Genomic DNA, 71,808 nt, shown 5'->3' on the forward strand with positions numbered 1-71,808 from the left:
TCTCTCCATCCACTCCAGTAGAGTGCTTAATAATGGAGGTGAGCTTTGTGAGACAAATCATGAAAACAACTCCTGTTTTAAAGAGTCATAAATGCCAGGCAGTGGTGGCACATGCCTTTAATCCCAGCACCTGGGAGGCAGAGGCAGGCGGATTTCTGAGTTCGAGGCCAGCCTGGTCTACAGAGTGAGTTCCAGGACAGCCCGAACTACACAGAGAAACCCTGTCTTGAAAAACCAAAAAAAAAAAAAAAGAGTCATAAAGTCCAGACAGACAAACAAAACCAAACTCAGGAATCAGATCGATTCATTGCCAAGTTTCTCTGCTTCTAAATGCACCATCGATAAGAATTCACTACACTAGTTACACTGTAAGGAGACTGTTTTTCAGAAGGAAGTAGAAACATCTGTCATGTTTAAATTAAGGGTCTATAAGGACCAGCCAGGGACTGAATTGATGGCCATTTCTGTAATAAAATAATAAATCAGGGGATAGTTAAGGACCCAAGAAATACCATATTCTTGTTTTGTTAAAACAATTAAGCAGTGAGCCATCTAAGTCCTTTTGTTAATCACCAGAACACACACAACGGAATTTAGTCTTTCATTTAGCTATATTAATTTATTCCAACAACTTCAGCTGTGCACAATGCTAATAATAGAGTTCATATAAAATAAAGATCTTTAAAAGTATTGTTCGACCATTACTACCTTTTACAAGGTTGTCATTTGAAAAATTTTAGCTCCATCCCAGCCTCATCACGTCAGAAGAATTTGTCTTAAACATAGGTCCAAAGCAAGAAGATAGCTAAAACCTCTTCCCTACATGGGACTGAGCCTACCTAGTGCTCTCCAGGGCTACTGTTTGTGATGGTGGGCTATTTTATACCTGTCTTCTTAGGTTCAGTAGCCATTTGCCACAAGTGGCCACTGAACTCCAGAAATGCTGGTACAATCAAGGAACAGTTTTGAAAATTTCGAGAATTGTGGTGAATTTCCATCAAAATGGACCCACTTTGTGGTCATGATATTAGATACCATTATTCTGGAGTGACTCTAAGGCTAGAGAAACAGTGGGCATTGACTTGGAAGTTGGAGAAGTAACAGATATTACTCAGGTACTTCAGAAACTCCCACGTCTTCTCCAGTTCTTATTTGAAACAACAGTATTTGAAGCTAGCCCAGAGGACAAAGACATCTTGAATGGGAAGTTTCTAAGCTTACCATATAGAGAGCTAATTCCATTCAGAAAGAAATGGGCAAGATTTTTTTTTCTCCTCAGCACCCTAACTCATTCAGCAACTCTTGTGGCCAAGCCTAGGTTCTTCTCTGATTAAGGTGGATTTCCTTCAACCATGTGAACGTTTAACCAGAAGCCACATTTAGGGGTCTTGAACAATTGTTATGGGCTCATAGGTGGCCTGTCAAACCTCAGGAACACTTAATAGCCAGATCTATTTTGCCTTGTAAAGATTCTGGGTTTTCCCCTTTCAAAAGTTGCTACTTCTCTTCGAGCCAACACGACTCTCCTAAGCAGGCGTTAAGAGACTTTATCTCCTGTAATACCTCTGCTCATGAACGTGCTCAGATGTGTTGACCCTTCCAGCACTGGTGACCCAAGAAAGAATACATTGCAGGGAAATCTGATTGTGAGCTAGAGAAGAGCCAGAGGTGAATGGAGGTAGAAAGTTTCAAGGAAACTGTCCTGAAGATGAAAACGTCTTAACCAGGTCTGCCGACTCTTCAGTGGACATTGCTGAGCTGGACGGTTGGACCAAATCTCTCTCCTGTCTTCTTCCCAGCCGCACTCCATTCCTCCCTGCACCCCACTGCTTCCTTTTGAGCTGGGGTTCAATGAATGGACATAAAAAGTATGCTAGTAAGCCGAGTCAGAAGGTGGAGCCTGCCAGGCTGTTGCACAGCCCTGATTCTGACTTTCACGACTGGCCACATACACTGTCTGAGTAAGGGGTAAGTGAAATTCATCTACTGGATTCGATGTCTCCTAGAAGTGCTGCCAGACAACGCCTAGGCCTCTTCCCACAGTCAGGGATAAAAGCGAATGTTAAGTGCTCAGTGTGGGCAGGGTGTGGGAGGGGGCAGGGGAAGACTCTGCTCTCCTTCATGGTGATCACTTCTGATGATGAAGACAATGAATCCACTGTTTTTCTTTAAAAAAAAAAAAAAAAAACAGCCAACATAGCCAGGCAGTGGTGGCTCTCACCTTTAGTCCCAGCACTCAGGAGGCAGAGGCAGGTGGATTGCTATGCGTTTGAGGCCAGCCTGGTCCTTAGAGTTAGCTTCAGGACAGCCAGGGCTACACAGAGAAATCCTGTCTTGAAAAACCATACCAAACAACAAAAACCAGTCGACAATCAATGGCATAATGTACCTGGAGAGATTTTCCACGTTTTTGTTGTTTGTTTTAACGAAGTTTCTTCTCTCCTACGCTGAGGCCCAGACAGTAGGGGCTGCCTCAGGACAGACAGGAGCAAGGGAAATGTGATACCCAGCATTTGTTTGCTCTCTGTCACGGTTACTCATCGTTCATCTACAGGGTGGATCTGGTCGAATCGCCACAGCTGGCTGGTTTTGCCATCACACTGATGCAAGTACAAATTCTTACTGTTGGGCCAAACCCCAGCATCCATGCATTTTCCAGAAAGAACATGGATGATCATTCCATCCTGAAAAGAGAAAGAAGAAGCCCAATTCCTGACAGTCAGCAAAGAAGGACGTTTTAAAGATTTCTGCTGAGCATTAAAGACTATCAGAGGTGGTGTGAACTAGTCTGGAGGGAATGGTAGGATTGTTAGTTAATGGAAAATATAATTTAATTAACTCTAACATTTAGATGTCACTCAAGCCTATAGGGTCATAAATTCCATTGTTTGTATTGCTGTTATACGGTTGTGTCATTTCTTAGAAAGTTCTGGTCAGGATAACTCTGGTCAGGGTGTGTCCAGTCTGCCTGTTGTATTGTCAGAGACACTGTTACCACTGCGTTCATGAGTTTGTGCTTTTAACAGGGGTTCATTAGTAGCACTACTCTCTGTAAAACCTGCAATTTGACATTGTGGCCTCTAGGTTACAGAAGCAAGCAAGACTGAGGGTATCCTGAAGGTCTACTCAGACTAGCCATACCCAAGAGACAAAGGTGTAACTCCACTCCAGAAAATTTAATATTGACCCTAGCTCTTCCCTTTCAAGAAAAATTTGATTTCTTTACAAAATTAAACAATTTTAGCTACAATGTTATAAATTTTTCTTCATTGAGATATTCCAATGTACAGACTGTTTAAAATACACAAACTAGTTGTCTTTAGTATATTCCAGAATATTTCCATCACTACCAAAATACACCATTACCCATTAGCAGCCATTTGCCCTTCTGTCCTCCTTCTAGCCAGAGAATCAGCAGTCTCCTTTCTGTGGGTCTGCATTCCCCTAGTCTAGACATTTAATATAAGCATAATTGTATAGTGTGGTTCCTTTATAACTAGCCTCCTTCCTTTTGGGCGTTTTCTTGATTTATTCAATGTGATGGTTTGTATATGCTCAGCCCAGAGAGTGGCACTATTTGGTAGTGTGGCCCTGTTGGAGCTAGGTATGTCACTGTGGGTGTGGGCTATAAGACCCTCATCCTGGCTGCCTGGTAGCCAGTCTTCTCCTAGCAGCCTTCAGATGAAGATATAAAACTCTCAGCTCCTCCTGCACCGTGTGTGCCTGTATGCTACCACGCTCCCACCTTGATGTTAATGGACTGAACTTCTGAACCTGTAAACCAGCCCCAATGAAATGTTTTCCTTATAAGAGCTGCTTTGGTCATGGTGTCTGTTCACAGCAATAAAACCCTAAGACATTCATGTTGAGGCAAAAACTATTACTTCATTGCTGTTTTCTTTCTTTTTACTATGGTAAAAGACATACTAAAACTTGTTACTTTTAAAGCATTTTCAATCCTAAAGTTTAGAAATATTAACTATGTTAGTTTTCCATAACTTTTTCATGATGAAAATATTCTCTTCTCACTAAATAATAAGTCTTTCTTCCTCAGCCACAGATAACCACTGTTCACTTCATGTTTCTAAGACTTTAACTGCTTCACATAAAATATATAACGTGAAATGATTCAGTTTGCATGTGTGTGTGTGTGAGTTTGTATGTGTGCATGTCTGTATGTGTGTGTGTGTCTGTATGTGTGTGTGCGCATGCCTCTGTATGTTTGTGTGTGAGTTAGTTATTAATCTAGCCTAATGTCCTCAAGGGTCACTCCTGTTGCACTACGTGACAGAACTTCCTTCCACTTTAAGGCTGAGTAATATTTCATCACATGGAATTACTTCTAGGAGATAAGTGACCATTCCTAAGAAATAAGCTTTAGGATAGACATGTGCCCACATTTTACCTATTCAGCTATGATGGATGTTTAGATTGTTTGCAGTGCTTTTATGTTATAAATAGTCCACCAAGAATAGTACTTACTCTTTTTCTGACTGAAGAATACCTTATACACATACACACATAGACACACCATATGTATGTATGTATGTGTGTATGTGTGTATGTATGTATGTATGTATGTATGTATGTATGTATGTATGTATATTCCTGGATACTGGCCCCAGGGCCTTATGTACAACAGGCAAGTGCTCTAGACCACTGAACTGAATCTCCAGACACATCTTATTTTTTGATTCCTGGAAATATTGCCATGTGTGTCTCTTACTGATCTTTTGACTCTGTTGCTTGTTTGGAACTCAGCTTAAGTTTCTATGATGGGGTTTGCCTCTCTGCTCTATGAATCACCGATGTGGAGTTCCACTAATTTTATCTGCTTTACTCTCAGTCAGAATTTGAAGAAAATATGTGAATATGTATTTATTTGCCTAGTGGTACCCTAACTGAACTCAGAAGGACGTGAAGAAAGGAAACTGCATGGACACATACTGTAGATGTGGTGACCGTGGTCCTGAGACTGAGGGACCCTCAACGGTAGAACAAGAGGGACACATGGTAGGAATGAGGTTTAGGGACCGTCTTCTGATTGTTCTGATGCTGTAAGGACTTGTCTCGTGCTCAAGTCCACAGACACATGGAAGACTGGCCTTTTCTCAATTCAGTACCTGGAGCCACTCACCCATCTAAGTATTATAATCCCTCTATTTTCTCTCTGTTAATGTGTATTCTCTGGGAAGGATCTAGAATTTATCTACAGGAAATATAGGGGTAAGAACTTCATAAAAATGATGAAGCATTTACAATGGAATGTGTATCATACTGAAGAAAATGACAGCCATATATTTACTTTTGAATACTTTAAAAATGTTTATTTTCATTTTATGTGTGTGAGTGCCTGAATGTAAATCTGTGCACCATGTTCATGCAGTGCCAGCAGAGGCCAGGAGAGGGCAGCAGATTCTCTTGAACTGGAATTATAGATAGTTGCTAGCCTCCAAGTGCATGCTAGGAATTGAACCTGGGTCCTTTTAAAGAACAGCTAGTGTTCTTACCACCAAGCTATCTCTCTAGGTACACGCACACGCACACGCACACACACACACATCAGACCATATATATGTATATATATATTTTAACTTTAGATTGCATCACTCCTAAATCTACAGCACTGAGTGGGCTGTTTCTGTAACATACTCCATCATCCAAGCTAATCCAAGCTAATGATTCGTAATGACATGGGGGACAGATCAGCATATCTCCTGAGGCTGGGGACCAGAGACCCCAAGGTTAAGCCAGTAAGCTCAACAACAGAAGTACCACTGTGGAGAGGACTGGAGGTCTAGGAAGAGCCCAGGTTGCCGTGCTAACAAGGTCAGTCTGCCCAGATGTTCTAGCTGACCAGAAGTTCCCTGTGATCACCCTGTGTTTCTGGAATGGGATACTTACCTCCTGGAAGTCCCAGTGCTGCTTGTGGAAGGCAGGGCCTTCCTCCGTGCAGTTCTGCAGAATCACCTGCTCTCCGCTGACATCGAAGCACAGGTGCTGTGGGCTGCCGAAGAGAATCTCCTTCCTGCTGGTGTGCTCCAGGTTCTGGGCAGAGGGGATAGAAGTTAGTGAAGCCAAAAGGACACCCTGTCCACAGCCAAGGGGAGACAAAGGAACACACAGAAGAGCCGAGTTCTAGAGACCATTTTCAGATTATACAGGGACGGCAGCAACAAGACTTTCCCTGGGTTCTCAGGAGCCATGCCAGAAACCAAGAAAGGCATCCTGGATTCGATTTCCACATTCTTCCATTCTTCTGGTATTCTGTTTCCTGTGTGCAGATAAGGCTGTTTTTAAAAGCTGCCAGTGCTGGGTGTGCACTGCTGTAAGGCCAGGCAAGGGATCTCTCTGAGGCCCAGGCTGTTTTTTTCTAGAGACATCTTACCTAGCCCTGACCAATTTCCCTGTTGTTTGTGGTGTCTGTGGACTCTTGATCATGGATTCCATTGCCTCCAGGGTTTTATAGAGCTGGAGTGTGTGGATCTTTACAGAGGAGCTTTAACTGTGAGGGACCTGTGCAGTTTTGGCAGCGCCATATTCTGTTTGTTCCTGCCAGATTCTGTTTTTCCTGTGGGAAAAAGTCTGCTAATCAAGGTCAAAGTCCCCCATTGAGCAGATAGTCTTCTGAGGCTTGGTGTGTAGTGGAAGACTCCCTTAATTAGTAGGGCTTCTCCTTCTCTGACCTTGTCTGGGGAATTCATCACCCCCTCAGTCAGGTAGCCTCAGATTACAGGATCAACTTCCAAACTGGTTCAGCTAGCACCTGAGATTCCTGAAATTCTTCCCAATGCTAACGAGGCATTTCGGTACCCTAAGCCTTCTGTCAATGACTTTTGCCCATCCTGGATGTTTTTACCTCCCCATCCCCCAAATTATATAAGCCTTGAATCACCACAAATCAAGTTGCTCTGACTCCCTGCAACTGTCCTAGTGTGATCATTGACCGTATGTTCTCATGGGGCATCTGAACTTCTCTAACCGCTCTGCTCCCATCGTCTCTGTGAACCGTGTTGACTGATGATTCCCGGGGCAGGAAGAGTCACATAGTCTGGGACTTCTTTTTATGTTAACTGTGACGGAGACAGGGCTGGCATCATGGTGTACAGCCTGTGCAGTCATGTGAGCCCGGGGAAGTCACGTGAGCCCTATACTCAGAAAGGTTGGTTTCATGCTTTTGATTCAATCTATGTAGTTTATACATTGCTGCCTCTGTCTCAAAATTCTTAATAACTGTTGAATACTGGCATCATGTTTTCCATTTACATTAGGCCCTGCTAATTTGTAAATTAAGTATAGTGGTCTGCCTTGCTTGAAAATTCCAAAACTGCACAGTTAGCATAAATTTGGACCCTAAACACATCTCAGAAGCAAGCTTGTGGGCAAAGGGAGAGTCGTTTTTTTTCCCACTCAAAATCCTATCTGTGGTGGCAGATAATGTCCCTGTTGTTTCCATGGTCACGGGGGAGGCGTTTTTAGTGCAGCTTTTCCAGGACAGACTTCCCTGTGACTGTCAAAGCAGGATCACACTCAGCAGCAGCATCGCCAGCTTCATCGCTCGTGAGCTGAAGCTTCTTCTCCCCTCCTGCAGCCACACTCCTGAACTCCTGAGGCTGGTGGCCACTGACCCCTGTCCCCTCTCAGGGAAGCCCGGCTCATGCAAATGGAAAATTCCCAATTGCCGCTTGAGTTTTTGTTCTTGGATATTTCCCTTTCTTTCTCGTAAACTGGACCTGTGCACGGAAAGGGGTCTTTTATATTCTTTTTATCTGGCATATATTTAGTTTTTTTTCCCCAGGCCAGGGGGGAAGGGTGGTCAGCTTACTTATTTTCCAATATTGCCCACCAAGATCGCACAGCTAGCCAGTGGGAACTTGATTCAAAGCTGGCTCTTGAGTTGGACAGCTGTCAGCCTAACATGTGACTTCCTCACGTGGCTCTGTCTAGACTAGGACAGCTGTCAGTGTAACATGTGACTTCCTCACGTGGCTCTGTCTGCCTTCATCTCTTGTGTCTGGTGTTTCTGTTTGAATGTGAAGCATCCTCCATGGGCCCGTGCTTCGCATGCTCAGTTCCCCAGCGTGTGGCCCTGCTTTGAAGGCAGTGTAGCCTTAGGAGGTGGGGCCTGGCTTTTGGAAGCCGAGCTCTAGAGGCAAGCCTCTGAAGGTTATACACACCTCTGGGCCTGGCTGGCTTTATCTGCTGCTTACTCAGCACCCTGTGTGCAAGCTACCAAATACTTCATACTTACATCACCAGCGACAGGCCACCCCCACTGCCACCCCCATTGTCATGCCTTTTGGACATGTTTCAAGAGGAACTGAAATCCTCTTGAGACAGTGAGCTTAAAAAACGAAACCAAAAACAAAAAACCCTTTCCTCCTATGTTTCTGTCAGATATTTAGATCACAGAGATGCAAAAACTTACTAATGTATCTTGTGTGAATGCCCACTGGTATTTTAGGGAAAAATGGTAAAGTACAAAGATGCAAGAGACCAAGAAGATCATGAACCAACTCCTTCCCTGTGTACCCTCCAGGCCCTGAGCCTGTGCCTAGCACTTTAGGCTCGAACTAGAAGGCTGGGCTCTAGACTTCCCATAGAGATGTCCCAGGCTTGCACCTCAGGCTGGGCCCCAGGCTTCCCATGGAGATGTTTCCTCCTTCACCGCAGACTCTCAGACTCTCAGACTCTCACTTAACTTATTTAGGCAGCTTTGAAGTATGACAGCTCAATTCAAAGAACCCCTACCATAGACTGAATCAGATCTGGAGCCGGGCTGCACTGAGAAGTTATTCCAGTTGTGAAATGAAATGGACCCATGGCCTCTCAGCCAGGATCGACAATTTTCTGTTACGTTGGACAGTTATTCCTATGATGAAAAATTAAAGTACGTAAGACAGACTGTAAGGAGCACAGTGTTTGGGCTGGAGAGATGGCTCAGCAGTTAAGAGCACTGACTGCTCTCCCAAAGGTCCTGAGTTCAATTCCCAGCACATGTTGGCTCACAACCAACTGTAATGGGATCCAAAGCCTCCTTCTGGTGTGTCTGAAGACAGCTACAGTGTACTCATATACATAAAATAAATAAATAAAATCTAAAAAAAGAAAAAGAACCCAGTATTCTTCCAAATGGCCAAAGGGCCCACGGGAATCTAGGTTCTCCCCTGCCTTTATTACTTCTTTTCTATCTAGACTCTTGGAACTTTCCTCAGTGCTGGAGGACCTGAGGTGGGCATTCCTGGGCTGGTGGTTCTATGACACAGCTTCCTCATGTGGCAGAGGCAAGGGCTGGATAAGCAGCCCCTTCATCCCTTCTAACGAGATGCCCCATTCTTTGATGCTAGTCCTAAGGTGAGGATGCTGTGGGTAGACTTGTGACAAGTCATCACAGTGGGGCCATGGGCTGTCAAAGGAGCTACTTTGAAGAACTGGACGACATCCTAGGAAACAGCACCGCCTTATAAGTTGGGATGCTATCCATCCCAAGAAGTATCATCACCCACCTGTTGCTGCCGGTTGTTACTGCAAGGAGTCAGTGTCATGGGGCAGCCCAGGAGGTCACCTTCTGCTTGGCAGTCTGCACAGAGGCCAAATCCAGTGTTGTGGAGCTGAAAATGGATATTCATATAGAAGATGCCTTGAAACAGGTTCTTTTTTTTTTTTTTTTTTTTGGTTTTTCGAGACAGGGTTTCTCTGTGTATCTCTGGCTGTCCTGGAACTCACTCTGTAGACCAGGCTGGCCTTGAACTCAGAAATCCACCTGCCTCTGCCTCCCAAGTGCTGGGATTAAAGGCTTGTGCCACCACTGCCTGGCTTGAAACAGGTTCTAATCCCCTGTCCCCTCTAGACCTTATCCCAGTGTGCATGGTTCAGTCACAGTGAGATGAGTCAAGTCCAAGCCACTTATCTTAAGACAGAAACCTTCAGAAGGAGTCAAGCCATGGATCTAGCATGGATTATAGAGAAACATAGCTACCTTCCTAGGGCTGGCAGGGAGGCAGGGAGGCAGGGAGGCAGGGAGGCAGGGAGGCAGGGAGGCAGGGAGGCAGGGAGGCAGGGAGGCAGGGAGGCAGGGAGGCAGGGAGGCAGGGAGGCAGGGAGGCAGGGAGGGGGAGTCCAAGGGCCTCTGAGCCCCTGCTGAGCCTATAACTGGTTGCCCTGTGTAGAGGATTCATGATTTTGTCTTGGCAAGTGACCTCCCCTGTCCCAGGCTGTGCCTTGCCTTTCCAGAGAACCTGGGCCTGGGCTCAGATGGATACAGTTCAGGGTAGACATTGGCCAGAAACCAGTGGAATGTCCGGCATCCCAGCCTCCTTTGCAGCTTCAGGCGCTCTGTACAGTCTGGCTTTGCAACCTGCAGATAGAGAAGGACATGGGGAGTAAGGCCAGGAAAGCTTGTTCCACCCCAAGCTCACACAGTAGGGGAGGGATAGTCGTAGACATGAAGGAGCAGAAGGATTGGGACAAAGCCGTCAGACATCTCAGGATTGCAAACAGGAGGAAGGGTCTTATGTTGAGAGAGGCCTAGAAGGCAGAGTTGGGTATCTTCTCTACAAAGAGGTGTGGCACCACTGAAATTGGAGGCAGCACTGCCTTTTCTCACAGATCCCCAAATCTTCAGCCTACGAAGACCACAGTGTCTATTCCTTAAGGACTTTTCTTTGGAGTGAAGAAATGATGGGCTCTCCTTGGGTTGTACCACGGGCCTAATAAAGGCAAGAGCTGGCCCAGAGGCAGTGGAGACAAAATCTGCTGGGAAGTTTCAGGGTCAGGGGATGAGGAGAGGCAAGTTGACGTCTCTTCTTCCCTGAATCTCAGTTTTCTCCATTGATGAACCACTCTTTCAGGCTACACTGGGCCCTATCATTGATATTCTCCTTTGTATTACAACTGTAGGAAGATGGTCACCAGCCCTCAATGCTGGTCTCATGCCTTAGGCTGCTTGGTGAAGAAATTCATCTAGAAGGTTAGAATAAATTTCCTGGGAGAGAGGTTTTAGGGAGGGGACAGAATAACCAAATATGGAGGAGTGGCGGTGAGAAAGGAGGGAGAAGGGAAGAGGAAAGGAGAAGAAGAGGAGTGTATGTTTCAAGTTGGTGGTCTTTGGTTGAGGGGCCCAGTAGACTGTAAATACTTTACATGCTGTGCTGGGTGGACTACATCCAACATGCTGTGTTCTAAATGAGCCTATCTTACGGAAGGTTGGCCTGGGTACGTCAGAAGTCTGAGTATATTTAATTCTTTTTTTTTAAATGGGTCACTTATAAATGAAATCTGCATTGACATTAAACAAGGGCCGTGTGAAAGCAAAGAGAAAATACTAAGTTGACACCCATTACACATGAGGAAAGAAAAACGGATGCTCTAGCCTGAAGGAAGCCCAGAAAGTAAAAGCCACAGCTTCTCTGTGGTACTCTATAGAACTCCACAGAAGGATGCCTGCTTCCCACTGTCAAATGGGTAAACTCTAAACTCTTTAGCTCAGCCCTCAGTGGCTTCAGGATCTTCCTCCAACCCCTCCTCTGGTGTCCGAGTGATCCCAGGCAGCCATAGTTGAAGCACACTCTAGGGTGTCTAGACTTAGGATTAAGTAGAGTCCTGGTGAGAATCGCCCTTTTATCTCCAATCCTCCTCTACAAACCCAAGCCAGAAGCTACAGTAGTGGGTGGGGTACCTCCTGTGTGCAGAAGGAGCTGGCACTGCTCTCTGGGTGATACTTGGACTCACTCTTGGGGACCAAGAGGGAACTGTAGCTGCCTCAAGCTTGGGTCTGTATTGAAATTTTGTGTGTCGTCTCCCATTAAAGAGACCACAGATACAAGTTCAAGGAGTTCCAGAACAGCCAGGGCTACACAAAGAAACCCTGTCTCAAAAAACCAAAAAAAAAAAAAAAATCCTAAGGACCTCAAGACAAGGGGATACTGGGGCTCCTTCATCGCTCAACCTTGTGTGACTTTCCCTGAGTGTGGTGGGCCTGGGTGTCCCTCTCTGAGGATGCTGCCTTTATCTGTGCTATCCAGCAGTGGGTTGGTGAGACTGGTGGGAGTGGTTTCCTGCCTATGCTGGTCCTTTGGGCCCCCACTTGCAGTGTAGCAAGTGTCATGGCAGCATGTGACTCACAGGAGATAGCATGTGTATGTCACTCCACAAGAACTGACCAATTCATAGAGCACACTGAAGGGCATTTAATTACGTGGTTAAAACTTCAACTTTCTGTGGCTTTTTTGAGTTTCATGTTTATTTTTATACTCAGATCTACTCTTTGTCTTGGATATTCTATAACCCCTGAGCTCTGATGAAAGGGCCCTCAGAGACAAGGCTCGACCCTTATCAGGCTCTGTAGTGAAAGGTTGCATCCAGGGCATAGCATCCTATAAAAGTCTGGGAATTCCAGGCAGATGTCAACTGTGATGCTCCAGGGAGGTTCTGGCAGCGACATAGGACAGCCCTAACATAGAGAAGGGTCATTCCAGAGAGCCAACTCAGGGAGGCTCAAGCCAAGAATAAGGGAGCAGGTCTTCCTTGGCTGACCTTAAGCTGCTGGCCTTATGTTAGCCAAAGACCCCTACCAGTCCCTCCTTACCTTGCTTATGGCAAAGGCCTCTGGGTTTTGCCTGTAGAAGGTTTCCTTGAAGGAAGCTAGCCAGGTCTCAGCAATTCGAATCTTGTTGCTTAAGATGACCTCGTCAGAGTCAGTCCCAAAGCTGACATCTTGGCTTTGGTAGACATGTCCCACTCGAGAGCAGGGAAGGATTTCAACGGAGCCACCACAGAGCCAGGCCTGTCACAGAAGGAGAGGGTGAGTGGCTTTCTCCCTCCCACCTCCCTGTCAGTGAGCCGCTGGCAGAACACCGGCAAGTCATAAGCCAGTGTGAGTATTTCAGATGCTCAGAGTGGACTTCTGAGATCCAAGAGTTCGGGCAGCAAGGCAGGATGGCAGAGGACAGTTGCCTTAGACGGAACTGAGGGGTAATGGCTGACACCTATGCAACTTCCTGAACACCACCTGGAAACAGTACAGAGTCAGTACCCAAAGCAGTTCAGGGGGCAGCACCATCTACCAGGAAATGCTTTCTCGGGAAAATATGTCTGCAGTGGCTAGGGAATTTCTAATAGCCAGTGCTGTCTCCTGCTGCAAAGACACCAGAGATGAAAGCACACCCCCTTCTTCACTCCTTCCAGAAGCTTCTCTCAGCTCCCCACTGCTCATTGGACAAGAAGCCTTAATTCTATAGTTGGTGACAGAAATTTACAGTGGAGTAGTGCTGGGACTGGCCTTGGTTCGAGAACTACAAAGCACACTAGGCATGGAGTTCGCAAAGCCTGTGCCCCCAAGATGCGTCAGAGGACTCAAAGGGCACTGCAGACATCTGTCGTTTGTTAGTGAAGCCACAAACTCGGTCAATATGCAGACGGCAAGCCCGACATAATTCACATGCCCACAGTAGATGGGTCTGCCCACGTTACAGGATGGACATCTTTGCTGGGTTGGGTTTTGAACAGTTGGTGTGACTGAACCGCAAGCATATGCTAGGACCAGTGTGGGACAGACAGAGAAGGTGGTGGCTGTCCAGGCCCAGCATGGTTCACAGGATGGAGAGGCTGAGCTACACCCACAGGTCCTCAGTCTTTGGATGTAACTACTCAGTGCTAAGAGCGCTTTCACATTGACTGGTGGGTCCTGTAAGTGATCCCCTCGACCTTCCCAATGCTATGACCCTTTAATACAGTTCCTCATGTTGTGGTGACCCCCGACCATAAAATTATTTTCATTGCTATTTACAACTGTCATTTTGCTACTGTTATTAATCTCAGTGTGTGTTTTTTGAAGGTCTTAGTTGACCCCTGTGAAAAGGTCATAACCCATCTGTTTGAGAACCGCTGCCTTAGATGCTAAGGGTGCCACAGACAGAGAATGTACCCAAAGCTCTGAGCTCTCTGCCCTGAGAGGAAAGGCTGATGGTATGCCCTCTCCCAATGGGGATTTTGAAGGTCAAGTTCACAGAAGAGGCTGAGAGTAAAATCAAGGTATGTCATAAGAGATATGGCTGGGAGGGAGAAGAGAGGTTTGACATATCATGCTGCAATGACTTTATATGCTTTGCCCACAACTTTCTTCCCAACACCTGTTGGCAATAGCCTGCCTCCGAGCTACACACATGGCTCCAGAGATACCACCCATGGCCACCGTTGACAAAGGACCTACCTTGAAGGACATCTCGAGATTTTCACTACCCCACAGTGACAGGAGGGGATCATATGCTCCGGTGTTTTGGAAGTAATGTCTGTCCACGGCTACCACCTCTCGGGGTACAACAGGGCTCCTGCACAGAGAAGCCAGATAAGAAACTGTAGTTCTACCCCAAGCACAGAAACAGGACCGGGGTGGGGGCTTCCTGGAGGCAGGTCCAGTGATTTAGACAGACGACTCTGGGCTCTGGTGAAGCTCAATATTTTGAATCACAAGACTGGAGCAGAGCAAAAATGTTTGAAATCCAAGAACCTTATAAAGAGAAGTGGGGGCTGGAGAGATGGCTCAGTGGTTAAGAGCGCTTGCTGCTTGTCCAGAGGACTCAAATTTAGTCTAGCATCCATGTCAGGCAGTCCATTAAAAACACGAATTCATTCAAGACTGTTGCCAATCGGAGTTGAAGCGATTACTTGATCCCGTTTCCACCCGAGCCATTTAGTTACTTGTGGGTATTTGAATGAGACATGTTACTTCCCAGAGTTCCTCACTTCTAACTGGGACAAAATAACCATTCACAAAACAACAACAACAAAAAAAACCCAAAACAATGACAACAAACAAACCAACAAACAAAAACCAAACAAACCAAATTGCAATTGAGCTTTGTGGGGATTAAAATACAAAGTTGCACACAGTGCCAGGCACAGTATATGCCATATTTTAAATACTAAACTGGACTATTCTGAGCTCACTCTTCTTCTCTGGAATCATAGGGCTATTGTTTTTCTTGTTGCTGTTTGCTTGTCAGTCTTTGTTTCATTTTTTGAATCAAGTCTCACTGTGGCCAGCACAGGTTCCCCTTGAACATGTAACCTTTCCTTGGGGTGGCAGGTGTACTCCACCAACACCTGGCTCCTGGTGTGTGTTTTAATTCAGAATGTTTGGAGTTTAGAAAGAGGCATACATGACATACTGCCTTTCAGCTTTGGTGGCTGCACTCTTTAGTGCGGTCTTCAGTCAGCCAGAAACTGCTTTCAGAGTGGGCTCTGACACCATGTCAGCCCAGGCACACTTTTGCTGCCCTGTGCGTTATGACGACACACTTGGTTTTTAGAGGGCTTTGGATTTTGTGGTTATCAATCGTGGACTGTGGATTTGTACCAGCCACCCAGCCACTTAGGGAAGTAGGTGGTTTAAAGAGCTTGCTACCCTGGATTTAACATTATTGTGATGTTGGGGATTTAATCTGTATGTATTCTGGGCACAGTGAAGTGGAGATAGCCAGCCTGGCTGAAGCATTCCAGAGTTCATGACTCACAGATTCTGTGAGCTTGGAGAACTGTTGTTTAGCACACTAAGTTCAAAGTGGTTTGTTACCCAGCAGAAAATTTCTAAAAAAATTTTTAAAAATCTACTTAAATAAAATAATTGTTCAGAAACCAAACATAGGAGTAGCCACTGCCAAAGCTGTTTTGAGAATTATGATGTCACAGCATTCAGCCAGCTAAGTCTTCCTTTTCACTGAGCAGGGTCCTGTGACCAGGGAATTTGCTGTTATCTGGGATCAAGGTCAGCTCTGCTTCTTCCACAATCTCACCCTGGCCATCCGTGGAAGCTTCTGGAAGAGCTCCATTGGACCCCACTGATACCACACCAATAGCAGCACTGTAGCTGGCTGAACGATTTGTTACAGTATTGGCTTGTTTGGTTTTTACAACCCAACCTTCCAATGTGCCTGTCATCAGGAAGCTGCCACGCACGATTGAAATGGCTTGCTTTCCAAGTGTGAGCTCCGTGAAGGGACAGCTGCAGCAGGACCTCACCTGACAGGGCTGATGGGGGATGGGAGGGCCTTCTGCTCCTGCTCCCCCAGAGGCTCCCATCGGAAATCCAGCTTCCAGTCCAGCACCCCTCGCTGCAGCTTGGATGCAGAGTACTGAAATGTCTTCCAGTCAATCGCGTCTATGACTGGAGACACCACTCGGCTCCTAGAAAGAACCGAGGATCAAACAACAATGCAGACCACTCACTAGCAGGTGACAGAAACAAAATCTATGTAAGGTGTGGCCTAGATCAGCAGCCACGGGCTACTCCAGCCTGTTGGACTTGTAGCCCAGTGTAGCAGCCATGGGCCACTCAACACCTGTTGGCCTTGAAACTGTGCTTTGTCCCAGGTAAGAATCTCAATTTAGTATGTTTAATATGAAAAAAAAGGAATGTAAATCTTTAAATAATTTTTATATTGGTTACATACTGATATTATATTTTGAATATAATGGGTTTAATAAGGTACATGTCAGGACCAGGGAACCAGGGCTGATAACGGACTCTAGATCCTTTGGCCAGGGTGTGGAGGACATTATAGGTCTTCAAAGCAGCTGACTGGCTGCCACACTGTCTCCTCTATACCCACACTGCAACTACATAATGAAAGCTCCTGGAGATTTGTCCTCCTTTGGAGACACTGGGTCCTCATCTGATGACAGGATGTCTCCTGACACAGAGGCAGCAGGGTTCCTTTCTCTCTCAGAGAGCAGCTATCAGCTCTGGCACTAAGGCCAGAGCAGCTTTGCTTTCACTAAGGTGTGGTGTAGCGTGGTGTGGTGTAGCGCGGTGTGGTGTGGTGTACGCTGTGAGCAGTGTCAGGCAGCTCAGAAGAGCTGATAGGACTGAGTCCTACACAAATTAGACTTGCCCAGTTCTCAGAGGGCCACTGTGTAGAGATTTCAGAGGGGATAACTCAGGTGGCTGAGGGTGGCTTTCTTTCAGGTTCTCAGTGAGCTAGACAAGGTGGGCCAGAGGAAAGACTGGGAAAAAGTCTTGAAGAGGCTGTGGGAGGATAAAAAGATGGTCAAATCTCTGAGAGCAGTAGGCATGTGAAGAGAAGAACCCAAAGACATCAAGACCCCAAGATCAGATGGGGGAAGGCATAAAATAGAGAAAGGCGGATACAAAGGAGTTGGAACAGAAGCTACCAGAGGGAGTCACATAGCTTTCATCCAAGGATTGTGGAGGCCTGGCTATGCCCCTCTCTCTCAGCCTACGATGAGGACTATTTGCTCTGAGATGACATGAAGGGTGACATCCATGTTTAACATATGTCAGCATGAGGGAAAGGGCAGGAGGGGCTGTTTCTCCTTAAACAGCTTCAGTGGTTCATAATGAGAAATCACATTCAGTACCAGACAACCTGACCAGACAGATTTCTGTCCTTCACACTCTTTGCACATGGCTCCACCTCTCTGAGCCTCAGTTTCCCTCAGAAAGCAAGAAACAGAATCGGGAAAGAATGCCCTGAGTCACTTCATGGGGTGAGGGAGGGGTGTCACTGAATAGCAGGAGACAGTATTACTTGGCTCCCAAATGTCCTTTAATGTGAAATCATGAGGCAGGGCAAGATAATCTCCAAGGTGCCCCAGAGGCGCCCGTCTGTTACACCCGGGTGGGGATTAGACAGAGAATGGCCCAGAAAACTTCTGATCAGCAAGGGCTCCACAATTTTGAGAGAACTAGCACACATGGAACAGAATCAAAGATGGCCTTCTTGCAGGCTTGGTGAACGTCTCTTGTCCTCAGTCTGGTGCTAAACTTGTCACACATCTGCTTTCCTTATCAGGATGCAGGCCAAGAGCCAGTAGAGATATCCATCTTGAATTTGGGCCAAGTGGGTCTGTCTTGGTTCATTAATTTTTTTCTTTTGTGTGATCATCCACAGCTTCAAATGAGATCAACAACAGAGTGCAGGAACTGGAACCATGGGGTCCAGTTCTAATCTAACTGCTCTATCTGTCTGGGAGCCAGGAGGTCCTACTATGTCTCAGGCCTGCTTGAGGGACAGAGATGGTGTGTGACTGGGGCCCCTCCCTGCACTCCTAGGTGAGCTAGTTACCAAGATTGAGGACATGATTGATAGGTCAGGCTCAAGAGGATTGGAGATGAGAAAGAGAGCATGGGAAAAGGAACATGATCATCAGAGCAGTGCTAACCATGGGATGTGGTAAGGCCTTCTCAACTCCGCACTCCCAGGGTTTGACCTAGTTAGAACATCACACTGCGTGCAAAGCAGAGGAGTAAAGAAAGTTGTCAAAAAACCTAGTAATGGGGGATCTAATGTCTTCTTCCTGGGCATGAGTGACCTGTGGTCTAGGCTAGTTTAGAAGCGTGTTCCCCCATGGTGTGTTACAATCTCAATGGGATCTGTGTCAAAGTCAGAGGTATCAACAGGTACGGTATGAGCAGCCCATCCTGTGCAGCCCAGCAGGATTGACTGCATTAAACATGATACAAGCTTTCTCAGTGCTGGAAAACCTCTATCCTCCCTTCCAGTAGGAACTCTCCATACTTACTACAAGGCTCAAGCATCTGGAAGCCCCAAAGTATAGACAGCAAATAGTGGAGATCAAAGTACTTCTCAAATGGTGGGTGGATGCTCTGTTCTCTGAGCGACTGCACCTATGGGCCATCTCTCCCAGACCCACTCCTTGCTCTGCAGATCCCCGGGTGGAACGAATTACCTGTCATCAGCTATTCTGCTGAGGAGGGGCTCCAGCCAGCCAGGGTGGCACTCGCAGTGGGCATCCATGAAGACCAGCACGTCCCCGGTGGCCCTGGTGGCCCCCAGCATCCGGGCTCCAATGGTGCCAAGTCTCTTGTTGCTCCTGAGCAACTTCACAGCCTCTAGCCTGGCCACATAGTCACTGAGCGCAGACTTCAGTGGTTCTGGAATTGATAGGGCCCTGTCAATGGGGGTCACAGATGCCACATCGAACAGGTCTGTGCTGAGCATTACAAAGACCACTCTCAGAAGCCACATCAAGTTCCAGATTCTCAGCTCCCAATGTTTTATTAAGGGGTGGTCATTTCTAAGGTTTAGGGTGGCTTATAAGAACTATTAACCACCAGGAGGGATAGAGCAGAAAGCCAGGAGAGACCTTGCAAATGATCTCCCAATGGGAGTACACCCAAGAAAATCTGCTTTTGGGTGCTGGAGAGATGGCTCAGTGGTTAAGAGCACTGACTGCACTTCCAGAGGTCCTGAGTTCAAATCCCAGCAACCACATGGTGGCTCACAACCATCTGTAATGAGAGATCTGATGCCCTCTTCTGGTGTGTCTGAAGACAGCTACAGTGTCTTCATATATAATAAATAAAAAAAAAAAAAAAAAAAAAAAGAAAATCTGCTTTTACATCTAAGCTTCAGTCTCTTCCCCAAAGAATCCCAACTAAGACAGTGGACAACGGAGTTAAGAACCTGGGGGTCATAAAACTTTGTAGCTGGTAGTCCACTGAGGTGTTTGTTGTGCCAGAGGATTCACCCCAGTGGCAGGGTTAGTCCGAGAAGAGGAAGGAGATGAGAGACCAGGGCTACCTCTAGCTGTGTGCTTTTGGAAGGAAGTGAAGGCTGTGTTCAGGGGCTAGCCAAGGATCCAGATGCCCTTTGGTGGGAAAGGAAGAAGCTGAGGACCTGAGAGGAATACTGTCTCAGGTTTCTATTGTGATAAAACGTAACATCAAAAAGCAGCATGGGGAGGGAAGGGTTTATTTTGTTTTATAACTCTCAGTCATAATATCACTGACCGAAGAAAGGGCATAAATTCATGGCAGAAACTGAGTCAGTTCAGCAGCTGATAGGAAGGGACAACAGGTGGGCTCTCAGAGGACTCTGCCCCAGCCAGAGTCTTTAGTACTTAGACCCAGCCCATCTACTGCCTATCAGCCTCAACAGATGCTAGCCAAATGTGTCTTGTGCACTGTACACCATTCCTGTGCCTCCAGCTGCTCTGACCCTCTGCCATGGCTAACCTGGCAAATTCAACATGGGAGAACCTCAAAAAGCACTAAGAAAGGCTCAGTCCCTCCTTCAGTCCCTCCTTGCCATCCTCCCTTGTTAGACCTCAGCAAGGGCTCAGTTTTGGCCTGAAGCCAGGGGGAGGGGCTGCTAAATCTCATTGAATTGAGCAAGAACGGAGGACTTTGACCGCAAGTAAAGACTGTATCAGGGGTTACACAAGCCTGGGATGTGGGCCCTCGGATGATGGCATCACTTCACCTGGCTGCAGACTCCCCTGGCAAAACTGAGATCTAGAGATCCTGAGGTGATCCAGAAGGCACTGGAAATGGAGCCCAGGGCTTCACCCTGACAGGCAAGTGCCCCACTACTGAACTATATCCCAGCCCTTTGTCTGCTTTCTTTTTGAGATTGTAATTTAAGTTGTAGAGAGCCGCGGCGGGTGCTGGCAAAGTCCGCCATCGCTAGGTGGCGCTATCAGCCATAATTCTTCCTAGTAAACAAGTAAATTGCGCATGTGCCATGGTAAAAGCCCGCCAAAGTTAAAGCCCATCCCACGGCGTTTGGCGCCCAACGAGTAAGCAGCCAATCAGAGGTGAATACCCCGCTCTAGGATATATAGCAGTGCTTTTCCAGGCCTGGGGGTCTTCTTCCACCATTTTGGTTTTTGGGAATAAACGTGTTCATACGGAAGGATTCTGGTGTGTGTGTGTGTGTGTGCACGTTCTTGCCGGCGAGACACTACACTCGCGCCTCACAGTTGGTGCCGAGAAACCCGGGAGAATTTACCATCGCCGGCACTGTTTAAGAAGACCCTCCACTCGCCCTCCACGCGTGGAGTGAATCCAGAACCGTAGAACGAGGTAATGTTCTCTGAGAGACAGGTTTCGACTTGATTTATTTCGTCTCCCTCCCCAGTTGGCAGAAACTCGCCATGGTGCTAGCAGCATTAGTTTTCTTCCTTCTGGTTCTCGTAGCGGCTCGGGGAGTGGTAGATGGATTACAGGTCAGCATGTCAGAAACAGAGAGAGGAAGGAAGTGCTTAGAAATTCAGAAAGGAAAAGAGAAAAGAGACATATTAAGGAAATCAGGCCTCCCCGAGAACCAATTCACGGGGATGAGAGATGAGAGGAAGAACACTCTTGGGAGAGATGGGAGAACAGGAAGCCTCAGAAAGAAACCTCTTTATCTGGTAAAGGAGCCGGGGTTTTTACGGCGTGATAGCTCTGAGTCGGAGGGGCTAACTTCCTCTGAGTCAGAAGACTCAGATGAAGAGATAGATGAGGAGAAAAGATGCCAGCCGGATAAACGGCCGCCGCCACGAGATCGAGTGCTTGCGTTAGTGATGGTTAATTGGAGGCTGTGTTTGCAAGAAGAGTGGTTTGGGGGAGACAGTCTAGGTGAATGAGATATTGACCCAGTGCCGATCTTGCCTAAGAGGTGATAGCGAAACATAGGTCAAGAGAATTCTAAACAGACATTGCCTGCAGCCTAAAAGCCGCTTCAGGCGGGAAGAGCAGGGTTAAAAAGAATTAGAAAGCAGGGTATTGAAGTGTTAAATTAGCTACATCTCCAATGAACGAGATGAAAAGTTACATCTTAAATATGAGAGAGAGAGAAAGAGTTTTAAAAATACAGGTGTCCTCTCTCTGAGCTGTATCAACAAAAAAGAATGAAAAGGCTATTTCAGAGTTCATCTAGAAGCAGAGAATTCGGGAGACGTCCTGAAATTCTCTGTAGTTCTTAGAGGTCCTTCTTTGTTGTTTGTCCTTGGCGAGCCAATGTCCACGTGTTTGTGTTTGCCTTTTGTTTCATTGTCTAAATGTTCTGTGTTTGTTACGTGTTCAAAAAGAAAGATCGTTAAAACTGCTTGATCCAACCTTTGGGAGCTAAAAAAGTCTTTTCAGGAATTGAGGTTGGCATAAGCTGCTTTTAAAAGAGACCAACAGCATTTTGGGTTTTATAAGGAAGCTAAGAGTTGTTTTGTCTTAGAAAAATCTCTGACAAGGTGCTTTTCTCTTGAAATTACAGCTAGAAAGACAAGAAATTTTGTTTGATCTAAAAATAAGATATATAGCCACTTCATTGTTGTTTCTAATTGGTTTTAAAAGTATAAAAATGTTCTACATGTCTTGGTTATAGACTATTGGCTTAAATTATTGGGTGTAATTAAAAATTTACAACTTTGGTAACGAAAGGTGGCGTAAAACTAACTCAGTGTTAGAGTCATTCAGAAACCAGGTGTATAAAGAATAAGATTTTAAAACAGTATCTCTTCAATGAGATAGTAAAAGCTGCTTCATGCATTCATATGTAAAAATTGACAGCAAAACTTTGTAGCATAGGGGTAGTCTACTTGGTGTTGATTTTAGAAAAAGTAGATTGTTTAAATTGGTTTTGCTTTTGCTTCTCAAAATTAATGGTTATACTCTAATGTTACAAAAGAAATTTAAAAAATTTAGTTAAACTGCCAGTATTCCATTGGCTACAGTTGGCAGTTGTAATCTTTAGTTTAAAATTTTTTGATTCGCCCATGTTATGGAAGGGGGAGACAGCAAGTAGAGTTAAATAAAAATATTTAAAATGGGTTGTGATACAATGCTGGCCTGCTACAGATTAAGAACATTTACATTTAAATTAAGACATACAGACTGGGATCTTAACAGGCTTGTAAGACAAGGTCAGTGTGATGTTAATCAGGTTAAACTGCCCACACAGCTCTCAAACCATACAAGCAAAGACAGACTTAGATACTTGTCTTTGCAATGAAATTGCACCCTCATACAATCAGGGTCTGGCCATAGCTTGCACAGAGCCATAGAGATGGGGGGTGTTTTAAATGTAGAAATTTAGATAGTCTTTAAAGTGACTGTCCCAGGAACAGAGGCTTGAACAACAGTCAGGTGACCAAGGTTACCTGACAAACCTGTCCTTGGTGCAGAAAAGATAGTCCTTGGGCCAGGCCTCAGGATATAGGCCAAGATTAAAAACATAACAAGAGACCTAATCTTAAATTAATAATTAAAAGAAAAAAAAGGTTTTAAAAGATTGATAGATACTGGGGCTATTTAACAATTATTAGAGGACAAGATTGCCTTCAGCTTGGCTTTATCTGATACTTCACTCAGCTAAAAAGAGTTGGTTATTCAATTGATCCAGAAACAAAGTTCAAATTTAAGATTTATAAAACTAATGGGACACTACAGCCTGACTTGCCTACTCCAGCTGCCATTCAAGTAAATGCATATAAAATTATTATAGATTTAAAGGATTGTTCTATACAGTTCCTTTACCTCCTGGTAAAGATGAGAGGTTTGCATTAAGTGAAATTGCTTGTGATTTTTGAGAGCCCATGAAGCCATTCATTAAAAAAGCTTGCCTCAAAGAATAATTAATGGCCTTAAAAAAATTTGTTGTTGCTTTAATACAAAAGGTTAAAGCGTTTAAATCTCTCAGTATATATTATTCATTGTATATTTTATTGGCTGATCTCTCTAAAAGAGTTTTTCTACAAGCCTTTGCTCTAGTACAATGAGCTTTAAGATTTTAGAGTACTTGTTGCTCCAGAAAAGTGATTCTCAAAAGTTGTTAACAGATATTAATTGGCTAAAACCTCATCTTCAGCTTACCATAGAAGAATGTAAACCTCTGTTGTATATTCTCAAGGGAGATATAAGTCCTAATTCCCCTTGACAATTAACTGATGAGGGGTAGATAAACACCTTTTACCCTCAATATTTTAAATCTGGATAGTCAGGGCCATTCGACTGCTGACCGTCACTGTTTAGAGCCTGACAGGCCAAAAGAGATGGTCAAATAAAAAGACATTTTGACCGGACAATGGAAGGGCCCAGATATTGTTTTATTAAGAGCCAGGGGAGCGGTCTGTGTGTTCCCACAGGAAGAAGACAACCCGTTTTGGCTACCAGAGCGGCTGACGCGGCGACTCGCGATACTGGAAGGTGACACCCAGACGGACCCTCCAGGCTCTGATGATAGCCCTTGTGCTGATCCAAGGGATACAGGTTCCTAGTATTTTTGTTTATTTTATCAAATTTCACCTTTAAGAATTGTACCAATAAAACCTGCTAGATGTCCCAGCGTTAAAATTCTGAAAGATTCATTCGCGCTATGGTTGCCAGAGTCACGCGATGGGTTCCCATCCCCGTGGAGACTCCTTCCACTTTGTCATTATTTAGACAAAAAAGAGATTTTGGTATAACTGCAGCCATAGTGGCGACGATATTAGTTAGTGCCATTACCGCCACTGCCACTGGGATTGCTATGTCAACTTCTGTTCAGATGGGCACTACCGTCAACCTATTGTCAGCCATGGTGGTAGAGGCTGTTAACCTTCAAACCTCCGCCAGCGCCCAACTAAAAGGCGGACTAATGATCCTTAATCAACGCCTTGATTTAGTGAGAGAGAGATTAGATATCCTCTTTCAATTAGCCCAATTGAGATGTGAAGAAAAAACTGGGTACACTTTACATCACCAGTGTACAGTATAAAAACTTTACTCGTGTAACTAATCTGTCCAGAAAATTGTTTCAGTATCTTACAGGAAATTGGTCAGAAAACTTCAGTGAGACACTCAGAAAATTGAGAGCAGCTGTGGTGAACATCAACTCGACGCGTGGATCTGTCCCTGACTGAGGGACTGTCCTCCTGGATTTCTCCAGCTTTCTTTTTCTTCTTTCCTTTTTTTTTTTTTAAAGTGGGTGGGAGTAGGCCTGTTTGGTATGCCCTATGTTGCGGATTAGTATTCATCCTTTGGTTGGTTTACAAACTCAGAGCTCAACAAAATCTTGACAAGGCTATTTTTGCACAGGCACTTGTGACCAAAAAACTAGGGGCTTCCCCTGCAGTGTGGTTATCACTGCTTCAATTATAAGCAGTCTCCCCTTCACGAGTTGTGGTGCTAAATGTTAGGCCATCAGCGTTGCACCCCAGAAGATTTGCCCATTACACTGGGTCAGTGAGGAGTCTTGGCCTGGCTGATCCTTGTCTGTGTAGCTGTGGTACCTGAATTTTGAGACAAACAGCCCTTGCACCCCTAGGAGATGACTCCATTGCACAGGGATGGGTGTTTGCATCTCTTTCTGTTCCCCTTAGCCCTTGCACCCAGAGGACTTGTTTCCATTGCACCTGGTAGGGTAAGGGAGACCGTCTTAAACTATCAGTTCTTGATTGGTTATTCCCCCAAGATGGAATTTGCTTGATCGGCCTTGAGTTTGAGTCATAACCGGTACCACACTAGACAGGCCAAGAACAGCCAGATAGATAACTCCATCCTTTTGTCTCCAGGCCAGCTGCCAATTGGTCCCAACGACAGGAATAAGCTGATCCCATATGCCAGAGGTACACCACGAATGGTGATTTTACCCGGTGACAGGCATTACGAGTGACCACAACCTGGGGCGCACATTCTGAGAATGCCAGGTGTGGGTGCGCGACCCTCGTAGCCTAGACAGAGAGCTCACCATTCTTTGGTGCTGGCTGTGGAGAAATGTCAGCCAGCCTAGACACGGGACATTGACCAGTGCCTGTTTAACAAATCAAAAAAGAAATAGCCAGTAGACAGATTCCTCAGCCGCTGTACCCAAGGGCTTCTGGTAAAGACACCCTGTAAAGCCTCAAACATTTGAGCACCACCCTCTAAAGAGACTCAGACCCGCCGTGAGACCCCCAAATATGGGAGTTACGTAACCTTCCCAGGGACCTCTACCACCCTCTGTTTTAAAACAAAAAAGGGGCAGATGTAGAGAGCCGCGGCGGGTGCTGGCAAAGTCCGCCATCGCTAGGTGGCGCTATCAGCCATAATTCTTCCTAGTAAACAAGTAAATTGCGCATGTGCCATGGTAAAAGCCCGCCAAAGTTAAAGCCCATCCCACGGCGTTTGGCGCCCAACGAGTAAGCAGCCAATCAGAGGTGAATACCCCGCTCTAGGATATATAGCAGTGCTTTTCCAGGCCTGGGGGTCTTCTTCCACCATTTTGGTTTTTGGGAATAAACGTGTTCATACGGAAGGATTCTGGTGTGTGTGTGTGTGTGTGTGTGCGCGTTCTTGCCGGCGAGACACTACACGCGCGCCTCACATTAAGTATAACATTTCTTCCCACCCTTTCTCTTCCTAAACCCTCCCATATACCCCTTCCCACTCTCCTTCAAATTTGTGGCCCCTTTTCACTAATTATTATCGCACACATCTATCTATCTTTGTTTGTTTGTTTGTTTGTTTTTGTTTTTCGAGACAGGGTTTCTCTGTGTAGTTCTGGCTGTCCTGGAACTCACTCTGTAGACCAGGCTGGCCTCGAACTCAGAAATCTGCCTGCCTCTGCCTCCCAAGTGCTGGGATTAAATGTTATTTGTATGTATGTTTTCAGGACTGACTAATTGGCATTGAACAACCAATTGGTAATTCTTCCCTGGGGAGGATCATCTCTCCTACTCCCAGCTTTTCTCAGTGACCTCGCTCTTTGTGGCACACTGAAGCTTCATGGGCCTCAACTTCCCTGTTCAGTTTTTTTGCATGTTAATTCTTTGTTTTCCTTGAGACAGGGTCTCAATATGTAGCCCCAGGCTGGCCCTGAACTCACAGAGATATGATTGCCTTTGCCTCCAGAGTACTGGGATTAAAGGTGTGTGTCACCAGGCTTGGCTCATATATTTAAAAAATCTGTTAGAAGTTCCCTTTAAATTGTCTAAGCTGGACTTGAACTCTTTCTTTATCACAGGCTGACCTTCTGAAACTTGTGAACCCTCTGCCTCAGCTTTCTCAGTAGCTGGGATTACAGTCTCCCACTTCTACCCAGCAGTCACAGTTAGTTTTAACAAGTCTGTCCAGGGAGCTCAGGAAATGAAGTCTGCGACCCACTCACTTGGAGGTCAGGTTGTGGGAGTTGGAGCTTCTCTGTCTTTTCATGTGGTTTTTTTGTCCTGAGCATCCTGACAGAGAAAGCATCCACCACATCCTATAGTCTGGGCTCTGGGCCCAACTCTTCCTCACTTAGCACAACTCAGCTTCTTATCTTTGGTCCTCAGTTTTCCCCTCTGGACAGCAGGCAGGTTTTGCCCAACACCTAGCAGGCAGTGAGCACGCATGTAAAGACTACCTTCTTTAGACATTATATCTTGGAGAGAGGCTAACAGGGTGTGGGGCAAGACAAAAGCTGAGGAAGAGAAGCCCAGCCCACTCAGACTGAAGTGACTCTCTTCATGAGCCTCTTGAGTTTACCCAGACCACGGAGTTCCCTGTTCTTGTCCTTCCTGGCTTAGATGATTCCTCTTCTGCCCCTCCTTGTGGCCTTACTGACCTCCTCTGGGGTCCTCCAGTGATTCCTTATGGACACTGCAGTGTATGTTCCCTCTTCATCGGAAGCTTGCCTATGGGCTTGAACCTCCTCTTTTACATGAAACCCTCCCCCCTTCCTCCTGTCCTTCCCTCTTCCCTTCTGGTCCAAGGCCAGCCTCCTCCCAGTGATCCAGGGTTACCTTGCTGGCTGAGGTCATCTACAAGGATGATCTCCTGTAGGAAGGCCCTGGGTGCTGTGTCCAGGATGCTGTGCACAGTTCTCAGGAGTGTGGGCCAGGTCTCGTCATGGAAGCAGAGGATGATACTGGCTGTAGGCAGTCCACTTGTAGGGTGCTGCTGCAGACACCTGCAGGGGAAGAGTGTTAGGAAACCTTCTAGAGGAAGCTGAGAAGGCGTCTTCTTCTGCAGAGAAGCCAGCTGCTCCTCACTGTTCATACATGACTGGGCCACAGCAGCCATAGCTTTCTCCCAGTTCAGTGGCTCTCCTGGGATTTCAAGCCCCACACAGAAATCCCAAAACACACTAGAGCAGCACTTTCTAGCTCTTATCCTTCAGATCACAAGAGCCCTGCTGAACCCAGCCAGCTCTTTCTTTGTGTATTCAGGTAGCTGGTTCCATTTACTGAGATGGTGGCCCTCAACTGTAGTGTAGGACTGGATGACAAAGTCAACAAGTCAGATGAGGGAACTCAGCAGGGGGCAGGTTCCCCTAGGCCATGTTGGTGGTACAGGGCAGAGCCCCAAATACTATACATTCAGAATTCCTGGTTGATTTCTGCTTAGCCATCTCTGGCTGGATACCCTGCCCACTGTACTGCCTACACTTTACACCTCAGCTTTGAGGTGAAGGAGGGGCTCAGCACCTGCCTGACTGGCTGTAAGGGAGTCCACTGTAAAGGAAACTGATAATAACCTAAGACACAAAGCAGCCAGGCACTCATGCTTCATAAAAGGACCCACCTAAAGTGAAACTTCTTCCTGGGTCCTCCTCAGAGGAAAATCAGACCCACCAGCCTGGGCCTAGCCTGGTCCCTTCCTCACCAGAGTGGAAGCTTTTACTGAGTAGTAGTGACACTTGGGACAAAGACCAGTGATGTTTGGGAGCTGTGGACCAAACTGCTCCAGCCCTCATGCCTTTCCAGCCATGATGGACTTAATCCCATCAGCCATGAGTCAAAATAAGCTCAAATATGTTCGCCTTCCTGTGCTGCTTCTGTTAAATATTCAGCCATACAGGTGAGAAAAGTAACAACTGCATCCAACATTTGTAAGATTTTTACACTTACGTGTGTGCACATGTATATGTGTGTATGCGCATGTGCGTGCACGTAAGCACATGCATGGAGGTCAGAGGACAACTTGCTAGAGACAGTTCTCTCCTACCATGTAGGTTCCAGGAACTGAATGGGTCTTTGGGTCTGGCAGCAAGTGCCCTTAACTACTATGCCATTTTGCTAGCTTGTTCAGTGTTTGGAAGTATCAGTATCCTCATTTTAAAACTTAGGACTGGTAGAGCCACCAGGATGGCTGACAGAGGAGGTTGTGCAGCCGCCTCTGTGCTACTCGTGCTGTGAGCATTACAAGCTAGAGCTGAGTACACGGGCTGGCCATCACGTCACGTTGCGGGTGGTATGGAGGAGAAACAAGTGTTGGTAACCTGGGAACTGGTGCTGGTAAAGGAGAGTTAGAAAGGGCATTCAGTTACTATGGGCCCTTAAGAACTGTATGGATTGCCAGAAATCCTCCAGGATTTGCCTTTGTGGAATTTGAAGACCCTAGAGATGCAGAGGATGCCGTTTGAGGATTGGATGGGAAAGTGATTTGTGGTTCTCCAGTGAGGGTTGAACTATCAACAGGCATGCCTCGGAGATCTCGTTTTGATAGGCCACCTGCCCATCGTCCCTTTGATCCTAATGATAGAAGCTATGAGTGTGGTGAAAAGGGGCATTATGCTTAACACTGTCATCGATATAGCCGATGAAGAAGCAGGTCACGACCGAGATCACATTCCCGATCCAGGGAAAGGCGATACTCTCGCTCACGCAGCCGGAGCCACAGACGGAGGTCAAGATCAGCCTCACTCAGAAGATCTAGGTCTGGTTCTATAATAGGATCTAGGTATCGTATCTCCAATCCCACTCAAGGTCGAGATCCAAATCCAGGTCTATTTCATGACCAAGAAGCAGCCGATCAAAATTCCACATCTCCATCTCCTAAAAAGTCGTTCTCCATCAGGAAGTCCACACAGAAGTGCAAATCCAAAAAGAATGGACTGAAGTTCTCAAGTTCACGCGTTAGGGAAAAGTTATTTTGTTTACATTACTATAAGGGATTTGTTCTGTCTGTAAAGTGTAACCTAGGAAGGATCATCAACCATCTAAACAAAATGAATCTGGATTATTACTCTGTAAAATTCACAGCAGTAAATACTGTTTTTGTTGAATGTATTAACATCTTATGGTCTGAAAATGTGGGTTTTTATTTGACACGTTTAAATAAAATGTTTCTAACTAGAAAAAAAATTAGGACCATTTTCCTCTTGAGCCAGGTGTGAAAAAAAATATGAGCACAAACTCTCTGTCATCATTTTTGTAAGGTGCTGTTTATATATGTAGGTGTATGTATGTATGTATGTATGCATATGTGTGTATGTCTGTATATGTGTGTATGTGTGTATATGTGTGTATGTATGTATGAATGTATATGTGTATGTATGTATGTATATATGTATGTATGTATGTATGTATGTATGTATGTAAGTGCTCTACCACTGAGCTATATCTCTAGCCCTTATTTATTTACTTATTTATTTATTTATTTATTTAGATAGGTGGTACTATATAGCTCAGGCTAGTCTTGAAGCCTCAGCCTCTTCATTGCCAGGACTGCAGTGTGGATCAACATGGCTGTTGAACACTGTTATCTTTAACAACTCTGCAGCATGGACACTGCCTTAGGGTTTTACTGCTATGAACAGACACTATGACTAAGGCAACTTGTAGACAACATTTAACTGGGACTAGCTTACAGGCTCAGGGGTTCAGTCCATTATTATCAAGGTAGGAGCATGGCAGCGTGCAGACAGGCAGGTGCAGGAGGAGCTGAGAGTTCTACATCTTCATCTGAAGGTAGACAGGAGAAGACTGGCTTCCAGGCAGGTAGGACAAGGGTATTAAAGCCCATACCTACAGTGACACACCTTCTCCAACAATGCCATACCTCCAAACAGTGCCACTCCCTGAGCCAAGCGTATTCAAACCATCACAGACTCTCACTGACTATTTTCATGTTGGGTTTCTCTTCTCATGATGCAAATGCCAACAGATGTCACTTCAGAGATTTTGTGAGAAATAAGTCTGACGAAGTGCTTAGCATCAAGCCAGGCCTGGGCTTGCGACCCCTTTGAGAGGCCAACCTTTCAGTTCTAGTTCTTCCAGACAACTCCTGCTGCAGAGTCCACAGCTGTGAGCTAGGAAAATGCTGACCAGTCAGGGCACAACTTCTCTTTGACTTCCCAGAACATTCTCTGTAGCACAGCAGCCTCTTTCAGGCCATTGGCCCTGGAGCCCTGTCACTTCCCAGCTGTGCAAATGACTCCAGCCTTGTCACTGGTTTAGCTTCTGACTGCTGTGATCTCCTGAATGACCCTCATAATGCCCCAGGAAGAACACTGCTGCCAGTAATCATCTACAAACACCCCTGACGATAAAAGGCAGAAAGCTGTTTCAGTCTGGAGACTCTGAAACAGAGCTCTGAGTTTGATGTCAGTGATTCTTTTTGCGCATTTCTTTCTTGTTTTTTGAGATAGGGTTTCCCTGTGTATCCCCGGCAGTCCTGGGTCTAGCTCTGTAGACAAGGCTGGTCTTGAACTCACAGAGACTTGCTTGTCTCTGCCTCCCTGAGTGCAGAGTTTAAAGGCATGTGCCACCACCACTCAGCTAGTGTTCTTGATTCTGTAGGGTTCCTTTACAGTAGGCAGACAGTTAGAAGAGGTGGAATTTCAAAGAGTGTTCTGTTTCCCAAATTTCTGAGTTTGATGACCAGACATATGTGTGTTTTCTCTTCAAATTGAGAGACGTGGTGAGCAGATGGGTGGGAAGTATGAATGGTTATAGCATACGGGCTGACAGGGGTCCTATAGGTTTGATGGGCAAAGAATACAAGACTCTACAAAGCCTGGTGGGTCTCCTGGAGCAGTGTGGCGAGGACCTACCTCCTCTCCCTGGAAGAAGCTCTCATAACCTTCAAGATTCACATAGACCATGCAGACCACCTCCTCAGGTCAGAGGAAACCAGAGCTGAAGACCACCATGAAATGGCTGGGTGTGTCAGGGAGAACCAATAGAGCTCTGAGTGGTGTGTACACCGTGGTGTCTGCCTGTGGTGTGTGCACAGGTCTAGCGCCTCCCACACACCTCATCAGTGGAGAACCAAACATTGTAAGTTAAGCATTGGCAAAGCCCTGGGAGCTCAGAGCATGCTAGATGGTTCTAGTGGAGTAGGGATTTATTAATTTGCTCCTGGTGACGGAGGGTCTGGAAGAGGGGGTCTGGATGATGCAGGTTGTACAGCTTCCCAACATTGTGGATGGAAGGGGGTTTGAATATATTTGAAGTTTGAATAGTTTTATAGCCCTCTGTGGCCCCAGAGATGTGGGCTCCATCACCTAGTGGGCAATGAGAAGAGGCCTCACTATGCCCATGGCTAGCAGTGCAGTAGAAAGAGTGTGCCATACCCTGAAGCCAGACTACTCTTCCACCCCTTTCTCCAAGACTCTTGGCTAAGAGCATCTTGGGAGTTCACTCCTGTGCAGCAAACAGAGAAGGAATCAAGAGTGACCACTGGGTTTGAATCCTGGATCTGTTCCTTCTGAGACTTGGATAAGTGGTGTGAAATCTGTAAGGCTGACAACTCCAGAGTTATGTACTACACCATCTCTCAGAACTCCCAGCAGGCCTGAACTCCAGCTGCTTCCAGGGGCAACCATCTTGAAGACACAGCTTGCCCTGGTAGCCTTCTCTGCTTGGTGCCCCTTCCCAGGCTCTGCCAGGTCTTCCCAGGACCCTCACCAACTCATCCTCATATCAGGTCTGCTAAAATTATGGAGCTTGCATCCGACTACAGAAAACAAAACCCAAATACAAAAGCTATACAAGTGCCTAAAGGAGACCTGCGGGGCATGAAGGCATGAAGAAGGGAGAAGGCAGTTCAGACCGGATCAGGCTGGCAGGTCCTTCGCAGGTCCCTCTGCCAGGGACCAGGTAGGGGAAGGGACTCAGCTTGTACCCAGAGCTGAGATAACATATTCCAAAATACAAATTTATCTATATTTAACTTATCTTACAACAAATCTACAATAACAACAATTTTCTATTTTGTGATGTGTGTTTTCTAGGTCATTCCAAAGAGATTGAACTACTAAGGCCGATGAACAACATATCGATCCAGGCCAGAGGCCCTGGGCCAGCAGGTCACTTTGCCTCTTAAAACTTGTGTGTTGAATGTGACTTGAGTCCTTCTGGCCACTTCTGTGACACAGCACAGTTTATCAGCGAGGGAGTAAGTTGTAAAGACCTTGGGACTGTCCAGGGGACCAGACCCTCAGGCTGAGTCCTTGAAGAACACGTGTGTTGTTATTAAATGGTGGGACTTCTTTGAGTTTGTATCCACTGTCTGGCAAATATCTTACCAACCCAGTTTTTAAGTGCTTGATGTGTGTCCCACAGCCCAGCCCTGCCCAAACTGCCTCACCTTCTGAGGGAGCACTGGGAAGGCTTAAACAGAGGGCGTTGGAACCAAGGTGACCCAGGTTTGGAGCCTGCCTTTGCTACTGACATCACCAATTAGCCAGCATGGAGGCACAAATGCTTTTCTTCAGGGAGGGGTATGGCCTGAATGCAAAGGGACAGTCACCACACTGAGAAGCATGTCAAAGCATGCTCACTGTCTGGGTCAAGACTCCAGGAGCCAGGTTCTAGTCCACTTCTCCTCTTGCTGCTCCCCCTTCCCCTGTGAACTTGGCAGAGGCTTTTGGATGATGGTTGTGAAGAGGCTGAGTACCAGATGGCCTGGCTGGAGCACTGGTCTCTCCCACCCCCGTTGCCTGGCCAGGGTAGAAAGCTTTCTGTCAGTTCCCTAAAGCTGTGTTGGCTTTACTGCTCCCACTACACCAGTGGGGGATGCCACTGTGTGGCCTTCCACATCTTGTCTCTCACCCTGCAGCTGCTTGTCAGTGTCCCTCAGTGTCCCCAGAACTCTTTAGGGAGTGGGGCTAGAGCTGGTCTTGTTCATCTTCTTACTTGTGATAGCTGTTAACTAGAAGCTTTTCTGGGGGCTGGAGGGATAGCTCTGTAATTAAGAACACTTGTTGCTAACATAGAGGACCCAGGTTTAGTTCCCACACCACAAACAGTTCACAACCATCCTTAACCTCAGTTCCAGAGGATCTGATGCTTTCTTCTTACCTCCTTGGGGATGCACCAGGCACATATATGGTGCACATATACACATAGGCATTTTAAAAAGCTGCAGGCAAGCATATATAATTTTAGTGCATTTCCAAAAAAGTAACCTCAGATCGTATATGTCAGAAAAGATTGTGAATTAGGCTGAGGAGTTAACAATACACCTGAGATAGAAGTTTGGTCTCTGTCGGCTTTTCTATTTATTAATGAAAAAATATTCTAAATAAAAGTGTGTGTGTGTATGTATGTATGTAGGTGTATATGTGTGTGTGAGTGTGTGTCTCTGTCTGTGTGTCTGTGTGTGTGTCTGTGTGTATGTACATGTGCATACAGGTGCCTGCAAAGGCCGGAAGAGTGCAGTGGATCATCTGGAGCTGGATTTATAGGCAGCTGTGAACCACACAGCGTGGGAGTTGGCATCCAAACTCAGGCTGTTTGCAACAGCTTTTCGGGCTCTAACTGCTGAGCCGTCTCTCCAGTTCCTCATATTCCCCACCCCCCAGTACTGGAGATTGATTCTTGGATCTTGTATGGGATACGCAAGTTCCCTTGCACTTAGCTATGTCCTAAGCACCAAACTTTCATACGAGGTAAATGCCACAGAGAACATCTGAAGTAGACATTACTGCTACCCCACTGGTCGGAGTGGGACCTTGGAGTCCGAAGTGTTGATGCGGTAGGTCTGTGGATCCCACTTGGTGTGGCCAGGTAACTAACATTGGTATAAATCCCCCTCCTTAGGAATTAAAGAGAATCACGTGCAGGCTGACTTCCTCTACTCAGACCCCTAAAGCCAGCTGGAATTTCGGACACACAGAACAAGCCCCCCATCACACTGGCACCCTTAAGTACTTTGGACCTGTGGGTTATACTAAGCAGTTTTTGCCACAGCCATGTGGCAGCTGAAGGGATCAGAAAAAAACATAGCCACATCACATGAGCCTCACGGGCCAGAAGCACGGTGTTTGCTGCTTGCCCCCATGACATGGCCATCTAGGCCCAGATACAAATGACGCTGAGTCCCTTCCTAGTCCTGTTTTTCCTCTCCCTCTGCTTCTCAGATTGCTCCCTGACTAACTGATGCCCTGTCAGCCATGGCTCCATTGTCTCTCACAGGTCAGGCTGTTGAACTCACGGGGGTGGGGGACAGAGTCATCAATGGACCCTGTTCTCAGCCTGGCTGTCTCTAAGAGCCATCTCACCCTCATGGAACAGATGTGAGGTGGGGCACAAAGACCCAATGTCTGTGTTTTAACACACAGTGTGCGAATTAGGCCTGCACATACTTGGGACTCGCTGGTGCAGCCCCTGGTTCTGAAAGTGGAGCCAGCAGAGCAGACTTAGCCTCCCTCAAGCTGCAGCCCAGACCTCTTGAACCCATCTCTGCCTGTCAACCCGTTACTGCATGTGCACAGGCATGTTAAAGTTGGGGATCCCTGCTCTGGCTAACCTGGCCTAGAGAGTCGAATTTGAACAGGGTCCCCCTAGCATCTTCAGAGCATCTGTAATATCCAGGAACCTGTACTTCAAAAAAGCCTTTTGGGTGCTTGGGTGACACCATAAGTATTATTAAGCCAGATGGGCATTTTGTAGGTTACATCCAGCCCTCTGATGTCCCGGAATGAGACGCTGGGCTTCAGTTCCTTAGAACTACTGAGGACTCTGTGGTAGGCATCTACCAACATGCTCTCAGGGCTTGGGTGGGAGGTGACCAGCTTTAAGACTGGCAATCTTTAAATGTTTGCAGTTCAGGTGTTTTTCCCAGGTCTGGTCCAGAAATTGGCAGACTTGGAGTTTATCATAATGGTTAAGAGAGTAACTTTGACATCAAACAGGCTATTGGCTCACATGGCACCAATCCATTCCCCTTTCTACACCTCGATCTTCCTCATTCATAAAATGAAACCTACTGAACAGATCTGTGAAGCAGATCAAGGAAGTAAAAACCCCTTATTGGGGGAGTTCCTAGTACATATTATATGCTTACTAAAAGCGTACTAGAGTTTTGCCTCTCTATCTGGAGACATTGGTTCTGTGATGGGGTCTCATGGGGTAGCTCAGGCTATCCTTGAACTCACAATTCTCCTGCCCCATTCTTCTTCACCGAGTGTTGGAGTCACAGGCATGTACCATCATGTCTGGCCCCAGAGCCTGTCTCTTGGCTTCTTTTACTCTAGTATAGTTTTCTATTTCAGTCTTTCATTATTGGTCACTCCGTTGAACGTCCTATATGCAAACTGACCTCCAGCTGTGATTCTAGAGTAGGCCTGGAACCTAGCCAGGGGACTGACAAAAACCAAGGTGGTGTGTGGTCTGGGTGAAGGTCAGGAGGACATGTCTGGGTTAGGAGTCAAGGAGGAGCTGGGAGGCATGTAGGACAGAGGACACCAGAGGCAGAGATCTCCCAGCCCTGGTAGGAAAGCTCAGGTCTCCACACCACGTATAGATGCTTACTATGTGGCATCTCTTGTTTTTCCACCCAGTAGAATGGGGTGGAGGTGGGGGCACTGTCATCTTGGATAGAGGGCAAGGGTTTTGACTGCCTTTGCAGTCTCTGGTATCTGCTGGTGTGAGCGCTGGTTGCATCGCCTGCACTCACTGCTAGTGGCCAGCAGAGGGTGCTGTCCACCTCTACATAGAGCTGGTATCTGAGACTCCCAGGATGGAGAGCCCAAGGATATGTTTCACTTGAAGGAAAGAGGTTTCTTGACTGCCAGAGACCTTTCAGTGTGGAGATGGGGCAGGTCCCAGACTGCCGAGATGCACTGGTTACCATGGAGAGAAGAAACAGCCAACGAAGTGGCCTGCCCAACATATATGTACGTATCCAAGGAGTTTTACATTAAACACGCCTGGTATATCTGTATCCACTTGTACCACCAACTCCTGTGCACACATGAGCATCACACTACAAGTGCATACACATGAAACACACTTGCACACAAGCACATGACCATTGCAAGAAACATCTACAACACACGTATTATACACATACGTAGAACACACATATGCCCCAGAGAACATAAAAAATACTGTATCATAACGTATACATATAGGCATAGTACATGTACAAGCCACATCAAACACACAACATATACCATATGTATACCCGTTATACTCCTGAATGTCATACATAGTACATGTAGTCATGTACTATGCCTGTGCCCAGTAATCATGCCACAAAATGCACCCAGTTTGTACTGTCTACACATCATATGCATGCACTATATAATAAATGCATAACAAGTGCACATGTGTCTTACATACAATGCACTTGCAACACATATGCAACACATACAATAATTATAACACATATAATATATACACTGGCACTATACACACAAAGGCCCATACGTATGAAACACTGTCCCAACCCAACACACATAAACACTACATAAAAACAAGACAAAGCCACAACATAACACACACATATAGTTCCACATAATACATGCCCCAGTGACCAATGGATACACTATATATGTATGTACTGTACGCATCCACAGCTTGAAAACACTCATGACATCATATCGCTATAGCCCACACCTGTGCCTACCATACCACATACAACCTGCAGATACCAAACCCCAAACTACTATACACATGTACTACACACCACACACCCCCATTTAATATTCACAGAATACTGTACACTCAACACACAGTGCATGCACAGGTCATATGTGCACAAGCACAAATGTGCATGTGCAGGGTGCTTTGGAAACAGACACACACACACACACACACACACACACACACACACATCCCCAAAGCCAGAGCTAAAGTTTCTTGTTTACAATATTGAGATGCTCACTCATGCTATCAGCCAGGGAAAACATGCATGGAACAATCATCCAGCAGCCATCTCTGTATGAGGTGGTGTGAGCTGGATGCTGGGACATGCAGTGCACAACGGCTCCTGACTCTGCAGACTCAACACAGCAGGGGAAGCAGGCAGTGCAGAAATGAACACAGTCAGAGCCATGTAGTGTCTGCTCTACAAGGTGCTGTGAGTTCAAAGACAGCCTGAAACCAGAGTAGGTGTGCAGTCAGCACAGCAGAGCTGTGACTGTTCTAGGACACACAACCTAAGGCGGCCCGTGCTCCCAGGTGATCTGCACATCTGTGCCTGCAAGCATCTTAGCAGCTGGGCCGAGAGAGGTCAGGGGCCCAAAGAGTCATGGCCCTGCTCCCAGCTATCCCACACGTGTTGTTTTGCTTCCAGGGATAGAAGATCTGTTTGCTTTCCAGAAAGCTCAATGGGCTGTGGAAAGGGCCATGGCTTCTAGGGCAGGGCCGTAGGCCGCTCTAGCTACCTAACCAGTGCTTCTGGATGTGAGCAGGCAATCTCTTGTGTGTCTCTGTGGCTATCCATGGTGAATGGGACCAGCCACTAGAGAATGAGCCACCATCTCCCTGGGCACTAATCTGCATGTCACATACACCTCACAGCTTGCCTTCTAGGGGTGGGATACCCTGCAGGCTGAGTCGTAGGCAGTGCAGCACATGACATCCCAGGCATTGGAACTGTTCCTTTCTTGTAGGGATCAAGGAGAGTAGCAGAAAGTGATGCTACAGGCCCCCCTGGCACTTAAATACCTGAATTCACATTTCTCCGTTGACACTTACTAGCTGTATGACAGTGGGCAAGCCCAGGGCCTCTGTGCCTTACTTTCCAACTGTACAAACCAGGCGTGAGGCTAACACTAGCTCAGTGCAAGAGGACTTTTCTAGGGCCTTATGGGTTGCACGGGGAAAGCACTTAGACTAGAACCAGGTACATAGCAAGAAGCACATATGCATTTCTTGTATCTTTTGCAGCTGCTTCTTTAATCCCAGATAAAGGTAAACACCGATAATAACCCAGCCTGTACTGGAGTCAGCATGAGAGATGGAAGGTGCCTCAAACCTTCTTCTCCCATCTCACAATGAAAGCTGTGTGACCTAGGGAGACTAAAGGGAGGACTGGAAAGAGAATGAACAAATGAGACCTTCTTTCCCCGTGGGACTTGTTAGTAGCAGATCAGTGCTTCTGGGGCTTCAGACTGAGCAGGTCAGAGATGGGATTTGAGAATCTCCAATTCAGGCACTTCATCAGCAAGGCTGATATCAGGCCCCCGGGGACCACATCTTAGGGAGCACTGTCTCAAGGATGGGAGAGGAAGACTGCAGACTGGGACTTTACTACCACTGAGTCACACACTTAGACTGCAGAAGGGATTGCAGGGCCCTTACTTACAGTGGGTGCCGCACCTCAGGCAGAACGCTCCTCAGGGGCAGACGGGCTCTGAGTGCCTTGTTGAGGCCATCTGAGTCCAAGCTGAGTGGGGTCAGTGTCTCTTCTGATTCCTCCCCATCCTCCTCGGTCCTCCAATCCTTCTCAGGGGCTTTCTCATCCCGCCTCCTGCTCGTGTGTTTGATGAACTGGTAGCTGCCCTGTCTCCTGCCCTGGCTCTGATTCCTCCTAGCTCTGGGAGAGGCCACGGCCACGAGCAATTGATCCTCCTGCAGGGAGATGAAAGGTGGCAGGCCATCCAAGAAACTGTACTCCTCCCCCTCATCCTCAGCCTCCAGAACCCACTCCTGAGAGTCCCCAAAGTCCAGGCGATACCCCGTGTCAGGGCTGTGTTTATTAGCCTGGGCTGTGACAGCCTGGTGCAGGGTGAGCGGGGGAGGGTGCAGCATGATCACCATCATCAGGACACATCCCAGAGTCAGAAAGAGTAGGAGGAACTGGGGCCTGGAACGTCCACTCCTGGGTCGCTTCCTCAGGAGCATGTCGTACATATGCAGCCACTCGCCGGAAGCAACAGGTCCTGATCAAGTTTGCTTCCTCCTTGCTACCCAGGTGCCTTCAAGCTTGTAACTGAACCTGGGCTGTTCATTCCAGCCGAAAGGCTTTTTGCCAGTCACCTGCTCCTTTTAACTCACCAGACACTTGCTAACAGCATTTGTAAGACCCACTGCCCTCTGGAATCAGAAAGGCACCAGAGTTTAGGGTCCTGGGTCCTCGCTGAGTGTTAGTTGTCTTCTGAGAAGGGTCTCCGGTTGTTGGCTCCCCTCTCACCCTGTTCTTGTCCATCCTGCTCTGGTGATCCCCATGCTCCTCCCTCTGCATGAGTGGTCAGGTTCTACAGGCTGTCTGGGGCGAGTTGCTGGGGGTTCAGTCAAGCCAAGATGACAGACATCCTCCTTCGGATGCCTTGAGTCAGGTCAGAGTAACAGATGTAAAGCCGGCAGGCACTGTCCAGGGTTTCCTTTCACACAAACCTCCAGCTCTGCAGGAACCCTCTGCCAGACACAGCGGGAGCCAAGCACGGGGCTCGCTCCTGGTCCTAATGCCCTCGCGTCTCCAGGCTTTGTACAGCCACACATCGTCACCCCAAGAGCCTGTCCAAAACAACACCCTCCCAGGAGTTCAGACTTGAGCACCATTCATAGGGAGGCATCCTCTCCCCACCCAGAAGAGCAGGAAGGAGAATTCCCTCCTGGTTCAGACAGGCTGCCAAGGTGACATAGATGCCAGGAGCCAGCTGCCTGTCAGCACCTTCAATCTCCCTAGGCAATCTGCCCAGCTATGCTGTGCTCCTTCCTGGGGCCCACTAGCCTTTCCTTTCTAAAAGTGAGGAGCGGAGGGAGCCCTTGGAAGTCTGGCTACCTGGCTCCCACAGAAGCACCTGGAGGCTGATGGAGAAGCATACTTCAAGCTCTTCCAGTCTTCAAACTCCACTTAGCTCATATACGTGTAACGAGCAGCTGCTGTATGCCCCAAACTGTTCCCTGGACCAGGGAGAAGTGAAGCAGAGAATAGTCAAGCTGGGACCTCCCGGTGCTTACATGACAATGAGGGAAATGGAGAGATGGTCTGTTAGTGTCTGCAGGTCAGACTGGTATGTCAAGGGCCAAGGGGGGAAAATGAGGCAGAGATAGGAGTGGGGGAACATGGGCTGGAGGCAAAAAAATCAATCTGAAGTGGCACTGTGTTTTCCCTAGAAGAGCCAGCATCTGTGTAATAGGGCGAGCCAGGCAGAATGAATAACAGAGGCGGGGTTCTGAAAGGAGTGGGTCTGGTATATGGAACAGTGAAGGGTTGGTGTGGCCAGAACAGAGCAGGCCAAGTGCACAGTGATGGAGCCATGATAGGAGAGGAAGCACAGAGGGAGACAGGGAGGGCAGAGTTGGAGCAGAGGCAAAAGGAGACACGACAGGAGGCAGAGCATGGTGGGAGGTGGATTACTGAGAAGTAAGGCATGCTGGGAGACGGAGCATGATGGGAAGTGGGGTACAATGGGAGATGGCACAGGACAGGAGGCAGAGCTGATGGGAGGTGGAGTTTAGTCAGAGGCGGGACAATGGGAGGGAGCATGGAGCAAGGAGAGTGAAGGAAAATAGACATGGGACATGGTGTGTGACTGACACATGTCCCCAGAAAAGGAACCCACAGCAGACCAAAGTAATAACTGCACCAAAGTCCAGTTTGGTGGGTCAATGAGTTTTAATTGGGGATACTAACAGGAGTGTGGGTCAGAGGTTACAGGAGGAGGGATGGTGCAGAAAAGCAACAGTATCATTGAAAAGCTCACCCACCACGGGTGGTAGCTCATGAAATCTGTGCCCCTGCGCTCTCTGCACAACCTGCAGGCAGCTGAGCGGTCCAGCGAATCTCTCAGCTCAGCTGCACAGTCTCCTTCTCAGGGGAGACCTCTATAAAGCAAAGAAGCTTTGAGTTCCACTTCCCAGACATGTAACCCTTTGCTTACCTCCTGAGCCTTTCCCTCCCTCCCTGGGGAACATTTCAATTTATAATGAGGAGTGGAGCATGATGGGAGGTAGAGCATCATGGGAGTTGAAGCACCATGGAGGTGAACCAGTGTGGAATGTGGAGTGACAGGAGGCGGATCACTCATTACTGGAGGGGACAGAGCAGGGTTGGGGAATGATGGAGGACATCTCCATAGGGCATGGAAGGGACCTCGGCTTTCCTTCTGACTGGCATGAGAGCCTTTGTCGACCTGTGGGCAGAGGGAGACCTCTGACTTGGGCTTTAACTGAATCCCTCCGCCTGTTCGGTCGAGATTACCAAGGGCAGAAGCAGAGAAACAGATCATTGGTGAAGCTCAGAGTGACATCAACAGAAACGTGAGAACTGAGCAGCAACTGACAGACTTTAGAAAGAACCTACAGTGTGCACTAATAAAGCTGGCGTGTGGTAGAGGAAGGTCACGGAAGGGTTCCATGAGAAGTCATAAGCCTGAGGTCCCCATCGCCTGCGTGAGGAACGCAGGGAGCAGGCGGAAGGAGGTGAATAGCAATGGATTATCTGGGGACATGTGACATTGGCAAGGTCAGGAAATGGCCAAGGAAAGATAAAGTGTTGGCTGTGGGATATGTGTCCACTCTGCTTCCTAGATGATAACAGACAGGCCTGGCTTGTACCTCTGGTGCCGGATACTCAGCCACATGTAGATGGTGATTGAGTCTGAGGTTACTAACAGCAGGTGCAGACAACGCACAGAAGTTCTAGGTTCGTATCTGTTCCTATGATAAAATAGCTCGATAGAAAGCAGTTTAGGGGAGAAAGGAGTTTATTTAAATTTACAATTCCAGGTTACAGTCTCTTACAGTGGAGAAGTCAAGGAGTGAACTTCAAACAGTCAAATCACATCCAGTCAAGAATAAATAAATAAATATACACATGCTGGCTTGCCTGTGCTAAATTAGAGTTACTTACAAAGCTCAGTACCCCCTGAATAGGGAATAGTGCTACGCGCTGTGGGCTGGGTCTTCTAGCATCAATTAATTAATTAAGACAATATCCCATAGTCATTCCCCAGGCCAATTCAACATAGACAGTCCCTCACTGAGATTCTCTCTTCAGATGATCCCAGGTAAAGTCAAGTTGACAATTAAGATGAATCATCACAGGGATGGAGAACGCTGGGTGATCTTGGTGAAGGGTAGTTGACCACTGCTGTGAGCTGCATTTCTTTTGATGGATGTGGGAGTGGTGTGGGTGACATTGCCACTGGGGAACTCTTGAAGTGAGTTTGATCATTATTTTATGTTTTGATTTTGACCTTAGAATGTAAGGTTTAAATTTTCAGGTAGAAATGTTTCTACTTTTGACTCAGTTGGTTCTCTGTCCCTCCCTCCTTTCCTATCTCCCTCTCTGACACAACAGGATATATGTAGATGTTCCCCCAATAGCCCAGTGCTGACGCAGTGCCCAGACCTCAGATCTTGGTCTCCACCTCTCCAATCTTAGACTATCAGAGTTGGGTGGGGGCAGGGAAGCTTGTATGTCTTTCAAGTTCAAGTTCCACCTCTCCAATCTTAGACTATCAGAGTTGGGTGGGGGCAGGGAAGCTTGTATGTCTTTCAAGTTCAAGAGGTCAGGACCCGGGGCATGGAGTATAGAATTTCTGAGATGTGTGTTGAGGTTAACAAGGATGTTGCCACCAAAGGTTCCACAGTGGGAAGCTCAGAGGGCGGCATCAGCATTGTCTGGACAGAGCTTTCTTCTGCTCATTCTTCTCCTATGTTTCTCACTTCAAGCTCTAAATTAGCCTTCCTGGTCCAGGGCTTTATCTGCTTCTTTAGGCAAACTGCTATGTGGTCTCTCTATTCATGCGGCCCACTGTTTCACCTCTGTGTTTCATGTGACTTGTATACCGGAGTTTCCCCTTTTCTACATCCCTGAGCCTTTCCGCTCATGCACAGCCCTCTCCAGCCTCTTCCCTGCTGTCTTTGGGGATGTAGCTCCTCTCAACACCTGACTAGTTAAACATTTAGATCTTTGGAATGTCTGATGTTCTCATCCACACTTATAAGATGTGTGCTCATCAAAGACAATGGTTGACTAGTTTTTGGCTGTTTTTTTTTTTTTCAGTGACCAAACCTACATCTTTATGGAAAAATTGTTCCATGAAGATTTGGAGAATGAATGTGGAGTCAGTTGTATGGCCCTTATGATCTGGGTGATATGATGTCTCAGTGTCTCCTCCTGCTCTGGGATAGAGATCAGCTTGGTATGATTTCATACAGCCCATAATCATGGGATGACATTTTAAGGCTGGATTCCTAGGTTCTCCAAAACAGACAGTAAGCTCAGAAAATGCTTGTACCGCTCCACACTGCTGTGGGTGCTTGGGGCTTCAATAGATGGTGTTGGTGTGTGTTGTTTGCAGTCTTAGAAGTCACGCTTGCTCCGGCTAGCTAACTTTCCCAAGTTCCCAGCTATGCTCTGAGAACAGCCACTGCCATGGTTCCATTATCAATCCCGAGACCTACATGTCTGTACCTCCTCTCCACAGCCTGGTCCAAACTCCCAGTCCTCTCTGTGTCCCCTTCTCTTCCTGTAGAGCCAGGAAATCCAGCCTTATCCTTTGCCCAGCCATTGGCTTATGCCATCTTTATTGATTCAATCAGACAATTAGGGAACCTCCCCTAAAGATGTGTCTGCCACCAAGGAGCTAAGTCATCCTATTCCAGGCTCACATCCCTCTAAGCGCCTGGGACATTCATTTAGTGGGTCCCCAAGGGCCCTGCCAAGGGTTCACTGCAGTGAAGGGGTCCCATGGTCTAGGCTTCTCAGCACCATTTTAGTTTAGAGGGAGCAGGAAACTTTCTGAATCCCAAGTTCCAATGTGCTACCATCTTTGCCTGCCCCTGAAGCCTGGCTCGTAGGGACTCTGTTGCCCTCACAGCCTTCTTCTGGCCTGGCCCTCCTTTCATCTCCAGACAGCAGCAGTGTGCCTTCAGTCCATAGTCCTGGTCTTGGCTTCAGTTCTTTTGTAGCCAGAGCCCTCCTTTTAGTGGCCCCTGGAAGTAGCACTAAGCATCCCCTTTCCCTGACTACCACAATTAAAACTAACCAAGCCTTGGATTGCACATACACACAACAAAAATCCTTCTAGCCCTCTGTTTCTCCTGACCCCAGAAACAGGAGACTCGCTGGGGTTCCTCATGGCCCAGCACCTCAGTGTTGCCCTGCATGAGCCCTCTGAGGCACTAGGGCCTGAAACTTGGTCCCTGCCCCTTCCCTCCTATCCTCTTAGATATTAAGGACTTACGTCTTCCTCCAGAACTGGGATGGGACCTTCACAGGAGACACACACTTTGGATGATCAGATAAAATGATGTCCGGAGTTTCTAGTTCAATATGAGGTGTCCTTTCAGAGGGGACAGATGGGGAAGAGACACGGCATGGGGAGAAACCTTGTAAGATGAAGGCTAAGACTGAGGTGAGGCATCCATCTTTAACCAAGAGTGTCAGATGACCATCCTGGCCCCAGAGGCTGGGGTGACATGGAGCAAACTGTCTCAGGCTCTTTTCAGACTTTTGGTGTCACCACTGGGGAACAACATCTGTTTAAGCTCCCACGTCTGTGGAGCTTTGTCTCAGCAACTGTTGGGAGCAGATACTTTCTTTTGGCCCACCCCACTCTCCACCTTCCTCCTCTTAACCTCACTCCTCTTCCCCTTGTGTGCCCTCTCATACACAGAATGTCAACTGATGATAATGGTGGTGGTGGTGGTGGTGGTGGTGGTGGTGGTGGTAAAAGCTTGAGTGGTGAAGAAGGGAACACCTGCCCAGCCAGCCAGATCAGCTGGATTGACACTGACGCTCAATGGGGCGACAGAGGTCGCAGCTAAATCATCCCCATGTCTCTTGAGGATTATGAGATGCCCAAGAATCATTGTTCATCATGACTCATGGAAGTCTCTAGTACGTTGTTGGTGTCTTCCTTCTTGTGAGACATTGGCCAAGCCTAGTGGCCTGTCCATTTGTTAGCTGCTAGCATTCACTACCAATGTTGAAGAATATGGTCCTTCAAGCAAACAGCTGCCATTTTATTGGACCAGCTGTGCCTACTTGCAAGAATCTATTCTGGTTGGTTTTGCTGACTGTTGACAGTTTCCACAGAAAAGACAGGTGTGGACGGTCTTTGACCTTTACCCGAGATTCTAGTCTCTCCTCCCAAACATTTATATGCAATTCTGCCTTAATTGCATGTGACTTCTGGGGTTAGGAGGTACTAGACTATGTAGGCTAGGAAGGGCTAAGAGAGGGGCTCCATCTATGTAGTTATGGAGAAGTCACCATTCACACTGGGAGAAACCTTTTCACTGCAGTTGCTTTGGGGTCACTGCTGCTAGCACCTCCCACCTGCTGCTAGCACCTCCCACCTGCTGCTGCTAGTACCTCCCACCCTGTAAGTAAGCCTAATAAACTCATTAGTTCCCCAAAATGAACAACTGTGGACTCCTGTGGTACAGTTGTTATTGGGACCTTATGAGGAGGAGATAGAGGGTCTTTATGACTCCCTAGGGAATGGATTCTTGAAACAACCAGCCAGCCCACTGAACAGCTGAGAATAAAGCTGCCTCTCCAGTCTTCCACCTGTAGGGTAGACTCTTGGGTAGGACAGATGGATACTCAGTGGAGATACCTGTAAGCAGCTGGCTCTACCCATGAAGCAGAGCCCCATGAAGGTAGACTAAGTTCATGTGAACTCCTGTTGCTTCTGACAATTGGAATAGGCATCCTGGAGAAGCTGAGGCAAATGGTCACGGAGCTAGACACAGATCTAAGCCTGTGGGAGAAGGCTGCTGGAGGAACAGCTAGGAAGATAGCGCATCCACACCCCTGCTAGCCACTGCTTCCTGCCCTGAGGTGGATCAGCAGATCAGCGACATGTGTGAACTACAGTGGCCGTCATCTCCTCTGTCCACCTGCTTCTGAGGGTCTCCTGTATTTTACCTCAAAGGTTGGCAGCCGTCTTTTACTATTAGGGTGCCTGAGTATCTATGTTTTGATTCATCCCAAGGCAAGTGTGGTGGAGTCTGTTGGTTAAAAGTCCAAAGCTCCCTGTCATCCCCAGTGCAGCTTTGTGCGGTGAGGTTCATGATCATTCTGGCCAGTGTGACAGTTTGTGCTTGCCTATACAAGAACCCCCTAGTCCTTTGCAGTGGGGTTCTGGAAGTCAGGATTCCCGGCACAGACTTGCCTTGAACTTGCATCCAGGATCAGGAAGCAGAGAGAGAAATTCGATGCTTGGCCCAATTTCTCCTTTTAATCTGAGACCCTCCCCCATGGAATAGTGTGCCCTGCTCAGTCTAAAAGCTCCCTCACAGATATGCCCAGAGCTCTGTCTTCTAGGTGCTTCTAGGTCCTATCATATTTACAATCAATTTTAACAATCATGGTGGCATAGGGAGTGAGTACCCCAGACCTGAGAACTTCCAAAGTCCATACGTGTGCAGGAAAACCAGAGCAGATGAAAAGGGGTAGGGGCGTAAAGACTAGTTGATTTCTTTAAAACCATTCACCCTGGTGATGCTAAGGTATTCAGTTCTGGGGGAAGGCAGCTGGGTAAATTTACCGGTCTAGAAGCTCCCTCACAGATATAGGCTGGTTACTGTATCGGGTGCTAGAGAGTCAAACTCAGGGTAGAAAGCAAACTGGTTGGCCCTAAGGGGCCACTCTAAATGGCTCTCCCAACCTGTGGTTCCTGCCTGATTATACCCACCAACCTGATTCCTTGACCCAGAGTGGCCTCAGGGCTTCTTTCCCCACCAGGACTGTTTTCTTGGCTGGACTGTGGGGGGCTGGCCTGATTGGGATTGTGAGCTCATTGTTTACCATCGCCTTGGAAAATCTCTGCCTCCCTGCTGCTGCAGGCTAGATGAGAGAGGGAGTCAGCAGTGTGTGTGTGTGTGTATGTGTGTGTGTGTGTATGTGTAAAGTGAACTCCATCCATTCATCCATCCATCCATCCATCCATCCATCCATCCATCCATCTGTATTAGAGTCCTGGACACCAAACAACCTTCAGCTCATGACTTGTTGGAACCGGGGGCTAAGCCTGAGCTCTTCAGCTGTCCGTTGCCATTTGAGGCAGAGAGGCATGAGTACTGATGGTGTCTTAGTTAGGGCTTCCATGGCTGTGAAGAGACACCATGAGAAAGGCAACTCTTAGACAGAACAACATTTAATTGGGGCTGGGTTATAGGTTCAGAGGTTCCATCCATCATCATCATGGTGGGAGCATTACAGCATCCAGGCAGGCATGCTGCAGGAGAAGGAGCAGAGAGTTCTACATCTTCATCTGAAGGCAGTCAGTAGACCTGTCTTCCTACAGGGAATCAGGAAAGACTTCCTTCTGTGCTGAGTGGAGCTTGAACATAGAACCTCAAAGCCCACCCCCACAGTGATGCACTTCCTCCAACAAGGCCACACCTCCTAATAGTGCCACTTCCTATGGACCAAACATACTCAAACCATCACAGATGTCATAAAATCTGAGCGGATGGGAAGATAAATTTGTGAGCACTCAAAGCTTAGCACCGCCCCTTGGGGGGTGGAGAGGAGGCGCCCCTCTCTTTCTCTCGCCTTCCCACCTGCTGTAGTTCACACAGTGTTCTCTCTAAATACTTGGTGTGGAGGTGGTGGGGATGGGTAGGAAATTCAGGTTCAGCAAGGCAGAGCGAACAGCCCTGGATGGTGGACTGGGTCATCTCTTGGTATGTCATTTGCAGTGTGTTCCCCTTTGCAAAATCAGGCTGTCTCTGAAGAAAGCCTTAAAATGTGATCTCTTTGAAAGCTTTTTAAAGAGCTTTTCTGATAGAAAAGGAAAGTGTTTTTCCTCAGTTCTTTTTTTTTTCTTTCTTTTTTTCGAGACAGGGTTTCTCTGTGTAGCCCTGACTGTCCTAGAACTCACTCTGTAGACCAGGCTGGCCTCAAACTCAGAAATCCACCTGCCTCTGCTTCCCAAGTGCTGGGACTAAAGGCGTGCGCCACCACCACCCGGCTTTCCTTGGTTCTTGAGAGAGTGTGCAAGTGGAAGACGATGCTGCTGTAAAGGTTTGCTGATAAGCAGGAGCAAGGCAGGCAGGAAGGAGGGGTCCTCTGATTATAGGGGTCACAAACGGGCTGTGCAGAGAACTCCATTAGCCAGCCTCTGAGAGTCCCAGTTTGTGCACAGTTGGTTGTGCACCCTGAGGGCTGACACACAGAGGTGTTATGGGAACATCTTGAACACATCGAATGGGTTGGAGACACACGGGGACTGGAGGAACTCTGGAGACATTGACATGGGATTCTAGATGTGATGATTCTGCAACTGACTCTAGTTTGCTTGGCAACACTATACGGTTTGGCTCTCAGTCCAAACACTGTGTGATCTTAGACAAGCCTTTTAATCTTTTATTCACACGAGAAATTGCTACCACCTCCCCCCACCCTCCCAGCACTTTCAGCACTGATGCCATGCATATTGCTTCAGAACAGTGTGTTATCAGTAGCTGGCCCTGCCACCTGAGGCCATGTTGAAGTCCTAGCTCATGCTGCCGCTGAAGGCCATGTTGAGTTCTGTGGCCATACAGCAGCAGGGGGTCTGCATCAATGTCTGTGGCTCATATTACCACTAAAGAAGGTCATCTGGACGTCCCTGATCTGGGCAGCTGTCTGGGACCATGTAGATGTCCAAGGACTGTGCAGAACTGGCCCTGCCCCTCACTGATTGCCGCACCTTTCCTGGGCAGCACAGTAGAGCTGGCCCTGGTGCTGGAGTCATGGGTGAGCCTGCCCTGAGGGTATGAGCTGGGGAGGAGCTAGTCCTGCCACTCGTTTGCTATGAGGTGGCATTGGTGCAGGGTGATGCTCTCCCCTCCTCGCCCCTTGCTTCCTGATGTAGTTAGGGGACAATGGAATTGGCTCTGATGGTGACAGGGTGGGTGAGCCAGCCCCAAGGGTGTGAGGGCAGGAAAGCTGGCCCAGTCCCTCCCTGGCTGCAGCACTTGGGAGAGTGAGCCCCTTTCCTGGACTGGACTGCACAATGGAGCTGACTCTGGTGGATGAGTATAGGCAAACCAGCCCTGAGGGCGTGAGAGCAGGAGAGCTGACCCTGCCTCCGTCTGGCTGCAGCGTTGGATGGGTTAGCTGAGGAAGTGCTGGAGAGCTTACCACCTCAGTATGGGAGAGTCGGCAGGCTGACCAATTCAGTTACCACCCAGGCCCAGGCTTGGGTTGACCCACCTCAATATCTACTTCATTCTGTGAACTGCTGGAGTGTGTGAAGGGGCCAGTCCTGCTGAACCAAAGCTGCAGGATCTCCATGACAGCGGCAACAACAGGATAATCAAGAAGAGTCCCAGTGAGGGTCTGGTATTGATAGTGTAGCAGAAGCCAGAGGCCTCGAACCAGACCAATGACTCATTACAGAGAACATTTGCAAGTGAAGATGTGTGGACAGAGGGTACACTGTGAGACACACTGTGGGACACACTGTGACACACTACGGCTTCCACAATGACGTGTTTTCTATGCTTTGATTAGTTTTGTTTGTTTGCTTTTGTTTTTTTATTTTCTTTTGGGTGGTAGGTTGGGGCAGAGGACAGCTATGAAGAGTTGGGAAGAAGGCTGGAACTAGCGTTCATGATGGGAAACTCACAAAGAATCAATAGAAGTTTAAAAAAATAAAATTTAAATCACATTTGTATTTGGATTTGGGCCTCAGCCAGCAGGGACTCAGTTGGTGGACATTCTCTCGGTTGTGTGAAGCAGCTTGTGCTGTGAGTCTCTAACTGGCTCACAGGAGGGAACAAAGGATACAGAAGTAAATGCACTGAGTCATAACATCTTTCCAATTCCGTGAATTAAATACTACCATACAGACATCACTGTTTATTTCAGGCCACTGATAATTGAACACAGGGTTGGGAAAAGATGTGCACCCACCAGTTTGTAGACTTTCAGTTGTACAAAAGTAATTAACTTCAGGATCTAAGTATAAAATAAAAAAAGAATAAAGAATTTTGGGTGGCCATTATATTTTGGTATAATTTATTTAAATATAACCTTACAAATAACTTTTTAATCAATGTATTTAACAACTGGATAGCAAACCAAACAAACAAAAACCAAACCAAAATCAATCAATCAATCAATCAATCCAAAACAAACCATAGAACAAAACCCCATTGGCTCGCAAGAGTTAGTACCAGTTGGATCAGCACAGCCCAGTCCAGCACTGGGCTCAGTGATGATTAGTGCTGTGATCTATTTGTAATGTCTGCTAAGGCACTGAGATGGGAGGGTGCGTAAAGAACACATGTGCCACATATTATATGCCACGTGTAGTGATTCATGAAAATAGATTGTAAAGTTGTTGGCAGTGTGTGTGCGTGTGTGTGTGTGTGTGTGATATGTGTGTGATTTTTCACACAGTTTGAAGTTCCCAAAGGAAAGGCCATATTCCCCTATCCCTTATCAGTCTCCAGTCACAAAGCTTCTGTGTTGTCTAACTGCATCTCATTAGTGTTAACAAAGTCCTGGGAAAAAAGGAATATGGACAGCTTGGGAAGAGTCCTTATTGTCTCAAGGTACCAACATCCCTTAAATGCTACACCACCCAGGGAAGTCCATGCTGAAGGACAGGATAAGTTGTCTTCTGCCTGGTTTGCTTGAGTACAACCTGTCTGTAAGTCAGAATCACAGTTTAAAGCCTCATTAAGATAGTCTGCACTGGCTTTCTGGGCTCCTTTTTGTTTCTCCCTGTGGAATTGGCCAGCAGCTGAGTAGATCTAGGCTCTGGCTGGTTCTCAAAAGACCCGAACTGCAGCTGCCTCCATGGAAACATGAAGGAGTTAATGCTGTTTCCCTGGTGCCTGATTCTCCTGACGAGCTGTTAGCACTTGGCACAATCTGGCTCTGTGGCTGTGATCTGAGAATTTCCAAAAACTGTTTTTGGAGCTGAAAAGTCTCCCAAAGACCCAGGAAGTGGGCTGTTGCTCCCCAGTTTTCCCCACCCCACCCCCGCTGCTATGGTGCCAGAGTCTGTGCTGCACTTGATAAATTTTCCCAAACTAATAGAGAAAGTGAGGGGGTACTCATTATCCAGTAGCCTTTTATTTCTGTTCTTTATCGAGGTGCAATTTATATGTATGTGAAACACATGCATTTTAATCATAACTGTGGTTTTTGTGCATTGCAAAAAAACCTTTCGGCCATCAATCATCCTACAAAGATGCAGAAGATTTCTATCACTGTACAAGTTTCCTGTCCGGTCAGTCAACACCTTGCCTACTGGCCCTGTGCAGCCACTTCTACTTACTGTTTTTCCTCAGTATTTGTGTATTAAAGCCCCGATCTCCAAGTGTATGGTGTCTGAAGGATGAGCCCTTGAGAGCAATTATGTTTAAAAGGTCATGAGGGTGGATCTTCCGAATGTGATTCGTGTTCTTACAAGAAGAGGAAAGGGCCAAGAGTACACCCCTTCCAACAAGAGTACTTTCATTAACAACTGGAGGAGAGCCATCCCCAGGTACAGATAGGTACAGACAGCCCATAGTTAGGCCTCCAGTCAACTGTATCTTTGTCCCAGCTGCCCTGTGGTAGGGAAGGCAAGGGGACAGGAACATGGAGCAGAGGGCCACATTAAAGCTATAGTCAAGTAACAGAGGGAGAGGAAGGAATGATGTTGTTCACATTGCTTTCCTTTATAACAGTCCAGGATCCGAGCCCAGGGAATGATGCCTCCCACAGTGAACATGTCTTCGTATCTCTATTAACCTAATCAAGACACTTCCTCATAGGCATGTGCAGAGGCCCAGAGTCTCAGAGAGTCCAGTAGGTGATAGAGAGTCAGCATCATGTTGGTGAAGAAGAAAGGTGTGAGATTCCCAGTGTTCCTTTGAATAAGGATACTAGTCCCATTGGATCAAGGTGCTTCTGACATCCATTCCTTCAGTTGCTCTTCAGAAGCTGTGGGTTTGAGTCTCACTGGGGGTTGGGGGTTCAATCTATGAATTTGGGAGTGAACGTACACGCAGTCCACAACAGGCCTCCAGTACGTGGATTAGTATTGGTGATTCTAAAGCTTCATGCCAAAGGAAGCATGCAGTCTGTACTCTTGCATGTCAGTTGGGGTTTCTCTTTCCATTTTTTACTCAGTGGAATTGTTTTTGAGATTCATCCATGTTGTTGCATGGATACAATGTCAAGGTTCATTCTTTTTCAAAACTGAGAACTATTTTGGTGTGCAAACCATACTTTGTTTACCCATTCTTCTCCTGATGATCATTTTGGGTTGGTTCCAGATTGCCAAAAGCCATTTGTTGTCAATGCAGAGCACTATGCTAGCAGCCAGAGTATAAAGAAATGTAGAAACATGACCCATGAGCAATGTGTGACCTTGTATATGACCTTGTACAACCGCCAAGGCGCCAGCATACAAAGTAGAAAATGACTCATTGAAACCAGGATTCAGAGGAAAGGCATGCTCCTCGGAGCAGCAGTAAGATCTGTTTGTAAATACTTGCACTTAGAAGATGAACAAACAGGAAAATAGCAGCTTCCAGGGAAAGGAAAGTGGTGCCAGAAGAGGTCAGGGCTGGCAGGTGCTAGCCGGCTGCATGGGGAGCCTCGTAAAGGTTTTATTGCCTGTGTTCTAGGCCAAGGAGCTGCACAGTGTTCAGGAAGGGTGAAAACAGTCCCCTGAGATCAAAGTTGGTTTGGCCTTTGTTTTTGTGGTCTCTTCCAAGAGAGTGGGGAGGGAAAGATCTGTCCTCGGAAGAGCAGCCTGGCACCTCCCATCCAGCCAGCTTGGACAGAAGTACTCTGACTACATGGGATGCTTGGGCATGGGGTGTAAGCCTGGGGTCCCAGCTAGAGTGTCTGCTGACTGTATATTTACCAATGTGGTTCACGGATGTGTTGGAGTCAGCTAACTAGGATCTTTGGTACTAGGATTGGTGCCATGAAGTCTAGAGTGGACAGATGGAATTCATGGTTGTCCTGCTAAGGGGACCCAAGCACCTCCCCAGGAGCCTGTGCACAGTAACGCTAACAGTTCTATCCCTGGTTCTGAGAGTTGAGCTCTCCTGTGTCCTCATTAGCCTTTGGAAACCCTCTGCCCCAAATCCGCACATCATGACAGGAGCTGGCATTTCCTCACTGCAGTCACACAGCACCACAGAACCAGAACAGTGTCAGAGCTCACAGCCTTCAGAGGGGAGGGTGAGGGGAGGTTTCAGGTCACTAGCACAGATCTTGGTTTCAGGACTACATGGATCATAAGTATGTGTAAGTGGCAGCCTGTCAGACTCATGTGCAGCTTCCTCCAGCTTACAGCTTTTCTTTTTAATATTTTTTTCATTGAAATGTTGAGCAATATCACTTGAAAAAAAAAAAAAAAACAAGAAAACTTCCAGACGACCCCTCCCAGCAGACGAGCTCATGTTTGTTCACCGTCCTCTCACGGTGCACATGACACTCTTTCCTGAGGCTCCAGTGTTTTCTGTGTGGCTGGACTAGTCCTTATGATAGCTGTCTCTTTAGTTGGATAATATTAAGTGTTATGATATGATATCTGCATTATGATAATGCTGAGATGTGCATTGCTTTCCATTTCTCATCATTAGACATCACACTGGTCAGAGTTGCTACAGTTGTGTAATTCCAAGATGGACTGATTCCTTTTGCAAAGCAGTGTTCAGTTTTTTTATGCCAGTTGTGTGGAAGGGACATGCTTCCTCAGTGGATTTGTTTGTTTGATTTTGGTTTTTGATATGGAGTCTTGCTACACAGTCTTCCTGCATCTGCCCTCTGAGTGCTGGGATTACAGGGGTGAGCCTTTGTTCCTACCTCAGAGCTGCACTTCTGAGAGTCCAACAGAAGCCAAAAATGGCCAGGGAGAAGGAGGCTGCATTCTAATTTCCCAAGATGCATGGTTCTCAGATAAATACACACATGCATGTACGAATAAACAGATGTTCTAAAATTTTTGAGAGAGTAAATACTAGTTGTACAAGAAAGTCAATGTCTCTTAGGCTGTATGAAGAATGAAAACCATGCAAATTTTTATCCTTTTTCAACTTTTAGACTTTGTCTGAAGATGCAGAGACCTGGAGAGGAGACTCCATTGTAATACCACTTGTCCCTGTGTTCCTGGGATCTTCTGGATTGGAAAACTAGAAACTTAGTATCTCAGGAAACTTGGAGTCCCAGGAAATTATGATCCCTGGGTCAGTGTGGGCCATTGAGACTGGGGGTATAAACAAGGTAAACTTGTGATCTTTCAGCTCTGGAAGGTAGAAGTCCCAGGTCAGGGAACCAGGATGCTCAGGTCCCAGTGAGCACCTCTCCCTGGCTTGTGGACAGTGGTCTTACCACGGTATCTTCAGTGCTGAGGTGAGGAGTGGAAAGGGGAGAGAGAGAGAGAGAGAGAGAGAGAGAGAGAGAGAGAGAGAGAGAGGTGAGAAAGGGGAGAAGGGAGGAGAAGGGGGAGGAAGAGAAAACTGGAGTACACATGATCTGCCTTCTCTTTCAAGAGAACACAATTCCCTCCCATTGGGAGCTTGGCAGTTACAGTTCCATCTAACAACATCTCCGAGGCCCACCCGCAAGCACAGTCACAACGGACAGACGGACAGATGGATGGACAGACACTAGGGCGGCAGCACATAGAGTTTCAGTTCTCAGCAGCTGGTCACTCTAAATCCACCCCCACTTCTGTTCTTCTGGCTCCTGCCTATCACTCTCCTGATGTGTGTTCCCCCTCAAAACACCCTCTTGCTTCCGAAGGCCCGAGTCTCACACAGGATTTTTTTTTCCCTCTCTGTGTGCTTTATTCTGGAACAGAAATGAGTAGAACTTTTGCCTTTTTTGTTTTCCAGGGAGGAGATGTTTGTGGACATCTAAGGAGACAGGAGGAACAGAGTGGGATATCTGCTTCTCTGGACCAGAAATGTATGACATTGCTTTCTTTCAGAGTTGTAGGTTCAGGACAGAAATGTTAGGAAGAAAATGTTCTGTAGTGGAGAGCTCTGGGAAAAGCAATGGCTCCCATGTGGGGATCTGGCTTAGAGAGAGACACTGAGTGTGACTGGGCCTTGAAGACCCGCCATGCTCATTTGTACCCTGACACTGTTTGTGAGTGATCTCTTCAGTGCTTCATTCCATTCTAGGGACTTCAGAAGAACAGGCAGATGGGCAGCCAAAGGAAGGAAAGAGGGAGGGAAGGAGGAAGGGAGGGAGGAGAGAGGGAGGGGGAGGGAGGAGAGAGGAGAGAGGAGGGAGGGAGGGAAGGAGGGAGGGGGAGAGAAGTAAGGAGGGAGGGAGAGAGGAGGGAGAGAAGGAGGGAGGTAAAGAAGAGGGGGGGAGGAAGGGAGGGAGGAAGGGAGGGAGGGAGGGAAGGAGGGAGGGAGAGAGGGAAGGAGGAGGGCACTGTGTTGGTGTGGATGAAGGGGTTGCCTGAACTCACCCAGGGCTCCAGGAAAGAGCTCTGAAGGTGAAGCCATCACTTTCCTTGAAGATGGAATGGATTACTCAGAGGAAATGTGTTCCAAATATTGTGCTGTCTGGGGAAAAGAGGGGAAAAAACACCTAAAAAACCCAAAACATTTTATTTTCTTATAAAAAAACACTTTTTCAGGGTTTGAAGGATTTGATTTCAGCTGATGAGTCATCAATGTGGTCCCCCCACACACACACTTAGCCAAAAAATGAGGTTTTTAAAAGCATTACTTGCGGCAAATTCTTCCATTGCTTGGCTTGCCATCCTCTGAGAGATGAGTCTTGCCCCCACCCCCATTCGCACCTCCAGAGCCAGCAGCTGACAGAGCTCACATGAAAAACTTTGGGAGGAGAGATTTGTAGCTGTCAAAGTTCTTTGTGAAAAACAATGTCAATTTAAAAATTCATGCTTTAAAAGCCAAAAAAAAAAAAAAAAAACCAACAAACCAACCTCCCCCCCCCACCCCAAAAAAATAAAACTGGAAATGAAATGTAAAACACAAATTTCAATGACTGTTGGGTGTGTTTGAAAGTGACACACTCAGGACACAGTGGTGCTGAAATTGTAAAGACTTTGTCTGACAAATACGGGGATCTGCATTTGGTCCTCGGACCTCACGTGAAGAACAAAGCTGGCCATGGTGGTATGCACTTGTAATCCAGTGGTGAGGAAGTGGAGACAGGAGGATCACTGGAGCTCACTGGACACCTAGCCTAGCCTGTTTGGCAAAATCCAGGCAAATGAGAGACTCTGTCAAAAAAGAAAAAAAGAAAGAAAAAAGAAAGAAAAAAGAAAGAAAACCAAAACCCCAAAAGGTAAGATGCTCAAGAAATGACCCAAACTGTTGTCCCCTGGCCTCTACATAGACATGAGCAAATGCACCCTATCCCTTGAAAAAGACACAGTGAGTGCACATCTGCAATCCTAGCATTTGGGAAGCTGAGGCAGGGGATCTCAGTATTGAGGCCAGAGAGATGAGACAGAGAGACAGAGTCAGAGAGAGAGATTCATGAAGAGTTCAACTGTTCTACCTCAGCTAGACCTTCTCAGTCAAGGTACCAAACGTGTAAATGAGGAAGCCTTTGCAGGGATGTCATGCCTAGCTACTGCCCGAAGGAGTCCAGTCAACCACAAGACTCACTTTGAGCTTACAGAAGAGAATAACCTACAGACCAAGTGCATGTTGGGTAAGTATGACATGACATGATAATACAATGGGCATCCCCACTGGACACTTTGGAGTTGTTACAAGTTTTTGAATTATGAATCTTGATCAGTGTTTGCAGCAACATGGACCCACTGACAGGTTTCCCTGTAGCCAAGCACCTTCTAAGCCTGGACCCACTACCTAGAATGTTCCTTTCTCCCACCATTGCTCCTCCTGAACTCCTACCCCATGCCCCAGGACCCTGTTTGAAAAGCACTTCTTGGCTCTTTCCCTGAGGTCTTAACTTGCTCCGAGATACATGTAAGACACTGCATTTTCCAAAAATCATCATGGTCATACTTTTGATCCTATATGCTGTTCCCAACCTGGCCAATGTGTTATCAGCTTTGGGACTTTGTGAGTACATTAGTGATAGATTGTTTTGGAAGTGACAATGTGTGACTGAGTCTTGGTCACACAGTGATCTGGCTTGTATCTCATTCCCTAGGACCCCCATCCTGGGCACTCACCTACCAAAATGTTCAGAAGTTCAGGTTTAGAAAAGGGCCACGAGTGTTCCAGAAAAAGCTCCTACAGACCCATCAGACAGACAATTGCTAGATAAGTGAGGTTGCCTTCAGCTGAGTCCAGTGACAAGCTATATGACACTAACCACTGTCCTACAGAGAGGGATGAGCTGTCCCTCCTGAGTGATCCTCAGTATTATGTGGTCTCAGTGACACTGTTTTAAGGCTCAATACAAGGCATGCTGGGGAGATGGCCCAGTTGATAAAGCGCCCAGCCACGTAAGTGTGAGGGATTATGGGTGATGTAATCTCGGTAGTGGAGGGTGCAGAAGGAGAGTGGAGACTGATTCTCGGAGCTTATTGGTCAGCCAGCCTAGCTTCAGGTTCAGTGAGAAACTCTGTCTTAAAAAAACAATAATTGGAAAACAATAAATGAAGACACTCAATATTGACCTTTGGTCTCTATACACCCAAGTGCATGCACACATGCACATATGCGAGACTAGTTTACTTAAGATAATTAATAACATGTAAATCTTATACAAATAATTATTATACTGTATAATTTGTGGACCAATGACAAGGAGAATCAATCTATCTATCTATCTATCTATCTATCTATCTATCTATCTATCAGACAGATGTAGGTTTTTCCATGATTTTAAAAATCATCTATCCATCCATCCATCCACCCACCCATCCATCCATCTATATCTACATACATTACAGAGCACACACAGAGTCAAGAACAGCTTGGAGGAATAGGTTCTCTCCTTCTACCATGTAGGTCCTGAGGATTGAGCTCAGTGTCTTTATCAACTGAGCCCCTAGTTTGATCCTTGTTTGGTTGAATTCACAGAGGTGGAACTTGGGGATTTGAGTACAAGTAGTACTTTGCTTTGACTTCTTAAAATTATTTCAGCTGAAACTATATAAGTATTACTTAGTGATTTTATCAACGTCTGTTTTTAGTTTGAAGGTATAAGCACCATGAAAGCCAGGCCCCTAAGTGACTTGTCTATGCTATTTCATGCACTGAACCCTTCTGCACAGAAATATCATACATATGTGTATATACATATATACATATATGTGACACATACATATTCAATAACTTATCTCTCTCTTACACTGCTCAGAGATCCCTTGCCCAGGGGAATTATGCCTCCCACAGTGGGTAGGTCTTCCTGCATATATACATATACATATATATACATATATATGTATATTCATATATGAATTGAACCTGGATCCTCTGACAGTGCTCTTAACTGCTGAGCCCTCTTTCCAATTCACATAGGACAGGTCTTATATTGCAACTCAAGCTGGTCTAGAACACCAAATATATATATATATATATATATATATATATATATATATATATATATGAATGAAGTAAGTAAATAAAATATGTGTAGAATGGGCTGAAAATTATACATGGGTATATCATCCAAGTGCCTGAAGATAGGAACAAGTCATTTTGCCTATAGAAGAATGAAGGAAGGCACAGGTCAGGACACTGAGCAGAGGGGATTACCCTAGTTCAAGGGCAGCCTGGTCTACATAGAGTGTTCTAGACCAGCCTGGATATAAGGAGAATTGGAATTGGAAAGAGGGCTCAGCAGTTACGAGCACTGCCAAGGGATTCAGGCTCACTTCCCGGCACCCACGTGGTGGTTAACAACATCTGTAGCTCCAGTTCCAGGAGATCTGATGTCCCCTCCTGGACTCTGCGGGCACTATATGAACATAGTGTACTCACATGCAAACAAAAACACCCATATACATACATACATACATACATACACACACACACACACATACATACATACATACATACATACAGGCAGAGAGAGAGAGAGAGGGAGAGGGGGAGAGAGGGAGAGAGAGAGAGAGAGAGAGACGAGAGAAGAGATTCCACATTGTAAGACAACTGTCGAGTTAGCAAACCATGTTTAACTTGTTTTGTATTTACCAGCATTACACCTGTTTAACTGTATTAATTCCAATTACTCTTAAGTATTCTCCACACTATCACAATGAACGCCTTTTATCTTCTTTTGGCACCCGTTGGATTCATAGTAAGTTCTTGGTTCCTGAGTATTTCTTTATTCGTGTATTTATAAAGGATAGAAGTATAATTACAAACACAAACAAGCACCAGCCTCGGGGGTGGTGATTCCCCTGGGAGGGCAGGTTAAACTACATAGAGGAAAGCGTGGCTATGTGCAAAGCCAAGTGTGGGCTCCAGGAAGTGCCAAGAACTGTTCTTTTCAAGAACATGTGAGAGACTGAGGTCACAGAGGTGGGGAAAAAGGCTACCACAGTGTCCATCCTTCCAAAGGAAAACAAATTCGAAGAAAAGAGAAAAACAGAACAAAATACCAATTTATCAATCCCTAACTCCAGACAGAACTAGGTCCTGAGCAACTCAGTTTGGCTAAAAGAGAATGGATTTAGGGCCAAGCCCAGCTAATGACATGTGGGGAGGAGGAGGGGCATACAGTCTGAGTAAACAACTACAGAGCAATAGATGGCTGTAGTGGAGCTTCAGAGGCCTTTCGATACAGGCTAAATAATCAAGCACCTATTCTAAAAAACAGGACAGAGATTTGACAAATTTCTCTTCTGCTGAGAGAAGAAGCAGTAGCCTTGTAAACTGGAGCCACTCAAAAGTCCACAAAACAGTGACTCGTGGGAGCCCCACAAAAACAAACAAATAGCAGCAACTGTTATGTTTTATAAAAAGAACCAGGATATGTTTTGTAGAACATCTTATGGTGAGGTAGGAGGGGTGCCTGGGTGGGCCCACGCTGACGCATCCCTTCCCCTTCACCCCGCCCCAGGTACCAGCCATAGTATAGCATTGAATAGAGATTATTTAGAGCATGGGAAGGGGAGTTGAGAAGGGAGGGGAGAGAGAGAGAGAGAGAGAGAGAGAGAGAGAGAGAGAGGAAGAAGGAGGAGGAGGAGGAGGAAGAGGGGGAGGAAGAGGAGGAGGAAGAGGAAAAGGAGGAGGAAGGGGAGGAGGGGGAAGAGGAGGAGAAGGAGAAGGAGAAGGAGAAGGAGAAGGAGAAGGAGAAGGAGAAGGAGAAGGAGAAGGAGAAGGAGAAGGAGAAGGAGAAGGAGAAGAGTATAGAAGAGGAGAGGCCAGCAAGAAACATGTGGAGAGAGAGAGAGGGAAGGGGGAAGGGGACAAAGGGAGAAAAGAAAGTCAGAGAGAGAAAAGGGACAGAGACAGGGAGGAGAAGCCAAACAGCCCCTTTTATAGCAAGCTAGGCCTACCTGGCTATTGCCAGGTAACTGCTGGGCAGCGCCTAGAAGGAAGGCCAACAACAATAACACACACACACACACACATAGATACACACACACACACACACACACACACACACCACCACCACCACCACCACAACCACCACAACAACAATGGCACACAGTTAGATTTCTTCTGAGCATTCACTTCTATCTCAGAGCTCTCACTAAGAATCTGGATTGCTGATGGACTTGCCAGCCTTCCTGGTTGGTTTAAGAGCAGGAAGCCTGGTCTGCTGATCTCTTTCCGCCCTACCATCGAGGACTTATGTTCCATTTCATTTCTGTTGCTGGGATAACTATCCTGACCAAAACACGACACAGAAAATGTTTATTTGGCTTATGCTTCAGGTCACGGACCATTTTTATGAGGTCAAGGGAGGAATTTAAAAGCATCACATTCACAGTCCAGAGCAGAAAGAGACTAAAGGCAAGGGCCCTTGCTTGGTTTCTGCTTTCAGCTGGCTTGTTCCTCCCTCATGCTGCTCAGAGCCCTCTTCCCCAGGGGAATGGTGTCTCTCACAGTGGGTGGGTCTTCCTGAATTAATTAATAATTAGGACTATCCTCATTGACTGAAGTGCCCACAGGCCAATCAGATTTAGACACTTGCTCAGTGAAGTCTCTTCTCTCAGATGACCCTGAGTTGTGTCAGAGCTCCAGTGAAAGCTAACCAGGACCTTAGTACTCAGTGAATATTTGAGGATCCAAATCCTTTGGAACCTTTTTTGGAAGACAGAGTATTAAAACAAAACAAAAGAGTAACTCGGTGAGTCTTATTTTTGTCTCTTGTTAAAAGAAGAGTTCAAAGAGAAAAACAAAATCACAGAGGTGGTTCGAGAACCGGGGGAGGCGGTGTTCAGTGGTGCTCGGAGACCAGAAAGCAATCTGAAGTTTGAGGCTAGTTAGAAGGCACAAGGGAGGATTAATTTTTTCTGGATATAATGTGTGTTTTTTTATTCAAAATCCAGCTTGGGAAACATGATTTTAAGAATATGAAGACTCTATATAGAACATAGACCAGCTTCCAAACAGCAAAGAATGAGGAGAAACAGGGTTAAACTTCATGAGAAACACTGAAAAATACTTCAATCAACAGTCAAGTCTGATTACATTGATAAAGATGCCCCTCCAGGCCGTGGTGCCAGCAGCCATCCAGGTACTCAAGATGTGAAGGGCCAGGGGGTTAAAGTACAAGACCTTTCCTTGCTACAGTGTGGTCCCAGCCAGCCTGAGCAACAGTGAGACCTGCCTCAAAGTATACGTTAAAAGTCAGACAGGTTGCTGGGGAGATAGGTAATGGTAGAGCACTTAGTAAGGCTCCAAGGCTCCAGGTTCAATCCCTAGTGAGCACACATACACACATAGACACATACACATACACACAGCCAGACACACACACACAAGCACACACACACACACACACAGTCACACAGATACACAGGCACACATAGACATACACAGAGACAAGCAAACACACATACAGACACACAGACATACACACAGACACATACACACACAGACACAGACACACATACAGACACACATACAGACACATACATACAGACAGACACAGACACACATACAGACACAGACACACAAACACAGACACTGTAAGGAGTGGCACTCTGATCTTGGGCAAAATTGTGGGTCTGACCCCTTCAAACCCTCTCTTCAGGCCTGTAAAGCTGTAACTTAGTCTTTACGTCATTTTTCTCACGGGTCACTAAGAGCCTTGAACTTACGATAGTCTGTAGCAGCTTGGGGCCACATCCTTACAGTGACAACCCCAGGCTTCTGAGCTCCTGCCAAGAAAGCTCAGTGCTGTTGTAAGAACTCACTGTTTGTCCTAAAATCCACCAGTCCCTGCCCTCTCTCGCCTTAAATGCTTACTTAATAAACGAAATACTTTATCATTGTGAATCACTTCTCTGACCCTTTGTGGCATGTCTTCTACAACTCAAAAGTATCTTTCTCCAGGATCCAGGGGCATTGTAAACATCAAGACAGATGGGGCTCCCGCCCTCTGTCTCCTAGGCTCTGTGGAGGATGGGGCTCCTGCCCTCTGTCTCCTAGGCTCTGTGGAGGAGTGGGAACCTATCTTTAGTGAGCTTCAGTTGGCAAATGTGAGAGGCCACATCACATCAGCTGTCATCGTCACCCCCACCTCCCAACACACACCCCTCAGAACCTTTGCTTTAGCTCACCCAGTGCATCTTGCTGGCCCATACCCCTCCTGCCTTGGATTTTGGTAGAGCTAACTGAGGCTATCTCCACTACAGCAGTAGACCTGAGTAAAATCATCCTTGCTGCCTCTAACCAGCTTCTGGCTTTGGGGCTATTTGATAGCTGTGACTTCAGCACTAGTGGGAATCTTGAAGAGAAAGGGATGAAACTGTAATATATATGTATGCATGTGTATACATATATACATTATGTGTACACACACACACACACACACATCTTGTTAAAAGGCAGGAGGCGGTGACTTTTCCAAGCTCCCCTCCCCCACCCATTTTATCAAGTCTTTGATAAACTTCTCTCAGGAGTTTCTTGAATGCAAGAAAAGGTACAAAAGACTCATTAGGTACCCAAAGTACAGACAAATGGCCCGGCCATCCTTCCTCTGACTCCATGTGTCCCTTGAAGGAGGGGACTTTAAACAGTATCTCTTATTCTAGAGTTCAAACTCCTTAAAGCCTGCTATGACTCCAAGGGCCCCAGATTTCTGAATGAGCAGAGATCCTGTCCAGCTAACCCCATAAGTGATGTGAGATGCCCGTGGTCTGTATTCTCCAGTGGATGACTGCATGCCACTGGGTACCCAGAAAGGGCTCTCTTCCCTGTCCATGTGGCCAGAATCCCCTAGAAACCAGAAGCACATATGGTTGCCAGAGAGACTAACTTTGTGACTCAGAATGTACCATCTGCTAAGCAGCTTTTAATTGAAGCTCCAAGAGACAGAAGCTGGCTGGAAAAAAATCGTGCAAGTTGATTCAGTAGGATTATCTTTGCTAAAAGAGGGTTTTCTGTGTTTAATTAGTTGGAAGCCGTTTTGTCACAGGCAGATTATTTGGATGTCAGATGTTTGGGTTTCCTGCTTGCTCCCCTCCCCCCTACATTTGAGCCTCACTGAATCTCAGTTAATACCAGCTTTTGGCCTCCCTGCCTACCCAAGGTTACCCTGTCCATCTTCTGAGGCATGCAGCTTCACTGAGGCCTTTTCTGCATCATTCAGGATTCAGGTGAGTGATTTCAGATTGGTGGAGGAGCCAAGGGTCACCTGCTCCCAAATATCCCTCATAGTCAGGTCCTGTGTGCTCAGAACTATATACACCCGTGGTCACGTGTGCTTAAGCCAGAGTCATAGGACAGCCATGAGCTGGAAAGGGGGGAGGGGGGAGGCAGAGGTGGAGGTGGTGGAGGCTGTACAGTGTTAACTCCTTTTTTGTCTGGGACTCTTGGGACCTCCAGAAGCTTAGCCAGCTCCACCTGCTCCTGCTGGGGGACATTCTCATTTAATCAATCACTACTATACAGGTCAACTGTAGTCCTGAGAGCTGACGGATCCAATGAGAGTTAGTTTCCATTACAGTGTCCAGCTTAGCTCTCTATAACCAAGAGGCTTCAGCTGTCTAGAGAAGCAGCCTTCCTTGTAGTTTTTGTTAAAACATGAAGTTGTTCATAAGCATCCAGAGTGTGCCATCTCCAGATTGGGAAGAGACCAGGAAAATAAGCAGTCTTCCTGCTTTTCAAACTCTATTCCCTGGAATCTAATGGGTGCATGAGATGTTGAGCAAATCTTGATCAGACTTGGTCAGCCTGGAACCTGCTCCAGGAAGTCTTCTATTGTGTTTGATTTATTTGGAGGATTTTGGTTGTAAAATTTCACTAAAAAACATTTCGCTGCTGAAAAATTATTGACAATAATCTCCTTTGGTAGGAAACATTTGACAGTGCAGACAGGGACTGTGACTTGCCCAAGCCACACAACAGAACAGATTGATGGGACCAGGGCCATCATATCCTGCCTTCCATGGACAGTTGTTGGATCAGGAGCTGTAGAAAGTCTTCAGTGTAAGAATAGCTCCTGGAGGGGCCATCCATAGAAGCTCTTCTGCTCTCCCAGTCCCAAGACAATTCACCAAGTAACTTCCCAGCTGTTTGCTCTGTAATGGTTCCAAGGGGTGAGAGGTGCATGCTACGGTCTATAGCTCTGAGCTGCTGGGGAGAGACACAGACGCTACACCATCCAGCTCCTGTCAGAAGGATAACTTCACTATGTTGAGTTCATCCTCTCTCTCAACCAATGCCCAAGAAGGAGACTGGACACACAGTGCCATTAAAGGCTATCAGCGGAACAGGACACACAGCACCATTAAAGGCCATCAGAAGAACTTTGCTCTGGGTTTTTTGGAGGACCTTGGCAGAGGATGCCATGGTTGGAGCCATGGAGCCATGATTAGAGTGTGGGATATTAGATTCTTCTTGATGAACACTTGAACTATGGACCCCAGAGCACACTGTAAACTGAATTTTATATCTAAGACATTTTGTTTAGTTTGAGCAGTACTTGATTTTCCTTTATGTCACTAACACATTCGAGGAGGGATATATGACATTGAAAGTGGGGCATGGCTGGCCGCACTGGCCTGCACCAGCAAAGCACTCTGTTAGCATCAGTTGGATGCTGGGACTCTGAACTGAGCTATGTATTCTCATTGGCTCCAGTCCCAGCCACTCCCTGTTGGATTGCATGTGGCCTTCTTTGTTTGTTTTACTCCTGGGATCTGGTACCATCTGAACTGTGTCTTAATACTCTTTGAAAGAGCTTCCTAGAAGGATTCTCACATACTATCACCAGAATGTTCCATGGTACTTTCCTGAGATTCCTGAGCAGGAGACTCAGGATTTGCATTTTAAACTAGTGCCCCAGAGATGCCAGTGCTTTCATGGCTCTCTTTAAGAAATAATACCTGTATCCAGCTGTGGTGGCTGACACCTCTGAATTGGAGCTCTCAGAAGTTTAAGGCAGGAGGATCACAAGGTCAAGTACAGCTTGGGTGACAAAATAAGGTCCCGTTTCCAAAATAACAAAACAGAAGAGCCACACATAGAATCAAGGCTCTTGGTATTGGGTGTCCATTTGAATCAAGAGAGTGAAACTTTATACTAATATTCAGCTTTATCCCAAAGTCACTGAACCAGAGAACACTGGAGGATGAGCAGGATTATTATTTCTCATTTGTTTGAATCAGCTCAAGTCTTCATAAAATTAGGGAGATGGGTTAGGGTGGGTAAACCCCTCAGCGCTCTACAAATTGGATTCTTATAAACCACTTCTCTTGTTTGTGGGCAAGGAATATCTTCCTATCCCTGATCTATCTCTGTTATTACATGTGTGCATGTATGTGTATGTGCAAATACACATACATGTTTGTGGGACTGTGAAAGGATAGCATGGTTTCTGGTCGAGCACTGGCTAGAGATGGTTGGAGAACCAACAGGTATCCCTGCAAGGGACAGCATGCATTTTGCCATGCTCCCAGTCACCAGACTCCTGACAGGAGGCTGAAGACCTCCACTGATCCACGACTTTCAGTCATGCAGGGCAATGCCCCTACTAGACCCTCCACAGGTAGAGGGCATGACTACAGGCTGCAGAGCCTCAAGAGATCTCCATATTAATGAGATACCTAAAGGCCAGAGGGAGTAGCCAATTAAGCATTCCTTACCAGACTCTCCTCCCTGCAAAAGATATTTAACCTCAGGCCCACCCTGAAGACATAGGGTACAGCTACAGCCACTTTCCACCATGACAATAAACCTTTTAAAACCATGGACTTCCTTGTGTCTTTGGGGCCCACTATGGAGAATCATAGAGGTGGCCTTCAACCAATGAACTGTTGCCTAATCTCCTGCTAGGGGACCTCTCTGCGTTCCAGCCACGGAGGCTACCAACTCAAACAAGCTAGCCGAGCCAGCCATGACCCAGCCAAGGGAGTCACCATGACCAAGAATCCCATTCACCCTCTCGCACCCCTCTTGGTTGCGGGCCGATCCAGCCTATATGCTCCCAGTCTCAACTCTTCCGGCAGCTCCCAACAGCGCCTGGGAGTCCAGGGGTCTGAGACCAGTCAATCCCTGAACGCCTTCTTGTCCGGGGATCCCCATCCAAGAGCTCTGCCCCCTCAGGTCTCAGACTGAGATCTCCCCACACCTGGAGTGGAGCTCGGTGGCTTCTCATAGCCCAGTGTCCACCCCAGTGCCATGTGAAGTAAACTCAGTCAAATTCTTGCGCTTCTGCCTCCCTGAGCTGTGACAGACACTTGGGAACCACAACTCAGCCCAACAGGATCCACACCGACATGAGAGCTACAGACCCACATATGTTTTTGTTTCTTGTTTGTTTGTTTTTTTAGAAGAAATAACATTTTTTTTTCAAATCGTAATATTTACTTATTTACACAGGGATTATAAACACAAAAAGACAGGACGTGGGGAAGGGGATGACACTGGAGCGTGGGTGTTCAGGGGGAGTACAGATATCTTTCAGAACATGGTATCGGCTGGGTGAGGGTTCAGGGGATAGGTCACTATGACTCTGCCTATGATTCACTTGTCCTTATCTAAGTTGGTATTATCTGCCAAGGCTACCTATTTACAAGGTCTATGACTATTCAGGCTGGTAAATTTCCACAAAAGCTGCCTGTCTACAATAGTTTATAGCCATCTGTTTCAAAGATTTTCCACAGAGACCCAAGACTTGATGTCATACATGTATGATAGGCCTATTGCTGATTTTAGGCCTATGGCTGATTTTAGGCCTTCAGTGTGTAAGCAGGGCTGCCCCTGACATCTCCTCCCTTCTCTCAGTATAGAAGGGGTGGGGTGATTCTAATCTTGCAAAGGCGGGGATAGAGGCCTGACCTCCAGTAATGGCTCCGGAGACCTTGTAATAGCTCCGGTCCCCCTGTCGTTGTCCAGGACCCACATATGTTTTAACTAGACTACAGATATTTGACATTTCACCACTCAATATTTCAACATACTCTTCATACATGTATCATAGATTATAGGATATTCTGATACAACTGCACATCATTGTCAAACCTGAGGACATCTGTTTTCTCATGATTAGATCTGGTCAAATATTTCTACAAAGAAACTCCTGCTGATGACTTTGTGTGAGCTCACTTTCCTCTCATTGCATAAGATTAGGAGGGAAAAACAAACAAAAAAATGTAGTCTGACCAACTTCAGTGAGCCCCAGGAAAGCTTGGTAGAACTTCAGTCCCTGGGCCCCACCCTCACAGTTTTGATTTTTGAGGCCTGCAAGGTGATCTGAGATTTAAGCTAATTGCAAGTTTGGAGATGATGCTTGCAGCTGATGCTGATGTTTGCACCTGGAGACGCCATGCATGACCCCAGGCCATCCTTCTACTGGTAGCAGCAGTAGCAGGTGTTGGACCTGCAGCCAGCCCTTGAGACCCACTGCTAATTTGGTATCTTGGTACTCAAACTAACAAGCATCTTATGAGGCAGTGGCTTCACAGGCTACTCTCTGGCCTGTGGCTTCACAGGCTACTCTCTGGCCTGTGGAAGAAGAGTGTGCATTTTAACAGAGCCCCATGGTGATCTGTGATATTAACATTTACAGAGCACTGAAGAATTCCTCCAGCTTCTACCTGGACCTTGGCCCCAGATGGGCCTTCCTAGAACACTTCTGGTCACTAAAGCTGTCAATATGGTACCTCCACTGTGAATTCACTCATAGGCAGCCAGAAGGGAACTGGAATACCCTCCATAAACATTAAGTCTCATTAGAGGCAAACTACAAGTGACCCTGTCTGGGCTGCAGCTTTAGGCCACACCATCAGCCCTTAGGGAGCAGAAGAAAACTACAACAGACTTGATTCCCTCAGGGCCTATTCTCATCCCCAGGGCAAGAGGCTAAGAACTTGGATAGAAGAAGCTGCAAACCTGTCCTTGGCTTGAGCACGTATGCCACCTGCTTCTCTGGCTTCCTGTTACTTCTCACTACTTAGCTCTGGCTGGCTTGGACTGGTTTTTATATTTCTGAGTGGCCATCATTTTACTCTCCTAAAGATGGAGGGGTGTGGGGAGTAAATCATGCTCTTGTGAAGCCTGTAGTCTGAGTCCCTGCTATAGCCTTGTTTCCTTGAGATGGTCAACGTTTTCCGTTGCTCCTTGGCTCTGCGTTGGTAGGTATGGGATGGGTATAGAACTCATCTGACTTCTTTCTCTTCTGGGTTTCCACCTAATGAATGTTAAGATACTGGAACTATTTGAGGCCAACTGCCAGTTGCTACAGAAGTACAAAGCCATGAAGACCCATGTGAGAAGTAGGTGATCCTGAATTGACATGACCTTTAACCAGAGGGGAAACAGGGCACTTAGAGAGAGAAGAAAACAATAAAAAGGTGATTTGGGGGCTGAAGAGATGGCTCAGCAGTTAAGAGCACTGATTGCTCTTCCAGAGGTCCTGAGTTCAATTCCCAGCAACCACATGGTGGCTCACAACCATCTGTAATGGGGTCTGAAGCTCTCTTCTGGTCTATCTGAAGATAGCTACAGTGTATTCATATAAGTAAAATAAATAAATAATTCTTTTTTTTAAGGTTATTTTGGAGACACATGAGTTTTCATACTTCAGGTTAAGGCAGGTTTCAGTGAGGTGGAATTTGCTGACAGGGGGCATCTTTAGGACCATATTGCGTGATTGTTCAGTGTAGCTCTGCTTCAAGATAGCCCAAGGGTTATCAGATTTGAATCACTCGTGCACAATCCCACATCCATGCTGTGGCTGCCAAGGAGAAGGCAATAGAGCCACTCATAAAGTAGTTTACAGGCCTGGGCAGTCGGGCACGAATTGTGAAGGTTCAAACTAATACGACACAGCCACAGAAATAGCTCCAGTTCATAGGCAGGCAGGAGTCAAGACAACCAAGGCTAGAAACAGCATCTGATAACCCTGGACTAGAAACAGCATCAGAACTGATCTGTCAGAACAAGTCTCAGACAGAACTGTAGATGGTTGGGCCTGCATTTCAGCTAAGGTGTTACCCAGACCTCACACCAAGCAAAAGCCTTCATAGCCACTTGCATCATGGGCCTCAGACCTGTACCTCTCCCTGTATCTATGCCTTTTGTTGTATAAATAAAGTCTCCCCCAACTAGTACTTTTGCTTTCACCTTTGTCTGATAGAATGAGCGAAAAGACATGTGTAATAAAAGACCAGCTCCCCCAGACTGAATGATACGAGTCCTGCACGTTGCAAAGAAACCTTTGGCTCTTGATCATCTTCTTACCCTGAATAGAAAGATCCTACTTGACCAAGTGTCACTGTTTATCTAGGGGCTCTAGGCCATTCCAGACAGTCTAAGTTAACAATGTGACTCACAGTAGGGGCCTTGGACTATGTGCTATCAGCCTGACCACAGAAGGGGCTTGTCTTAATCATAGTTCTATTGCTGTGAAGGGACACCATGACCGAGGCAACTCTTATAAAGAAAGCAGTTGATTGAGGGCTTGCTTACAGTTTCAGAGGTTTAGTCCATTATCACTATGGCAGGAAGCATGGCAGTATGCAGGCAGAGGTGGTGTCTCTAGTAACTAAGAGCTACATCCTGATCTGCAGTCCAAGAGAGAGACCCTGGGCTTGGCATGGGCTCTTAAAACCTTAGAGCCCTCCCCAAGTGGTGAACTTCCTCCAACAAAGCCACACCTCCTAATCCTTTCAAACAGTTCCACTCCCAAGCATTCAAATCTATGAGCCTATCTATGGTGGTCACTCTTATTCAAACAACCACGGAGCTTGAGAATGGTGTCAGCTGCATGCCTATGTAAATAACTCCCCAAGGCTCTGGTGACTTACCTGGTTGGTGACATTGCATTAATGTCAGTTACCTGCGTTATTACTGTGACCAGATACCTGATAACAGGCAACTTAAGGGACGAAAGGGATACTTGGGCTCATGGTTTGAGGTGTTACAGTCCATGGTGGTGGGGGAGGCACAGCAACAGGAACAGCTTGTAGCTCTGGCTGCTGGAGCGTGAGGCTGGTTGCTCACATCCCAGTAGACAGGAAACAGAGAGGAGGATGCCATCACCTAGTTAGCTTTCTCCCTTTCCTTATTCAGTGAAGGACTCAAGCCTACTGCATGATGCCACCCACTGTGTAGCTTGTCTTCTTACCCTCTGGAAATGCCTTCACACTTCCAAAGGTGTGCCACATTAAGGCATCAGGTGTTTCTTAGTCCTTTAAGTTGGTGATTCAAATTAACTGTCACACTATGCATGCTGTCATGTATCCTGGCTGGGAGGGCTCAGTGTTTGTAAAAGGGTCTCACAGAGTTCAACAGACGAGAGACATGGACAAAATCAGCAATACGAACCAGGTACACAGGTCAGGGAAACATTAGACGCAAGCTTCCAGCTACCTTTTCAGTGCTTGGTCCTCCCAGAAAAAATGACATTGGTCAACCATGAGTCTGAAGACATGAGTGAAAACAACTTTTCTATGGTGCCTTTATTATCTGATGACCCAGCGTGTCTTCCTCACCTTTACCTCCACTTTGACTCTCACTCAACAAATGCTATTTGGGGAACTTCTTCTGTCATGTCAAAATACTGTAGAGACTAGAGACCCAGTGTGACTCCAGTCTAGTCAGTGGCTATGAGGACGATGATAAATAAAAATGCTGGGAGATAGGAAAACCTTCTGCTTTCATATCTTTCTA

At 46.7% G+C, this 71,808-nt stretch overlaps 1 protein-coding gene and 1 pseudogene across 1 annotated transcript; one reads left to right on the top strand and one right to left on the bottom strand.

Moving 5' to 3' along the window:
• Nucleotides 1-2,415: 2,415 nt before the first annotated feature.
• Galnt15 (polypeptide N-acetylgalactosaminyltransferase 15) lies at nt 2,416-40,232 on the bottom strand. The gene is made up of 10 exons (XM_028787556.1): nt 38,999-40,232; nt 27,478-27,644; nt 18,709-18,913; nt 16,018-16,182; nt 14,210-14,327; nt 12,587-12,784; nt 10,226-10,357; nt 9,507-9,611; nt 5,905-6,048; nt 2,416-2,684 (listed from the first exon to the last, which is right to left on the bottom strand). The coding sequence occupies exons 1-10, from the start codon at nt 39,544-39,546 to the stop codon at nt 2,538-2,540; spliced, it is 1,929 nt and encodes a 642-aa protein (XP_028643389.1). The 5' UTR covers nt 39,547-40,232; the 3' UTR covers nt 2,416-2,537.
• LOC114638938 lies at nt 27,926-29,574 on the top strand (annotated as a pseudogene).
• Nucleotides 40,233-71,808: the final 31,576 nt, after the last annotated feature.

Source organism: Grammomys surdaster, unplaced genomic scaffold (assembly GCF_004785775.1).
Source record: "Grammomys surdaster isolate TR1022 unplaced genomic scaffold, NIH_TR_1.0 125669, whole genome shotgun sequence".
NCBI lineage: Eukaryota > Metazoa > Chordata > Mammalia > Rodentia > Muridae > Grammomys > Grammomys surdaster.

Bases quoted from the DNA above. Each gene is read 5' to 3' on its own strand.
- Galnt15 (XM_028787556.1), bottom strand. From the start codon at position 39,546: ATGTACGACATGCTCCTGAGGAAGCGACCCAGGAGTGGACGTTCCAGG. The intron at 18,914-27,477 runs GTAACCCTGGAT...TATCAATTCCAG, and splicing joins AGATGACCTCAGCCAGCAAG to AACCACTGAAGTCTGCGCTC. The intron at 16,183-18,708 runs GTAATTCGTTCC...GGTTCTTTCTAG, and splicing joins AGCAGAATAGCTGATGACAG to GAGCCGAGTGGTGTCTCCAG.